This window comes from Sorex fumeus, unplaced genomic scaffold (assembly GCF_029834395.1).
Source record: "Sorex fumeus unplaced genomic scaffold, SorFum_2.1 ptg000072l, whole genome shotgun sequence".
NCBI classification, from domain to species: domain Eukaryota; kingdom Metazoa; phylum Chordata; class Mammalia; order Eulipotyphla; family Soricidae; genus Sorex; species Sorex fumeus.
In genome coordinates, this window is record NW_026606129.1 from 35,668,506 (window position 1) to 35,740,594 (window position 72,089).

The 72,089-nt window shown below is 46.3% G+C and overlaps 1 protein-coding gene across 1 annotated transcript; it reads right to left on the bottom strand.

Annotated features, from left to right (window-relative positions):
- Positions 1-6,761: 6,761 nt before the first annotated feature.
- DYNC1LI1 (dynein cytoplasmic 1 light intermediate chain 1) lies at positions 6,762-44,835 on the bottom strand. Its single transcript, XM_056129163.1, has 13 exons — positions 44,582-44,835; positions 44,218-44,291; positions 25,378-25,494; positions 24,027-24,257; positions 18,799-18,968; positions 16,956-17,049; positions 14,124-14,259; positions 12,733-12,844; positions 10,469-10,528; positions 10,288-10,332; positions 9,561-9,681; positions 8,367-8,522; positions 6,762-6,911 (listed from the first exon to the last, which is right to left on the bottom strand). Exons 1-13 carry the CDS (start codon positions 44,725-44,727, stop codon positions 6,799-6,801), a joined length of 1,575 nt encoding a protein of 524 aa, XP_055985138.1. The 5' UTR covers positions 44,728-44,835; the 3' UTR covers positions 6,762-6,798.
- Between the last annotated feature and the right edge of the window lie 27,254 nt (positions 44,836-72,089).

Below are 72,089 nucleotides of genomic sequence, written 5' to 3' on the forward strand. Positions count from 1 at the left end.
CTAGTGTTCCTACACCTCCTCACAAACACACACACAAATCATAACTGGTCTTACTTGTTCAGTTGTGATTTTCAGGAGGTTGGGGGCCTCCTAGCAATTCTGGCCAACCAGGCTGGCAGTTCAAGTTTTGTGCTAGGGCCTAAGGATGAGGTACCACTCAGGCCCTGCAGCGTTGCCCTGGCTGGATGGTGCCAGGGATTACCCGGGCCATTCTGCCATGTTAGAGAGTCTCCTGGGCCACAACGATGGTGCTCAGGGACCTGTAAGGCTCTTCCAGGCAATGCCCAGGGGACCACGTGGTAGCAGAACTGCAGCACTCACTGCCACCCCTGTGCTAGCTCTCCAGCCTGAGATTTGAATTTTTGATTGTCATTTTTTTAACTACTGCTACTGAAAAGAAAAAAAAAAGTCCTGGCCTCTCTGAGCTCGGTTAGACAATAATGTGGAAACAAAGTTGAGTCCCAGGTGCTATCCTACATAAAAAAGCCCATCAAAGACTTTAAAGGATCTTTAGGGTTACAAAATAGCAATGCTACAAAATAGAAAGCAATGAGCATCACCCAGAGAGAGAGAGAGAGAGAAACTGGATTTGGTCAGGTCAGAGAAGCGATTTCAGCTAAGAGTGTCTGTGTATATTTGGGGGGGGGGCAGGGGAGCGTGTTGGTTGCACATAGTCAACCTGGGTTCAACCCCTGGCACCTCATACAGTCTCCTGGGCACCACCAGGAATAATCCCTTAGTGCAGAGCCAGAAGTAAGCCCAAAGTACCACGATGTGCGGTTCCCCCACCCCACCCTGCACCCCTGACAAAGTGGCTTGAAGCTGAGACTTTCCTTTATAGAATTTCTTGGGGGGGGGGGGTGTCAGGCCTTGCCTGGCATTGCTTAAGGGTTACTCCTGACTCTGTGCTCAAGAATTACTCCTCGCATGCTCAGTGCACCATATGGGGTGCTGGGGATAGAATCTGGGTTGGCTGTGTGCAAGGCAAATGCCTTCCCTGCATTACTGTCGCTCTGGCCCCTTCCTTTATAGTTGAGCAATGAGGATGCAAAGGGTTCTGAGTGGGCTGGGGGTGTTAGGGTTTGGGGGGCCACGGAACGGCAGGAACTCTTCCCACTCTCTAGCCACCTCCTTTGGCAGCACTGGCTCCACAGAGCCCGGGAGGTGCTGTTGTGGGAGCTCAGGAAAAAAACGGGAAAATGAAGCAGCAGTCATGGCAGTAACTTAGATGGAAAGACGCCAAGAGAACTGCTGGGAGGGATGAGACAAGGGGCGGACTCTTGGAAGAGTGAGGAGCAACTGGAATCCCTCCGGTGGCTCTGGTTCGGCTCACACAGGATGGGGAACCGGAAGTTTGGAAACCATGAGTGTCCGTCCAGCAGGCTCAGATGCCGATGAAGGGAGACCGCGCCATCCAAATCCCTCCTCAATCCTTCTGCCGTCCAGACATGGTTGATTCAAGTCCAAGTCCATCTGGAGGAGAGGGAGCTGTGGACTCATTGCCCCCCTCCGTCTTCTCCCCCTCCTCCTTCCTCTCTCCCCTCCTCTCCTTCTTTTTCTTCCCTCTCTCCCCCTCCCCCTGCTCTGGAGTGACTGCAGATGATGCAAATGCCTTACTTCCTGGGGTGTCTCCTCCCTCCCTCTTAGTTTTGGGCTACATCTGGCTGTGCCCAGGTCTTTTTTTTTTTTTAATGTAGAAATACTGCTATTTATTCAGCCATTGATTAAGCTGATTGATTTGGGCAAGAACTCCACATTACTTTTTTTTTTTTTTAGTTGAATCACCATGAGATACAGTTAGAGCTGGAGCGATAGCACAGCGGGTAGGGCGTTTTCCTTGCACGCAGCCAACATGGCCCACCCGAGTTCGATTCCTCCGCCCCTCTCGGAGAGCCCGGCAAGCTACCGAGAGTATTCGATATGGAGACGTTACTGGGCCCGCTCGAGCAAATCGACGATCAACGGGAGGGCCTTTACCTTTACCTTTTTACAGTTACAAAGCTTTCATGCTCGAGATTCAGCTGTATAATAATCAAATACCCATCCCTCCACCAGTGCATACTTCCCACCACCAGTGTTCCCAGTATATCCCTCCCACAATACAAATCCTCACCCTGCCTCCATGAATTTCCCCAATACTCTCTCTCTACTTTTGGGCATTATGTTTTGCTCGAATTTTCCCACCACCATTTAAGCCTGCCTGCCAAGGGAAGATGTCAGATAATTTATTGTCCATTGCTCATTTTGAATATCATGGGTTCCACAACCATGCACTTCTGGAATCCAAGATTGTAAATGGTTGGGTTCCAGAGACATTTCTGTAGGGCACTAATCAATTTTGGGATTCAATTGGGCATCTCTGGACCAGAACTGTTGATGTGCTGAGATGGCGCCCGGAGACACATTGTGGACGTGATGTGTCCAGGTCTTACTCTGGCTCTCATCGGGGATCAGTCCTGGCAATGCTCTGGAGACCAACACGGTGCCAAGAATTGAACTCTACCCAGTCCTGTGTATAGCAAGGGCCTTACTATGGAACTCTGCCCCGCACTCCATTTACTGAGCCCAACAAGTTCGTCCCAGCCCTCCCCAACATTTAAGCTCTGATTTAAAGTGTGCACGAATGTATGTGTGTGTACCTGACCACGAGTGTGTGTGCATGTGTGTATATATGTGTGTGACCACATTAGTGAAAATGTGATTGTGGGGGGGGGGGGGTGAAGGTGTGATTATGAGGGCGAGCCATGAAAATGTATGATCGTGTATCCGAGTACGTGAGGATGTGTGTTTGCGTGTTTGTGGGTGTTATGCTGTGTGTGTTTGAGTGTGTGTGCTGTGTGTGTGAGGTGGTGTGTGAGTGAGATGGCTGTTGTTCCAGTGCTTTGCATGCAGGACTTTGGAACTAATGGACGCCCAGCACTACACGATGCCTGGAGCACTGCCAGGAGTAACCCCTGAGCACCTCCAGGGGTGGTGCCTGAACAATATCAAGAAAAAGCTCTGTCTGGGGTTAGAAGATGACTCAAAGGGAAGGGGTGCAAATTTCGCAGGAAGGGGGCCAGCTTCCTCCCCAGCCCCCAGCCAAATGTCACTGCTGGGGCAAGAACAAAACCAGCTGCTCCTCTATGACACTCAATCGACACACGCAGGATGGTTTGGGAACCTCATTTCCAGGTTCGTGGCCTTCAGCAGATGATGAATATTCAGATGAGACAGGCTTGGTAGCCAGAGGACGTCAAGTGGAGTTCTTGGTGAATCACTCCACGTTATGGGTCTGAAGAGAGGGCAGAGAGTTCAATTCTTGGCACCGTTATGGAAAGACAGGAGACATTTGGAAGATGTTCACAGAGTTGATGGTACCATGAAAAGGCATGGCTTCACCATACAAAGCCACGGACTCTGACACGGGAGGCAGATGCTCTTCCACTGAGCTCCATTTCCAGCCCAGAAGCATCTGCATGTTCAGGAATGAGTTCCTAGGAAGGGGGTTTAGGTTAGCACGAAGGTGGGAGAGACAGTGCAGGGGTCAAGACACACCCTTGCGGTCAGCCCAACCAGTTCAGTCTCCAGCGCCACATGACCCCTGGGAGACCCAGGTGATCCACGACACCACAGGGCCCTAGTAGCACATTTTGGGCGCTAGCATTGAGCTGCAGCTGGACTGCCCAGAAGAGCCTCAGGGGCCCTCCAGGCCTAGAGCAGCCTGTGGGAGGCCTCTCTCAGAAATGAAAGCTTTTAAAGCTCCTTGTAGGCACTTCTCAACAGTCCCAGGGGACAAGGACCTAAGATAAGCAGAGTTCAGGTGAGAAATCTATTCAGGTGAGAAATCTACAGTGGATAGTTCAGTCCCCCGCAAAGCCAGATAAGCCAACAGGCGCCACATCTCCTTTCCACCAGAGGGCGCATGGGTACTAATCCTGGCTCTGCTGTTAAAGGTTTCTGGATTTGGAGAGTGGGAAAATAAATTCTTTAACTTCCCTGCTGTCATTTCATTGGGGGCTCCTGTATGCAGTTCTTTGAGCCAGTTCCCTGACCCCTAAAGCAAACTTTTGAAAGAAGGGTGCCGGGAGGTGGTGGCTACGGGGTGTTAGATCACACCTTGGCTTGCTCAAAGGTCACTCCCAGAAGTGCTTGGGGAACTGTATGGGTTACCAGGATCAAACCCAGCAACCTGGTGCAAGGCCTTACCTGCTGTACTATCTCTCCAGCCGTCAGCAAACTTCCCTCCTGGAACTGGCATTAGCATTAGCACCTGGAAACTGGAAATGCAAATTGTCCTGTTCTACCCAAAATCTGAGTGAGCAGTTCTGGATGAGGCCCCAAATCTGGGCTTTAACATGGGAAACATTGCAGACTGCACTGCTTTGCACTCCTAGATTAAGCAGTTAAAAAAAAATTTTTTTTTAATATGTATTTTTTCTCTCTGGTTTCTCCATCTTCTTTCCAACAAAGGGTAAAGCATATTGGTGGTAAAACTTTTGAAATTCAAATAGAATAAATATTTTTGTGTGGCTTAAATCTGCATTTCTCCTATGAAGAAAGCTGAACATATTTCCATATGTTCAAGGGCCATTTAAAAAATACTATTTTTGAGTTGTCTACTTATGTCTGTTGCCTATTTATGTTCTATGGCAGCTTGGGTCTTTCCACCTCTAAGAGTTCTTTTTAATTAGGAGTATTAGCGCTTTAAAAGCTGATTATGTTGGAAATGTTCTTTCAGTTTTTTGTTTCCCATTTTACTTCGCTTTTGGTGTTATCTACCTTTTTTCCCCCCAATAATCTGCAGTGGACACCCAAGCAGTGCCCAGGGATGATCTAGGGTGTCAAGTATAGAACCAATGTTGGCTGTGTGCAAGGTAAGTGACCTACCTGCTGTTAATCAATCCAGACCCTCCACCTCTAATATTTTAAATTTATGAGCATTATTAACATAATTGACACCTCCAGGTGTAGTTCTGGTGGCTACTAAGCACGCTGAGAATGGCCCCTATGAAATAAATTAATTTTTCCATGTTTATGAGTACCTTAAAATTTTTTCACAATGTAATTACTACTATATATTTTAAAATTTATATTCAACTATTAAAATGCCAGAGAAAATTTGAAAATTTCAGTAATTTATTTTTGGGTTTTGGGGCTACACCTGGCAGTGCTCAGGGCTTAAACCTGGTGGGGCTCAGGGGACCATACAGGGTGCCAGGGATTGAATCTGGATTTAACCACATTCAAGGCCACACACCCTACCTATTGTAGTATCTCCCTAGTGCCACATTTTCAGTAACTAAAGATTCTACTTCTCAATTTTTTCTATGTGTGATGCTGGAGATCAAAGTCACTCAAGCTCACCCATGTCGGTCAAGCGTGTGTCTGATCCATTCCTGGCATGTGGAGATTTTAGAGGAGAGAAATTGCCACAACGACCAACTTAAGGGTAATAACCATTTCCCCCTGATTATCTGACTCAACAGATCTACTGTAGATTTGTTCTTTAGCTAAGCTTCAATTAAAAATACAAAAACCAGGGGCTGAGGCAATAAAACAGCGGCTAGGGCATTTGCCTTGCACGGTGTCGACCCGGGTTCAATTCCCAGTATCCCATATGGTCCCCTGAGAACTGCCAGGAGTGATTCCTGAGTACAGAGCCAGGAGTAACCCCTGTGCATCACACGGTGTGACCCAAAAAGCAAAACAAACAAACAAAAAAAACCCAAAGACATTCTGAGCACGGTTCTAAAACAGGCATTTAGAAAAAAAGTGGAAGCACTGTCACCCGTTAGAGTCTAACCTCCACGTCAAGGCCTGTGCTGAGCCCGAAAACCTCACTTCTTCCTGTATCCTCATGATAAACGGCTGTATTTCTTACTAATAATGCAGACATTAGGCTTACTTGTGTATTGGATAAGAATGCTTAATAATCCCATTAAGCTAAAAACTTCAAAGTACTGATAAACACAAATGTAGATATCAGAATGCAATGTTATTTGTACCTGAATGCAGAGAATAAATACTTTATTGACTGAATACAGTTGAAAGTCACAAACAAAAAGGGGTATATTAAGGCAGAGCCATATATATATATAGGTAGGTATATATATATAGACAAATTCGAAGACCATTACCTTTTTACATTTGAATAACCTCTGCATTTTTCTCTTACATGTTTATAGGCAGTGTGCTTTCTTCCGTTGTTCAGTTAAAGAAACAAATCTTGGTCAATATGTCTAAATCATAGTTTGAGGACAATTTACAGGATCATAGATTGAGACAACTATGTATCAAATGCTATCTTGAGTTTTCCCAGTATATTCCGTGTGTGATGGTTATATTTACGGAAATTTGGAAAACCTGACATTGATCATTTTCTCTTTCCCAGAAAAAACTAATGTATGATTTTAAAAAGGATTTCAATAAGCCTTAACTAAAAATAAGCTTGGATTTCCAAGTCGGTCAAATGCCCACAACATATTTCCTGCCCTTCCCTCAGCCCTCCTGTGTTTGAAACTGCCTTTAGAATACCATCCATAACTGTACGTCAGAGATCTAGAAGTTTTGAGTCTTTCAAAATCCAAAATGACTTCCTTATGCAAAGTGGCCATGCAAAGAGCAAGCCCGCACAAAGCAGAGTGTGCGTTCCCCGCAGAGCTCCCTTCATGGAAACGGGCGACCACACACAAAAGAGACACAAATTTAGTCCGTCCGAAAAAGCACTCCAGGTCCCTAACTCCACTTTTGAAGGAAAAGGCAGAGGCAATGTTACATCATCCCAGAAAACTGAATAAATGGCTTTATTTGGTATCTTCAAGAAGCCTCTCCTTCCGTAGGAGATGTGGGTGTTGTAGGAGAAACTGCCACGGGTTTCCGTGCGATTCTGTCCAGTTCAGCATGAACATCAGCTACGGCAGGCTTCTGGCCTGCATTGGAGGGAAGACAAAAAAAAAAAAACACTGAGACATGAGTCGAAACTTCTTTTACACAAATTTCTCTTCACTTAAACCGCAAATGGTTTCATAAAGTTTATATTGTAGACTGGGGGTATAGCAGCGGGTAATGCACTTGCCTGGCATGTGACTGGCCAGGGTTTGATTCCCAAGCACCCCCACACGGTACCCTGAATATTGCCAGGAGTCACTCTGAGTGTGCTCTGCTCCCCCCACCAAAAAAAATTAAAAAAAAAAAAACCAAAAACCCCAAAACCCCAAATCCTTTAAATAACATACTAAGTTATATAAATAATTTTGCTTTAGAAATGTTTTCAAAAAAAAAAAAAAAAGAGGGGCTGGAGCAATAGCACAGCGGGTAGGGCATTTGCCTTGCACGCGGCCAACCCGGGTTCGATTCCCAGCATCCCATATGGTCCCCTGAGCACCGCCAGGGGTGATTCCTGAGTGAAGAGCCAGGAGTAAACCCTGTGCATCGCCAGGTGTGACCCAAAAAGCAGAAAAAAAAAAGAAAATAAATCAGAAAGAGAAAAAAAAAACTTTTCCCTTATTTTAACTTGCAGGGTCTGGGGAAGACAAAGAGCTGAACACTGGACACATGCTCGCCTGAGAGAGGCGCAGGTCTGACCCCCAGCATCACACCAGGAGCCAACACTTAAGCACAGAGCTGGGAGTCGATCCTGAGCACTGCCAGGTGTGGCCCTAAAAACAAAAAACCAAAATAAACAAAAAATCACGGGACAGCTAAGACATCAAATTAGATCCTACTATTTATTCTCATAAAGCGGTCTATTTTTAAAGGCCTCAATAAAAACAGTGACAGAGAATCTGGGAAGATGAGGAATGAGTGGGAACTAAGTCAGCAGTCTTTAAAAAGCTTCGTCTTCTAAACTGCCAGTAGGAAAAGTCAAGAAGTAATTTAACTTAAACCTAGAAACCCAAAAGGGTAAAGAAAGAAAAAAAAGGCACCTGTGAATATTTACAAAAAGGGTGCCAAGGAAATAGATTAAAAAAAATATATATGGGTCAGGGTCACAGAGTCAAGTGGTTTCGGGAGGTCCTTGCATTTGGCTGACCCTGGTTCAATCCTTGGCACTGCATGGCCTCCCGAGCCCCACAAGGAGTAAGCCCTGAGTCCCACCAGGTATGGCCCCAAAACCCAAACACACACACAAACCAAAAGAGAGGCCTAGGATGGGGACTTCGAAGGAGAGGAAAGGAGAAACCGCTGACACCTTCAAGGGTTCTTCGGGAGGGACGGATCACGTTTTAAAATCGGATAATGATCACGGCTTGTACAACTCTGTCAATATTCTGAAACTATCAAACTGTGTACTTTAAATGAGTGAACTTACTTCGAGGTAAATTCTGTCTCAACGAAACCCTCTCATGCTGTTTATTAAAGCACAAGCCCCCGCCAAAACCTACCTGACTTTTTGGCAGAGGGAGGGAAACCACTGCCTCCACCTCCAGCGCCCCCTCCAGGGCTCCCGCCGCCAACACCAGGGCCTCCTGGAGAGCCGGTCTTTTTACTCAGCAAACTGTTGAAGAAATTGGCCAGCACACCTTCACTCGTGGCTCCAGCTACAAACGAAAAGCAAAACCATTCAATCAAATGCAGCAGACCTCTCTATAAATACTGACGATATTTACACATCGATAATCACACAGAAAACAAAAAAGGTCTGCAAACTTAAGGGCTGTATGTTCCAAACTGGTCGTCTGACCTTTCAAAGAGGCCAGCTTACTTCTTTTATAATTTGCTTGTAGACAAAATAAAATCTGAGTAACTGAAGAATGGAATTATTGAAATAATTACAATCAATCAATAATGATCAGAATATAATTTTTTTAAAGGCTACAACCATTTTCTCTCCCTGCGGGTCTGGAGGTTCCAGCCGGGGGATGCAGCTCCTCGTCTACCCTGGACCCGAGAACGGCCTGTCTCTACTCGGGAAGGAAGGCCATGTCCCCTCCAGCCAGTGCAACATTGGGAGGACGAAGCCAGGCGCCCAGTCCACCAGATCAGACAATTATCGGGGCAACAGATGCTGCAGCCTAACTGCCCCCACACCCTCATCTCCCTTCTGAAAGCGGATCTTAGACTAGAGAGTGTGAAGAGCTGGAGCATTTCCGGGGCCCGCAGGAGGCCTGGGTTTCACCCCAGCACCAGCCAGAGCCACGGAAGAGCACTTGCATTGCCCGGGAGTGACCTTCTGAGGGTGGGAAGAGGGCTGAGAGGGGTACACTGCCCATCTAGCACTCGGGACGCTCTGCGTTGAATCCTTAGCACCACATAATGCCCTGAGCACTGCTCAGTATGGCCCCGGTGGGCCCTCGGCATTGGGCCTGAGTAGCACCATGTCCCCAGCACTGAGCACAGAACCAACGGGGCACTGCCGGGCTACATATGGGGAGCAGTGCCCGAACACTGCCGGGGCTCCCCCTCACCACTGCAACTCCCCCGCCCCCCAAAAAACATAAATAGGTACTGGAAATGGTTCCCCAGCTATTGGCGTAAAATTCTATCCACAAAATTAGAAGCTGTGGCACAGAAAAATGGAATGATGGTGTTTAAGGAGAGTTCTTCCTATTGTCTCCCCGGAGGAGCCAAGCACGTACCTTTCATGTTCGGGTCGATCTTTTTGGACCCAGCAGGGATGGGCGACACACTAGCGACGTTGGACGACACAGATCTGTTGGGGGTGCGAGGGGAGCCTCCGGGGACTCTGGGGGAGGAATCCTAGAAAGAGCAGGAGAGCTCTGGTTACAAACACCCAGGACAGGCACCAAGACAAGCCGCGCGCGCCTGCCCCCTCTCCCAAGGCGAGGGTCCTTCACACCGCAAGGCCCTGACAGGCTGACGGGCGCTCGCAGCCCCTATCAGAAAACAAGGCCCAGCACCTTTGAGAGCACCACATTCCCTGTGATGGGGAGAGATGAGTTCACTGGGTAATTGGGTGTCTGTAGGGGGGACTTTGGGAGTCCCGTCTGGGTTCCCGATCTGACTTGTGTCCCATCAGAGAAAGGACGACATCCTCCACAACCTAATCTGCCCCAGCTGCATCACACACCTGCCTTGCTGGGCTGTGGTGAGGATTTATAAAATAGAATACACAGGGTTCAGCACAGTCATTAAGGGATGACAGACACTGCAAAGTGTTTATGGTTGAAACATTCTAAAAGGGAAGCAAGTTTTATCTTTCAAAACCTCAAATCCCAAAAGAATTCTGATTTCAAGGATGTAATAAAGCACAGCCACAGAAGCCATGTAATGTACTTCAGAAAGAAAGAACTCAAACAATCTGCATTGCATTTTAATAATTTTATGAAAATCTTTAATACTGACCACGGGTCTTCCAGCTGCAGTTGGTGGTTGCTTTGCCAAAAGGGACTGAAAAGCACAGAAGACATTCTAGATTAGACAACCGTGGCATGTACTGCTGCATTTCTGAAGGAAAAATATGCAATTAAATATGCAATTAACTTCCCATTAATCACCCAAGTGTGCTTCTGAGGTGGCATCATACCTGTAGCTTCATAAGAAACACCTGATCATCTTCTGCCACAATCTCCTTCTCATGCACAAACTGAAATGAACAATGCATACATCAGCAACTGCCAGAAATAACTTGTTCCTCAAGATTAAGCACATTCTTGAAAAAATGAACAACAGGGATGTGTCTGGGGAGGCAGGCTCAAAGAGTTAGCACACATGCTCCATGAGAGGGGGCCCCGGGTTTAAGGTCTGGCACCACCAGGAGTGGCTCCCCCCAACCCCCAGAATCACTAACAGTAATGAGCCCATACTCTATTGCACAGGGGAGCAGTTTACCCAGACGCCTGCAGCAGAGCTGTCCAATAACTGTCTGCAGTAAGCGAATGTTCTGTCCCTGGGTTACCCAGGGTGTAGCTTCCACCCACCTAGGACTCCTGAGCACACACCTGAAACAGTCTCCTGCCAGCCTCAGTTCTCTCGGCTACTCTCCCCTTCTCCTAGCTCTGACCACGGCTTTGTGTTTATTTACAACTGCGTTACCCTCCTATCAGCTTCTATCGCCAATAAAGTGCATGAGAGGGTTCTCAGTATCTGTGGCATGAATGACTGACAACATAAAGAACAATTTTGTTGCAAAAAGTGAAAAGGGACAATACATTCTTTTTGGTTAAGGTGTACATTTCTTTCAACAAACAGGCAAACCAGGCACTACCAGGGTTTTTCATCTGGCAATATTTTTATTTCTAATTCACTATAGATGAGGCCAGAGCAATAATACAGGGGGAAGGGCATTTGCCTTGCATGCAGCCAACCTGGGTTTGATTCCCAGCATCCCATATAGTCCCCAAGCACCACCAGGAATGATTCCTGAATGCATAGCCAAGAGTAACCCACGGGCATTGCCGGGTGTGACTCAAAGAGCAAAAAATAAATTTAAATAAAATTTTGAAAAATCCACTAAGATGTCCAGTGTAAACAATTGGATATTATTTTTAGGGGGGCCCGAGAGGTGCCACACTGGTGGTTCTCTGGTGGTTCTAAGGACTTACCCCTGACTCAGTTCAGGGATCTCTCTCAGTTCAGGGCCCATGTAGGGAGTGGAGGATTGGACCCAGATGGGCCGCACACAAGGCAAGTACCTTACCCACTGTACAATCTCTTGGATCTGGATTCCCCTTTTTTTTCGTGTAAGGGGCCACACCAGCGATGCTACAGGCATACTCCTGGCTCCTCACTCAAGAATCACTCCTGGCAATACTTAGGGGACCATATGGGGTGCCAGGGATGACACACAGTTCACCAAGTGCCCTACCTGCTGAACTATCTCTCCAGCACTGCTGGATTCTTTTATCCTGCATGCATGAGTGTGTGTGTGCTGCAAGGGATCAACATCAACTTCTCCATGTCCAAGGCATATGCTCAGACACTGAGTCACATCCCCAGGAAACATTTGGATTCTTAGTATTATTGTTAACGTTATTTTTTTTCCCTAAAACATGCTTACCCCAATTAACAGTCAGGAAGTGAGACGTACTACTTGCAAACACTCATTTTCATAATCTTTGCGGAACCATTTATGCGATCTATCTATAGAATGCCATGCACACTTAACACGAAAACAGTACAGAAAGAAAAAGTACCTTCTGAAACCCAGAGGAACAATCGTTAAGAAGGACAGGTCACAGCCAACATTAAACTTAATACAAGAAACTGGACAGTGTCGGGCTACGGAGAAGACTTAGGACTGGGAGAAACACAAAATGGGACTGAGCAGGGAGAAACTAATAAAATCACTACAGCACTGCTGTCTTGGCTTTTAGCTGACACTGGCCATAATTTCTACCAATTCATACATTTTACATATGCCAACCCATGATTTCCATTAGAATATAAACATTGTGCTAAAATTTGCTAATAAAAAAGTACTGGTTCAGTAACTGAGTATTATATATATATATATATTTGCTCGAGCGGGCCCAGTAACGTCTCCATTGGAGACTTTGTTGTTACTGTGTTTGGCATATCGAATACTCTCGGTAGCTTGCCGGGCTCTCCGAGAGGGGCGGAGGAATCGAACTCGGGTCGGCCATGTTGGCCGCTTGTAAGGCGAACGCCCTACCCGCTGTGCTATCACTCCAGCAACACTATTTTATATTTTAATAAAAATCTTTATTTTCTGCTGCACACTAGAAACTGAAAAGATCTCTTTTACCTTCCTGTCTACTCACTGAATTTTACAGACTTCCTCCTCAGTTTAAAAGCATAAGAATTAAGACCATATACTGAAACTATTACCTTCCGAACTGGTGGTTTAGTTATAATGTCTTCAAAATTATCTTCTGCTTTTAACGTTTGAAAATTTTCATGTAGTATTCCTATTTTCTTATCATTATCCCACCCTGCAGGACTGGAAAGAAAAACATATGAATTATTATGTGTCTATATGGTAATTCTTTCATTCAATCCATCCACAGTCATATTAAAGGGAATATTTTCACCAATGATAGCAAAAATTAGCCAGTCTTTCAATTATACAACTAAATTATGATTAATTGCTTTTTAAATATTTTGACTCTGATTTTTAAAAATGCCATTATTCGGTGTGTATATATAACCTTAATAAAAATTTCTTAAAAGTTAAAAACAAAACAAAGGTTCTGGGAATGCAAGCAAGTAGGTGGTAATTATTTTTGCTACGGAGGGGGTTGGGTACATACCTGGCAGTGCCTGGGGGCTACTCCAAATCAGTGCTGGGGGGGGGTCACTCCCAGAGGTGTTCAGGGGACCAGGTGGTACCAGGAACCAAAGCAGGGCTTCCGGCACGCAAAGCATGCGCTCAGCCCTCTGCACTGCTGTCCCAGCTCAAAGGCGAGGACTACACCTCCCACTTTTATTCAGACAATGTTCTAAAAGTCTATCTAGCTTAAAAACCTACCTCAACTACAGACTGGTTCTTTAAGTATTATTAAAAGGATAGATGGCAGATGCAGCCCCCAGACAGGTTAGCTAAAAAGAGTGAGTATTGTTTTTAGTTTAGGTTTTTTTTTTTCTTTTTTGGGTCACACCCAGTGATGCACAGGAGTTCATGCACTCTGGTTCATGCACTCTGGAATCTCTCCTGGCGGTGCTCGGGAGACCATATGGGATGCTGGGAATCGAACCTGGGTCTGCTGCATGCAAGGCAAATGCCCTACCCACTGTGCTATTGCTCCAGCCCCTAGTTTAGTTTTTTTTAAAGCTCAGGCAAGTAGTAAAAATAAAAGGCAGTGAGTGACATGAGAGAACAAGGCAGGTTTGTAAAAATTAAAAAAACTAGAAGCAAATTCTTGGGCTGGAGCGATAGTACAGCTATAGGGCATTTGCCTTGCATGCGGCCAGCCCAGCAGAGCCGGGTTTGATTCCTCCGCCCCTCTTGGAGAGCCCAGCAAGCTACCAAGAGTATCTCGCCTGCATGGCAAAGCCTGGCAAGCTACCCGTGGCGTATTCAATATGCCAAACACAGTAACAATAAAGTCTCACAATGGAGACATTACTGGGCCCGCTTGAGCAAATTGATGAACAACGGGAGGACAGTGCTACAGAAGCAGATTTTTATTCATTCTGTAGAGATCCACTGGCCCAGCTCAAAAGCAAAAATGCTGACTCAACATCGTATCACAAAATAATACATTCAAGCGCATACTTACATAAATACTGCATCTTTTTCCACCACCACAGCAGGAATCTTATAGGGAAATCCATATAGCTTTTGGACGATGTATTTATATACCAAATCTATATTTTTATTTTCTTTTACCGAAGTGTAAATAAGTGCCGCACCATCTGAAATGTCTCATTAAAGAAATTTTTAGACAAACTCCGTGAAGAGGCAACATAGAACTATATCCTCAGTTTCCCATTTGAGCTGCAGGATTATTCTCTATCACTTGAGCACCATCTCCAGTCCTGAAAATTAACTTCTCTTCCCGCAGGGGCAGAGCCGGGGGCCAGTCCCAAGCAGCACTCTGCCAGCTGCTGCCAGGTTAGGGCTGAGGGTGCAGCGCTGCTATGGCCCTGCAGAGCCGTGGGCCAATGGAGTGGTACCAGAGGTGAAGGGTCCACACCCCACAGTGCCTAGGGGCCGGGGAGTGAGGGGGTAGGGGGTGGGGGTGGAGAAATGACCTAATCAGGGTCCTGAGCTTCCTGACACCTCAAAATTCATTTCTAAGGAGCATTAAATGTCTCTCACCATGGGCTAAAATACAAAAAAACAATCCCTATGTAATTCATTTATTCAGGGAGCAAGTCTCATTATGCCAACAGTCAACTGAGTAATACTGACACCACACCACCTCTGTATTTAGAGGACACGAAGAAGTCATTTTTGCTTTAATTACATGAATTCGTTTGCCTTGTCGATAAAGACCTTTTCATCAGGACGCTTTTAAGAATAACCTGAGGGGCCAGAGAGCAGGTTCCGGAGGCCAGAGGGCATGGACTGGGCACTGGGTGCCCACAGGGGCCCCAAGTGAGGAGTCTCCTCCAAGCACCAGTGTGTGCGGGCCCCACACCCAAAAACATTCATGAAATCTAAACTTGACAGCTATTACTTTACTCCTTGTTTTTTTCTTTTTTCTGATTTTAAGCCACACCTGGCAGTGATACTCAAGGCTTAATTCTGGCTCTATGCTCAGGGATCACTCCTGGCAGTGCTCAAGGGACCACATGTGGGTATTAAACCTGGCCTGACATGTGCAAGGCAAACACCTTACCCACTGTACTACCTCTCCGACATATTACTCGTATTTTTAGAAATTATAATGGGTATAACAAATTGATTTTAAAAAAAACAAAATACTGGGGCTGGAATGATAGCACAGCGGCTAGGGCGTTTGCCTTGCACGCAGCCTACTCAGGTTCGATTCCCAGCATTCCATATGGTCCCCTGAGCACCACCAGGAGTGATTCCTGAGTGCAGAGCCAGGAGTAACCCCTGTGTATCGCCGGGTGTGACCCAAAAAGCAATAAATAAATAAATAAAACCTCACATCGAGCTGACTTAAAAAAAAATACTGTATAAAAAAAATTCCTCATAGGAAACAAAATAAAAACTATAGATCTCCAGCCTCACTTGGAATTTTCCACTTCATTAAATCTTAGCACTATAGCACTGTCCTCCCAATGTTCATCGATTTGCTTGAGCGGGGACCAGTAACATCTCACAACAAATTGTGAGACTTGTTGTTACTATTTTTGGCATATCGAATATGTCATGGGTAGCTTGCCAGGCTTTGCCGTACCTGCTGTGCTATTGCTCCAGCCCCAGTAAATCTTTAGATAAGTACAAAATATTTTTAAATAATCGAATTAAAATGTGAAAGTAGGGGTCGGAGCCATAGTACAGTAGGTAGGACATTTGCCTTGCACATGGCCGACCCGGGTTCAATCCCCGGAACCCCATATGGTCCCCAAAGCGCAACCAGGAGTAATTCCTGAGTGTAGGACCAGGAGTAACCCCTGAGTACTGCTGGTTGTGAAACCCCCCCCCCCCCCAAAAAAAGGGAGCATAACAGACGAACCATATTAAATAAAAACATAGAAACCTAGGTACTGATCTTGCCCCACTGCACAGCCACCGGAAAGAGCACTGCTCGTTTGGGAGGAAGGGGAGCTGGGCCACACTGGCAGTACACAGGCCTGACTCCTGGCGGTATTGCTGATCAAACCGTGACTGACCGCAGGCAAGTCAAGTGTCTTAACTCCTGTACTTCCACTAGGCCAGTATTACTTTCTAAATGTTACTGAATTTTAATTGACTGATTTGGGGTTAGGAGAGCCAGGGAGGGATCATACCCAACAGCGCCCAGGGTTTATTTTCCACATTGTGACAATTGTTACTGTGTTTGGCATATCGAATACATCACGGGTAGCTTGCCAGGCTCTGCTGTGCGGGTGAGATACTCTCGGTAGCTTGCCAGGCTCTCTGAGAGGGGCGGAGGAATCGAACTTGGGTCGGCCATGTTGGTCGCTTGCAAGGCAAATGCCCTACCCACTGTGCTATTGCTCCAGCCCTATTTTCCACATACGATGGATAATTTATTTTCCTTATGCATAGTATTTTTTAAACATGACAAATCAAAGCTACATTATTTCTATACTTGCTTTCAAATCTCAAAAAACAAGATATAGATACTCAGGAACTAGGTGAAATTTCTAACCAGAAACAGAAGGGAAAATGCTCATGGAATTTCAGAAACCCACGAGTTTTTTTTTTTTTTATTGTATTTATGTATTTATTTTTTTCTATTTTTTGGGTCACACCTGGTGATGCACAGGGGTTATTCCTGGCTCTGCACTCAGGAATTACTCCTGGCGGGGCTCAGGGGACCATATGGGATGCTGGGAATCGAACCCGGGTCGGCCGCGTGCAAGGCAAACGCCCTTCCCGCTGTGTTATCGCTCCAGCCCCCACCCACGAGTTTTTAATACCTCCACTTTGAAAACCAGGCTATAGGGTCAGCGATGCAGGGAAAGGATACACTGTAAACAGAACTTCCGGATGTGTGACTGAATAAAATCAAAGTGTTCATCTCGGTAGTCATGTTCTTTCTCCAATACACTAATTGCATCACACTGTGGAGTTAAAAGAATTACAAGACAAAGAAACAAAACATTAACTTTAATGATTCAAACAGTTTAGTTTTGGGTAGAGGATGTTATAAAATCACCACTCTCTGCTAAGAGTGATGATTAGCAGGATCCAGAATTTCAATGAAGTCTTTTCTTAATTTGGTTTGGGGGCCACTCCCAGCAGTGGTCAGGGTTTTCATGCGCTGGTTCTGCGCTCGGGGGTCACTCCTAATGGGCTTGGGAGACCATATGGCATGTAAGGGATCAAACCTGGGCTGGCCATGTGAAAGGCAAGTGCCCTACCCACTTATTATCTCACCGGTCCCTCAATTACTCCGAAACATCTGGAGTTTTAAGATTCTGGCCTTTAATTGGAAAACTAGTGAATAATTTTATTTCTTTTAGAAAAACACTCATTTCTGTGCTGGAGATTAGGGATTAGGATGCTTGCCTTACATTGCGGCCAACCTGGGTTCAATCCCCAGCATCCCAAATGATCCCTCGAGCCCCAACAGGAGTAAATCCTGAAGACAGCCGGTTGTGGCCAGAAAAACAAAACAAAAAAAGCACTGACTTCTGTGCCATGTTGAATGTGGTAAGAAACCAGAGGAAAACATTTCTGTACATGCAGGAGTGTAGACCAGAAGCAGGGATGCGGGTTAGCGACAGGGCTGGATGAGGCCCTGGGTTTAGGCCCCTGTGCCAAAAGTCTAACAACATTGACTAGCAGGTCTAAGGTTTGGAATTTGTGTAAAGTCATGCTCAAGTGCAAGCCATGACTGTATCAACATGTGAAGGAACCTTTTTGCTTTGAGCAATGGGGCAGCTATGTTTTATGTTTTGTTTTTTGGGGGGGCAACACCGAGCAGTGGGCCGGGGTATACTCCAGGACATATTCTGTGTGTGTGTGTGGTGGGGGGAGGAAGAGAGAGAAGGGAGTCACTTCTAAGGTGCTCAGGGGTCATGTGACAGGGATCCAGAGCGTCTGGGTCCGACTGTGATATGACACAGAGAATAACTGCCATTAGCAGCTCTTTGGCAAACTAAAACCAAACAATACACAAAAGAATTCTATGGTGTAGGGGGGCTGGAACGATAGCATGAAGGGTAGGGCATTTGCCTTGCACACAGCTGACCCGGGTTCGGTTCCCAGTATCCCTTATGGTCTCCCGAGCACCGCCAAGAGTAATTCCTGAGTGCATTAGCCAGGAGTAACCCCTGTGCGTCACCAGGTGTGACCCCCCCCCCCAAAAAAAATCCTATGGTGTGGGGCCAGAGAGGCAGAGCAGGGTTTGAGGTACTTGCCTTCCCTGCAGCCAATGCCAGTCTGACTGCTGGACACTGGCTATGGTCTCCCACCACTGCTAGGAGTGACCCCGGAGCACAGAGCCAGGAGTAGCCCAAAGACCTCCCCACTAAAATAAAAATTATACTGTGACAACTTTAAAAGATTTTTTAAAAAAAAAATTAAAAATAATAATTTACTGCACCAAAATCACCATTTGAAAAGCAGGTGCCAGACTGTATCTTAAACATTTCAAAGTGAGTCACCCTATTCCTTGGTTGCTGGTAATTTTTGTAGTGTTTAGTATGTATAAATTTTACAGTTACAAAAAACATGAATAATCTCAGGTTTTAGGGGCCGGGAGAGTGGCTCAGTGGTAGTGCACTTGCCTTGGAAAACGAAGAGCTCAACTCTAGACAGAGCACCTCCCCCCCCCCCCCCCCAGGTTAGTATCAGAAGCAACTAACCTTCGTGCAAACTACTAGCACTGGAATGCCCAAGTTATGGGTAAGAGTGTCCGCACCCAGGGGTAAGACCACACTGTCATTCTTGTCTTCCTGTGACATGGTGTTTCTTCTCTGGGGAGACACTGGGAATTCTTCTCCTGGCTCTACATATTCTTGGAAGTCTCTAATCACTGAAAATAAAAATAAATATTTTAAAATATAGTTTAGATGATGCTTTTTTCAGTCCATAGTTGTTTTCCCAGCCACAATCTGCAAATGCATTTTCACTAGAGTTCTGCTTTGTCTTCTGTGAAAGAGGAAGTGAAATGTTTGACGGATCTCAGGGTCCACATTTCGAATTAGGCGACAGGGAGCTGCAGAGCTCAAGGGACCGTGCAGGCTCTGCACGGTCCCTCAGACCCCCAGGAGCAACCTGTGTTCAGATACAGCCAGGAGCAGCCCCGAGCACTGCCACCTGCCCCTCAAATCAAAGCCAAAAACATTATTTGAAAGTAGAATCTAGAGTTGAGTGACGTGAATCAATCTGTGCAGATAACTTTGGAGAAATCACACTATAGCTTTTTCTCTCTACTTTCTCTTTCTCTAAAGAAGTATTCAAAAACCAAAACCAAAACCAAAACCCCCAAATCTCTCAAAAAGACGCCAAGCCCCTGAACTGACATAAGTAGACCAATCTCCACTGAGAACTCTGGGGTCCTCTTGGAATGGGAATGAACAGACCCCCTTCCCAGCCAGAGGGCCCAGCAGTCCCCACCCACACCTGATCTCAAGAAGACGCTAAGTCACTGAATCATCCCTGGTATGCCCATGTCTTAGCTGAGCACCCGGGGGCCGTCTCATCCCAGCTCCACAGCTCTGGAGCACATGGCCACAAGACATCTCCAGATTTCATAATCCTGGCAGCCCAGTAGGAGCACAGCAAATCTGAAGGGAAAGCTACACAGAAGGCCACCCAGCTCAGTGACTGAAAACAGTAATTCAACCAGCACCAATAAGCTCTGTAAATCCTCAGACGGCTTTTAGTAACACCATTGTGAGATATAGCAATAATTACAAATTGACTTTTATTGATCTGTTTTTGATCTATCTGCCAGTTGTCATAACAAGCAATATGAAGTGGATTCATTTGTGCCTACTAAGGGTCAGGGTTGGGAGTATTAACACTGAATGCCTGAAACAATTGTACTATAAACTATTTTATAAATCAGTGTTGAAATAAATTTTTAAAAATGAATAAAGAAAAAAATGGAAAGAATAAAAGTCATGGAGAAAATGTCATGGAAAGAATTAAAGGACGAAAGTGTGTGTCTGTGTGTGTGATGTGGAGGTGGGGGTGGAGGGGTAGGCTGGTGTGCAGCTGGGTTTCTTCCATTTCAAAGGCAGTCCTAAATGACTTTTTAATGTAACTTATTTTCTCAACCCTTCAGTCAAGTTGTCTTCCTCATATTTTCAATATGAAACGCTGCACGAATTTCTATGCCATTCTTGCATGGGGTCCAGCTCTAATCTCTGTACTTTTCCCAAGTCAGTATATTTGCTGCTGAAGCAAGCACACGTCAGTTCTTCTCTCTGACACTGATGCAGTCTTACTAGACCCATTCTGTAACCTTGGTAAGACATGAGATATTACAACACTGATGAAGCTGGAGCGATAGCACAGCGGTAGGGCGTTCGCCTTACAAGCGGCCAACATGGCCAACCCGAGTTCGATTCCTCCGCCCCTCTCGGAGAGCCCGGCAAGCTACCGAGAGTATTCGATATGCCAAACACAGTAACAACAAAGTCTCCAATGGAGACATTACTGGGCCCGCTCGAGCAATGAATTTTCAGAACTAATTTGCAAGACTGTGAAAACCTTGACTACAGAAGCTAACATATAGGGCTAGAGAGAGCCATGGCTTCATGGAGCATATAACAGCATGCGAGGCCCAGTTTCACTCTCCAGGGCTGCATGGACCCCTGAGCAAGCCCAGGGGTGACGCCAAGCATTTACCCCCAGGATTAGCCCCTGAGCACTCTGGGTATGCCAGTGAAACAAAAACAAAAATGCAAATGTGAGGGGTGAGGATGTGGCTCAGAGATAGAAGGCCTAAGGTTCACGCCCTTACCTGGAGAGTCAGCAAGAGAATACAAACACGAGAATACACTGAGAGCTATAACACAGTAAAACAATGTACTCTGATTTGTATATTCTGAAAAATTTTCAAGAAAACAACCAGTAAATCATACTCTTGAGATTTTTCTATGAGAAATAACAAAACTGGGACCAAAGTTCCATTTCATAATATTACAGTATTATAAAAGACTATTACATAGTCTTAAATTGTCAGACTTTCTAAGAAAAACAGCAAGAAAAGAGTATCACAAGATAAAATGAAGGCTGGAGTGCGTGTTAGCACAGAGACAGAGCCTGGGTTCTGTCCCTGGTATCGCATGGTCCCCTGAGCACTGAGATAGGAATAGCCCCCAAACATTGCCAGGGTCATTGTGGCCCAAAACCTAAATAAAGCAAAACGAAAAAATGAATAAAAGGAAGACGAGGCTGGAGAGATAGCACAGTGGGTAGGGCGTTTGCCTTGCAAGCACCCGACCCGGGTTTCGATTCCCAGCATCCCATATGGTCCCCTAAGCACCGCCAGGAGTAACTCCTGAGTGCAGAGCCAGGAGTAACCCCTGTGCATCGCCGGGTCTGGCCCAAAAAGCCCAAAAAAAAAAAAAAAAAAAAAAAAAAAAGAAAGACAAAGAAGAATATCAAAGAATGATGGCAGCTTAGAAATAAAGGTAAAGGCCCTCCCGTTGATCATCGATTTGCTCGAGCGGGCCCAGTAACGTCTCCATTGGAGACTTTGTTGTTACTGTGTCTGGCAGGGAAAATAAAATGTGCATTACAAAGAAAATTAGAAAAAAGTTAAATTTGGGGCGCATGGGGGGTTGTGTGGGCTAGACCTGGCAGTGCTCGAGGGACCAAGTGGTGCTGAGAGTTGAATGTGGGGCTCATGTGTATGCAAAGCATATGCTCCAACTCTCTGAGCTATCTTCCCTGGCGTCGATTTTTTTCCCTCTGGTTTTTGGATCACACCTGGCTGTGCCTAAGCTTACTCCTGGCTCTGTACTCGGATCACTCCGGGCAGGCTTGAGGTACCCTATGGGATCAAACCCGGGATGGGATCAGCTGCATGCAAGACAAGTACTCTATCCACTGTACTGTCACTCAGTCCCAAGCCCCAATTTTTGTTTTGGGGCCACACCCAGTGATGCTCAGGGGTTACCTCTGGCTCTGCACTCAAGAATTACTCCTGGCAGTGCTTGGGGGAACCATATGGGATGCTGGGGATGGAACCTGGGTCAGCCACATACAAGGCAAGCATCCTACCACTATACTATCTCTTCGGCCCCAAGCACTGATTTGTTTTTGTTTTGGGACTACAATCAGCGATACACAGGGGTTACTCCTGGCTCTGCACTCAGGAATTACTACTGGAAGGGCTTGGGGAATCATATGGGATATGAGGGATCAAACCTGGGTCAGCCACACTCAAGGCAAGCACCCTACCCACTGTACTGTCATTCGGGCCCCCCAATTATTTTTAAGTGAAGTAATTATGAGCCTGGTATTCTGGAATATGATCTACATGGGGCTTTGGGTGAAGGCCTCCTCTCAATGCAAGTGCCCTGAGCAGCTCCAGTAGCTGGTACTCTTCAGCTCAGAGACCGAAAGCTAACAGGGAGCCCTGGATCTCGATGCAGTAGGACTTCTGGCCTGGAGTGTAGGAGAGACTGATAGTGTACACTTCTGTCAAGAAAGGAGGAGGAAGATGAGGATGAGAAGAGGAAGAGGACGTGGTGAAAAAGGAGGGGGAGGTAATGAAGGAGGAGGAGGAAGAGGAAGAGGCAGAAGAAGAGAGGAGAGGAGAAAGAAGAGAGAAAATGAATAAAGAAAAAATGGAAAGAATAAAAGTCATGGAGAAGATGTCAAGCTTCCAACTGTCCTGATCCAATGCTGCCGGTCTACCACAGACACTACTATGCAAGAATGACTTTAACAAGGTGAATCCACTACACAGGCAACGGTCAGCAGGGAAGTGTGCAGATTACAAGCAGTTAAGACATCTTTTTCAATGATTCAGGAAATGTATTCCCTTAAATTTTTACTATCTCCTTGCATATCAAACTCAGTGAGCTATCAATTTTCCCCTAAAAATGATCAGCAGCTCATAAGAATAAAGGAAAGCAGTATTACCGTCTTCATTTTTGGTTCTGTTTTAGGGTCACACTGGTGATGCTCAGGGCTTACTCCTGGCTCTGCACCCAGGAATTACTGTAGCCAGTGCTCTGGGGACCACCTGAGAAGCTGGGGATCAAACCAGGTCAGGCACAGGCAAGGAAAGAGCCCTACCCACTGTACTGCAGCCCCACAATCTCTGTATTTCTTAAGCAAAGGCAAATGAAGAGCTTTCAAAAAAGATTCAGAATTGTGACATGAGATTTACAACCTATTAGAAATAGCCTATATTGGGGCTGGAGTGATGGTGCAGCGGCCACTCGGGTTCAATCCCTAGCATCCTACATCCTGAACACTGCCAGGAGTAATTCCTGAGCCAAGAGCCAGAAGTAAGTCCTGAGCACTACCAGGTGAGACCCAAAAACCTGAAAAAAGAAATAACCCATATCACTTTCATAATCTGTATAAAAAAAGTTTCAATTTACATAAATAAATAAGGCCCTCCCGTTGATCGTCGATTTGCTCGAGCGGGCCCAGTAACGTCTCCATTGGAGACTTTGTTGTTACTGTGTCTGGCATATCGAATACTCTAAAAATATTCATATATTACATAAACCAGAAAGCCAGCTTGACACCTTTATATTTACTTTGTTAATATCATTTGGGGCATGTTTGATTTTGGTGAGCTTGGCAGGATTGCAAGAAATGCAAGTGCTGAAAAAAGGTAGCTATTGAATAATTCAAAAAAATTTTTTATCATTGTAAACTATTTCCAAAATGGACACACACAGCCTTTGGGCAAAAAAGTAAAGGCTCTCTAGAGAGTCTACATGCCGCGCACGTTTCCAATTTGAGACTATATTAAGACCCAGATATTGTTCAAACTGAGTATTAAAAACTGACTCCCGTTTTGTTTCTTCCTTAAACCTTCATAGTAAAAAATTACTAATGATGATATCTATGACATGTGCATCTGAAATGAAGGTTAGGATTTCAAGACACTCACGCTTTTGTTCCATTTCTTTCATTTCTTCGGGAGGAATTTTCAGCTTGTCAATATGTTCTCGAACGACACTTGCCCATTTCTGTAAAGAATCTAAAGCAGTCCAAGGCTTTGACATGTCAACAACCAGCGTGACCAGAGTGTCCTTCAGTGAAACGGCCTCCAGAGAAAACTTAAGGAGCCCTTTGTGGTACAGGTCTCCGTCCAGGATCCACACATTACATCTGGTCTGATCTACAACAGACAAAAGGTTAGTCACCAAGGCAACAGGCTCGTTATTTCATCATCTTACTAACAATAGTATTTGGTATTTTAGGGCATCTTCTTCACAGGAGATGCTTCCTAGCTAACATTTGCCTACTTACATCACATCTACCAAATCAGTAAAGATCTAATGAATTTTCCTGAATGTGATTTAACCATCAACAGGGAATACAGGCATTCTCTGCTTCTTATTTTCCCATCCCCCACATCACACACTGAAAAAACATGTTTCTATTCTTATTATAAACAGACTGAGTCGTGCAATGTGAAAATTGAGAAGTGATCTGCAGAAGGAAGATCAGTGGAGTTTTCTACAGCTGAGTGAGGAGAACTAGGCATTACATGCCATTTTTATCCTAAAACAAGAGAAGAAAGTAAAAATGGAATCAGTAAAATATTATATTTTTACTGCCTGAGGGGAAAATAAACAGAAAAATTTAAGTTCCTCAAAAACAGCAAGAAAGCAGGGCTGCAACAATAGTATAGCCGGTGAACAATGGCCTCATTCACGGCTCACCCGGGTTTGGTCCTCAGCACACCGTATGGTTCTCTGAGCCCTGCCAGGAGGGATCCCAAGAGAATGCGATGAGCACCATCAGGTGAGGATACCATACCCCCCCTTTAAAAAAAAAATAGCAAGAAAGTTATAGCCTGCTATCTAGAATACCCTAAGATGTCTTACAATATTATAAGAATTCTAATCTCATGCTAATAAAAGTATCCCCAAAGAAAATTCCTTACTGACCACTGGTTGAAAAAAAGAAAGGTGAAATTCAATCAGCTTATTCAGTGGTTGAATAAATGGTAGTACTCCTATATTAAAAAAAAAGACAGGAAAAAAAAAAAAAAAGAAAGGTGAGCTGAAATGACAGTACAGAGGGTAGGGAGTTATTCCCATGGTCCCCTGAGCGCTACCAGGAGTAACTCTTGAGTGCAGAGACAGGAATAGCCCCTGAGCATTGCCAGGTGTGACCCCTGCACCCCTCACAAAAAGGGGGGAAAAAAAGGCATGACAAGAAAAGCTGAAGACAAATGTGAGTAGCAGTGAACTTCATGCAACATGTGTCCCACATAAATAAATGACACTCACCCTCTCTGTCCTCGTCATGAACGTTTAAATATAAATACTCCAATCCTCGTCCTTTCTTGTACTCCTCGATTCCCTGAATTTTTCTTATTAAGCTTGTTTTCCCTGCTCCATCTTCACCTGTGTAAAAGGACAAATACTTTTAATTATGTTACTTACTATTTAAGGATGCTTCCTTGTGCTAAGTGAAAATCCTAGCAATCTGATAGAAGGTAACTAAACAGATACAGATGCAGGTTTAACTTTCAATACCCAACCCCCCACTGTCAGTTCCTGTTTCTCTGTTACAAAAGGCTTCTTCTGCCAGCATTTTTCAGGGGGGCAAGGGGGCACACATTTAAAGCATGCTTCCCAGGGTTGCTCAGGGGTTACTCCTGGCTCTGCACTCAGGAATTACTCCCAGCAGGCTAGGTGGTCCGTATGTGGGGGGATTGAACCCACGTTGGCCACAATGCAAGGGGAAAGCCCTACCTATCCCGCTTTACTTTCTCTCTGCCAAGTACAGTTTTTTAGCATTTAATTTTATAATCTGTTTTTATTCTACTGCTGTTCAGAGACTTTACGCAAACATCATTTAAATTTATAGCTAGTCACACCTCAGCAGGCCACAGTAAGAACAATTTAAGTCATGTGAGAAGATCTACAAAAACTTCCTTTCACAGAGACTGTGAAGTAGCAGAACAGAGGATTTTTTAGGGCAGTGGGTTGGTTCTGTAGGATTCCTTCATGCTGTACTGGTGTCATTATACAGTTATCAAAACCCATCCAAGGCACATCACCAAACACAAACCCTGAAGCCAACTCTGGACTTTGAGTGATGATGTGTCAATGTAGGCTTAAGAACGGTACCAAGTGCCCCGCCCACTTGCAAGAGGCCACCCCACACAGGGACAGGGGAGATTGGAGATTAGAAATAGACCAATCACCACATGGTCCCCTGTGCATCAAGCATCGTCGGGTAGGGTGCCGCCCCAGTGGGCCCTGGGCACCTCGGAGCACTGCCAGGGTGGCCCAGGCAACCCCCGGCACTGCATACCGAAGCCCTGGAGTGACACTCGTGCTGATGGTTGCTGGGGGGCGGGGGGTAGGGAAGCACTGCAGGGAAGGCACCACCACAAAAAATTTAAAATAAGGAAAAGGGAGAATTTCAGACAAACCTACGACTTATTTCATCAATAATTCAAATCACTTTAAATATGAAGATTCCTGGATTAAAAAAAATTTTTTTCAGACAAAAATATAGAATAAAAACCTGACAATATCAGTTAGAAATAATCACTATTTGGTTATCTTGGTAATATTATGAGTGATTTTTAAGTGTTTTTAAATGTTCACAGTACATTAATACTTTTGCCGCTCATCTAGAATTTTCTGGTTTTTTTTTTTTCTGTGGGGAGGCATTACAAGGGGACTGGATCACACCCAGGGGTGCTTAGAGGTAACACCAGCAGTGTTCAAGAGATCATGTCTGGGGTTAACCATGCACTATTTCTCTGATCCCTATACTCTAATTCTAAAGTTTTAAATCAATAAGATCAGAACAAATCTTACGTCAAAAACTGTAACAGAGGGAACCAGCCCTTCTCCCCCGCCCTAACAAGACCTCGAGATGCCACCCGCGAACAGCTCTTCCGGCTACTTATTGAGCACCTTAACAGCCATGATCCCAGAGGCACACAAACCAATCTGGAACCCAGCAGCTTTTGGCAGAAATCCTTCCAGACTTAAATTACTAAAATATCAGAATTCCGAAATCTCAGCGGCTGTTCAACATGATATGCTCTTCATAATCAGCGATAGAAAAAAAAAATTATCTAAGGATACCTTTTTGGCAGGTCTGATTGTTGGGGGGAAATTCCAAATAATAATGGTGGGTCTTTTGTCGAAATATTGAATGTAATCAAAGTAGAGACAGAGTAAAGTGGAAATCATCTGCCACACAGGCATGGGGAGGGGTGGATGGGGGGTATACTAGGGTTCTTGGTGGTGGAAAATGTGCACTGGTGAAGGGATGGGTATTTGATTATTGTATGACCAAGACTTAAAACCCGAAAGCTTTGTAACTGTTCTCATGGTGATTCAATTAAAAAAACTGTAACATAAAAAATACTGTTAACTACATATGCTTCTCTTTTTTTCCCTTTTGGGGACCTACTCTTTGAACCAATAGCTGCCACATTCAAAGCAGTTCCTGTCCCATTTAAGTTCTAGCCATCATTAGAGCATTCTTTTTTCTAAGAACTAAATACAAGTGCAAAGGCTCTCCCCACTTTGGGGAGGATAGGGGCATGGGAGGCCCTGGCAGTCCTCAGGGGACCATATGTGGTGCCAGGAATCAAACCCTAGTCAGCTGCATACAAGGCAAGTGCCCTAGATGCTGGACTGCACTCTGACCCTCTCGCTTCACTTACACGAGAACAGATTGTGCGGCTCTGAATGAATGCTGTTCGAACAGTTCATGTCACAGATTTAATTACATTTCTAATGATGCATAAAACTATCCTTCCATGTGTTAATACATACCACACACACACAAACACACACACACACACACACACACCCGTCCCTAGATCTCCTGAGTTTCGAATTTAATAAGGGATAAAGCCATGAGTCTGCATTTCTGCCAACTTAGTATTGTTGATCCTCAGGACACTGCCTTAGAGAACAAGCACCTAAAGCAAGCAACAGAAATTACAGAAATCCCTATGTCAAAACTGGGGTCTCCTGAGAGCTCACAAACAGGAAGCATTTTGGAATGCTGTCGTTAGAATGCCTGCCCGCAAGATCCCAGCTTTCCTTGGAAGTCAGGAATGGGCTCTGCAGAGAAGACTGACAGTTTAGCCAAATCTTGAATGCTAATCAACAGCAGGAGTTCGTGAGTTCCAGGAAGTAAAGAAGGCAGGTAGACACAGAGGTCTGGAGACAAAGTTTCCTTCTCTGAAGGGCAAATAATCTGAACGCGTTAAGTTAGGGTTTGAGGGGGGAAAGGAGCCAGATCATATCTGGATGGGGGGGGCAAAGAAACAATCCAGTGGGTAGGTGTTTGCCTTGCACATGGCCAATCTGGGTTCAATCCCTGGCACCCCATATGGACCCTGAGCACAGCCAGTGGTGATACCAGGGCACTGACCCAGAAGTAAGCCCTGAGCACAGCTGGGTATGCTTAGGGCTTATGAAACAAAACAAACAAAAATCGAAACAAAACAAAAACAAAAATCTTATTGGAGTCTTGTGCCTGGCTGAGAGGGATATCAGATTTTATCCTGAAGGAAACAGGGAACCAGCAGAAGAGTTCAGGCATTTAGAAAGACTGCTAAGACAAAAGCTTAGAAGACAAAGCGCCAGGGGCGTGGTGAGGAGGCTGGAGACCAGACCAAAGACTCTTCAGGGAAGAACTAGCAAGAAAAGAAGTAGATCTAAACTAAGCGGGTACAGGGGATAGGACAGTGTAACTCAAAAGGCTGATGTGGGGTCCAAGGGCTCAGACACTTGTCCAGCACAAGAATTCCCAACACCCCAAAGGCCGATCTGGGTTGCAGCTGGCAGAGGCTAAGGGAAACACCCAAGTCAGAGTCAGCCTCTGACCTTCAGTCTCACTCCCTTCTCTGCGAATACCAATTACCGATTACCAATTACCGCTGGGCTGGCTCGGCAGCTCCTTTCTCCCCACCCAGTCTGAGCTCCGCCCGAGCGCTTCTTCCTCAGTGCTCTGCCCTCCTCACTGTCTCGCTCAGAGCGATACAGTGGTTCAATGCCCACGGTAACTGGTGATCCACCACTTCCATCTTCACAGCCTTAGCTCGCCTGCACTGGATGTCCCACAAAGACCTCACACTGAAATTTTAGTCTCATTACCTTGCCACCTTTCCCCAAGCATTTAGATAGCTTATACTTGCACGGATATGTCCGAGTATACTCAGGCACTATATTTAGGATATACAGCATAAGTATATTCCTACCTGCGGCCTCTGCAGTGACAGATCCAGCAGTCTCAGTCTCCAACCCTCCTCCCACCTCCCCTCAAATACCACCCTCTGTTCTCCACTGACTTACTGCCCAAACACTGCATTTTCTTAGTCCTTTAGACCTCCCAAAACATTGATAAATGGTTTTTCTGGGTTTTTTTTTGGGGGGGGGGCGAGGAGTGGAATCTTGTTCACTGGTGCTTCCCTACTTCCTGAAAGTCCCTAGGTGTAATGCCAATGTTCTCATGGTAAAGTATACCTGAGGCTTCCCACAAAGCAGCCACTGATGAGCTCTGTCCAAAACAAAATGTCAAAAGTATGAATCTAACAAATTACTATGAATGGAACAAACCCCCCAATGAAGGATGCAAATTTCCCCTCCTCCCTTCCTGAATACTGATACATTAACAAACTTGAAATGCACCAAGTCTAAGGAGTTAGTGCTGGAAAGAAAGTGCATGTAAAGTGTTCCCATATAATCAAACTCAAGGTCCAGAGCCACCTCCCTTGGCTCCCATCCTAGTCCAATCATCAGCGATTTCCATGCCCATCTCTCCAGAAGCAACAGCAGCAAATGCTGATAAAGCACCTCCAAGGCATCTTCAACCAACAGCCATTCAAACAAAACCGTCAGGCAGAAGATGGTTTTCTCTCATTGGCAGATGAGAATACTGGCGCTTAGACTATCAGTTTTTAAATCAAATTGTTTTCATAAAGAAAAAATATTTGAGGGGGGTTTGTGTCACATCTGGCAGTGGTTCAGGGGTTACTTCTGGCTCTGTGCTCAGGGATTACTCCTGGCTCTGTGCTCAGAGGACTATTATTTGGTGCCCAGGATGGAACTGAGATCAGCTGCATGCAAGGCAAGTGCTTTAACCCCTATCTCCCTGGCTCAAAAAAAAGTTCTAATTTTTTTTGTTTGCTGGGCCACACCTGGAGGTACACAGGGCTTTATTAACTCCTGGCTCTGAGCTCAGGAATTACTCCTGGTGGTGCTAGGGGGACTGTATGGAGTGCCAGGGATCAAACCCTGCATGCAAGGCAAGTGCCCAACCTGCTGTACTATCTATCTCTCAGGCCCCCAAATTTAAAATATTTTAATTAATATTTTTCAGTGGCCATACCCAGAAGTGCTGCTCTTCAGGGCAGCCAAGTCTGACGGTGCTTGCTGGGACAGTGCTTGGGGAGAGGCACCAGGGCTACACCTGGCAGTGCCAGGGGGGAGGGCACCTGTTGCTGGGGTTGAACCCGGGGTCTTGGGTTCAATGTTGTGCATGTGGTCTAGCCCTACAACTATCTCCCCAGTCCCTAGAGTTCTGAATTTGCTACAACTGAAAAGGTCAAAGTTACTTATTCAAAGTTGAGCCGGAAAGACAGGGCAGAGTCAGGATCTGCGTTCAGAGGACAAGCCGTTGGTTTTGTACTGTGGCTCACAAAAGAAAAAGGTTCTGCTTCCAGCGGTCACAGCTATTTTTAGAAAAGAAAGAATGTACTGCATTCCTCTCCATGAGTTTCCTCTGGGTACAGACGGTGAGACTCCTGTTCTCCAACCCTCCCCCAGAGGATGAGGAAGGAAGTTAGGTTTACTGTGCTGGTCCTTTCTCCTCTCCCTGACTTAGGTGATGACAGTGGCTCCTGTGGCTCCGTCATTATCGTAAGATAACCCTGGAGGCTCAGGGGTGGCTCAGAGATCCAGTCCCACTAGCACCCCACATGTGGATGCGGGGTGTGCATCACATATGGGCAATCTCTAGTGCACTGCCACAAGTGTGAAAGCCCTGGAACTACACCATGTGTGAGCCCCCGTCAGCACAACAAGGGGAAGAGGGGGAGGGTGTACTAAGACCAACTTCACATAAAATCTAGAAAGCAGCATACTGCCAGAGTAACGGCACAATGCTAAACATGGTCGTTTAAGGTAATCTTCCCACTCTTTCTTTCAAAAATTCTCATTTCTGGTAACAAATGCGGTAAGAATAGAGAACGTTTTACACTAAGAAACGAATGAAGTCCTCTGTACTTGAGATGATGAAACAACCCGGTGGGTCACAAAGTTTGGGGCGGGCAGGGCCATCCCACGAGGCCCAAGTCCCAGGGTCACCCTCCGACAGTGAAGCCTCTCCGCTCAGGAGAAAACGGAATGAGGAAACGGAGGCGCTTCCTCCCAAGGATACTCTAACACCTCACAGGGCTTGGCACGGAGAAGGCACTCGGGCTGTTGAAGGGAGCCCTCTGCTTATTAAAACAGTCTTTCTGGGAACAAAATTCCTATCAACTTCTCTCTTCAACTTGAGTAACGTTTGGAGTTACAATAGGTTGAAAATTGAACATTCACATCAAATACGTTTCTTCTATTCCTAGATGTCAGGCCTCAATGCTGAAGCTCTTAAAAGCATTAACCAAAAATGGATAGGCACCCATGAGGGGTGGGGGTAGGGGGCCAGCAGGGGCAGTTTGGGGGAGAGGCTGTTGGGCCAAACCCAGATGTGCTCCAGAGTGGCTGCTGGTGGTACTCAGGGGAGGCTGGGTCACTAACCTGTAAGCAAGGCCAACCAACATTGCTGTATCTCCGGTTCTATCTGGCCTGACTCAACCTCTTAATAACACTGGTTTGGGTTCAGGATTTCAATATACAAATCTGTGGAGTACATGTTCCCTGTGCAATACCAAAAAAAAAATTGTTTGCCAATGTTTGTATTATTTTCTTTTTGTTTTGTGTTCTTTGGGGGTCACTCCTGGCAGTGCTCAGGGTTTACCCCTGATTCTGCACTCAGGAAACACTCCTAGCAGGGCTCAAAAGACCATATAGGGTTTGGGAATCAAACACAGGTCAACTAAATGGATAGCAAGAGACACCTACCTGCTGTACTATCTCTCTGGGTACCAACGTGTAGGAAAACATTGGTTTGTCCTTTCCACCTTGCCACAGAGAGTTCAGGTTTATTGGGTTACTCCCTTCACAGTGCTCCCACTCCTCTGTGTTTACCTGTAACCTCTTTTGTTGGGCTCTGCTGACTTGTTAATATTTTTTTTCTCTTCTCCTTAAGTCCTTCGCATAGTTAATTCAGAGCAATGTCCTTTTTTACCACAAGACGACAGTTAATGCTATGCTTTTGTAACATGGGAGTTAACTGACTCCAGATAATATTACTTCCAGAGCATCTGTTCTCTCGACCTAAGCCTCAACTGCCCTTACTTCCTAGCACCCCCAAAGCAGGGTCCCAATGAAGGACTGGATGGACCCAGGGCAAGCCGTGAGCCATGCGCTACCCTGGCATTGAAATAAGCCTGGCCAAAGTTCCATAATGCTTAACTGTTAGTTAAGAGCATGGTCATGGACAAATGCTATCATGATCCAAAAAGCAGTAACTAGATTCAGACCCTGCTAGGGTTAGGAATGATTAATCCATCCTGAGCACTGTAGTCTGAGTCTATGGCGAGATGTGCCCAGGAAAGCCACCCTACAAGCTCAATGGATCTCTTACTGTGTCCATACAAAATAAGTAATATTAAGAAGTAGAATTGAGGGGCTGGAGAGATAGCACAGCGGGTAGGGCGTCTACCTTGCATGCGGCCGACCCGGGTTCGATTCCCGGCATCCCATATGGTCCCCTGAGCACCGCCAGGAGTAACTTCTGAGTGCAGAGCCAAGTGTAACCCCTGTGCATCGCCGGGTGTGACCCAAAAAGCCAAAAAAAAAAAGAAGTAGAATTAAGATGTTAATTAAGTCACTGGACTAAGGAGAGCATAATTACCTCTAAGTGGTTTTGCCATTGAGCAGAAGAAGGGCTGTCTTATGTTGATTTTGCTGCAGGAATAGGGTTTGATGACTACCCACAATATGGGGAGTTGGAGAGAGACGAGAGATGAGAGAGAGACATAGAGAGACAGACAGACAGACAGAGCAGGGCAGCAAATTGGAGTGTGGAGAGACTAGCAAGGGGGACAAAGGGAGAAGAATGTTCGGGAAGAATGCAGGAGCAGGTGCACAGAGAGAGAGAGAGACAAGGCTGCGAGAGGGAGCGCGGAGAGATGAGCGGGAGACAGGAGGAGATGGGAATGAGAGGAGGTGTGAGACTGGAACAGGCGCGTAGGGAGAATGGAATAAACGGCAACTGATCATTAACCGCCTTGGCCCTCGTCTCCTCCTTCGTCCGCCCATGTCCTGGGCCGCCCCAGGTGGGCGAGCAGCCCGAGTCCACCAAACACAGACAGCGAGAAGGAGTCGCCGGGGTTCTCCCTAGCCACCGTCAAAGATTATACACCAAAGTTCATATTTTTTATTTTTTTTTTAATTTTTGGGTCCCACCCGGCAGTGCACAGGGGTTACTCCTGGCTTGTGCACTCAGGAATTACTCCTGGCAGTGCTTGGGGGACCATATGGGATGCTGGGAATCGAACCCGGGTTGACCGCGTGCAAGACAAACTCCCTACCCTCTGTGCTACCGCTCCAGTCCCAGTTCGTATTTTTTAAATCACAACCACAGCCTGTCTTTCTGACTACCACACTGGAATGGCTTGTTCTGGGCCTTCACCACAACTGACTGGTATTAACCGATTACTAGTAACTATAACACTTGAAGTTACTTCTCTTCAAAACCATATTAACTAACAGTATATGTTCATAATAAACAATGTCTTCACTAAACTTATGAAAATGTTCCAGTCAATGGGCTAATCTGTCAGTCCTTATTTACCTTGCTACAACCATGCTAGATAGCTTGAAAATATTACAAAGCCCTTCATGTGATTCTGGGAGATAGTTCAAAGGGCTGAAGCACATTTTCTGCATGTGAGAGGCTGGGGTTCAAGGTCCCCTAAGCACTGCAGGAAGCAACCCCTGCCCCGGCCCAAAAGCTACCATGACCCAGCAGGGACTCCATGGCAGACACTTGCTTTGAATGTGTGAAGACCTGGTTCAGTCCCCAGCACACACATACATACACAGCTGCCATCAACACTTGGTTTTTACTCTCCTACACAACTAGAAATATTTTAAAAAATTAAAATTCAGGATGCCTGGTTTTGGCATAAAAATGATATTTTAATGACCAAAGCAGTAAAGAAAAAAAGTTATTTCTTTACAAAAAAAATAAGAAATACAGGACCTAACATGTAATATAAAGCAAAATGAAAACAGTTTCTTGGGGCTGGAGAGAGGGTTCAAAGGTAAGGCACTTGTTTATTGTTTAGCATGTGGCTGTGACCCAGGTTTAATGGAGAGCACCACATAAGGTCCCCTGAGCACCACCAGGTGTCACACCTGAGCACAGAGTCAGGAGGAACCAATGAGCGCGGCAAGGTGTGTCCCAACAACCCTTTACCCCTCATAAATAAAAACAACTTCTTTCTCTGCAATTAATATACCTTTAAAGTAGCAATGGTGGGATGTCTTCAAATAGTACTAAAAGAATTTACCTGCCTATGGTCAATATAAACTCTAAAAAAGCGTTTTTCTTCCACTCCTTAACCTTCAGTTGACAATGAAACAGACACACCAGCTTTTAATTGTGCCAGCCAGATAGTAAATGATTTGTAAACATACTCTTATACAAGTAGAAAGTTCCTGTTTAAACAAATGAACATGAGAGCCCTTCTGAAAAGTAAAGACACTTTTAAGAACTGATAAAATTATTCACTATGTATTTTTAAATATTTATTTTATTTATTAAATTACATTCAGGTCTAGATTTATCCGCTACATGCTTTTACTTAAAATTTCAAATTTAGGGGCTGGAGTGATAGCACAGCGGGTAGGGCATTTGCCTTGCACGCGGCCGACCCAGGTTCGATTCCCAGCATCCCATATGGTCCCCCGAGCACCGCCAGGAGTAATTTCTGAGTGAAGAGCCAGGAGTAACCCCTTTGCATCGCCGGGTGTGACCCAAAAAGCAATAAATAAATAAAATTTCAAATTTATAATGGATTTTCTTAATGAAAACTTTTTGGTTATGGGGCCACACCCACCTGCCCGGCTCTATGCTCAGAGATCACTCTTGGCAGGTTCCTGGGGATATATCGGGTGCCACAGACTGATCCCAGGTCGGCCAGGTGCAAGATAAATGCCCTATCCAGGTACTATGGCTTCAGTTCTAAGGACATTTTTTTTAAATGTTTTTGTTTTGGGGCTGGAGCAATAGCACAGCGGGTAGGGCGTTTGCCTTGCACGCAGCTGACCCGGGTTCAATTCCCAGCATCCCATATGGTCCCCTGAGCACTGCCAGAGGTAATTCCTGAGCCCAGAGCCAGGAGTAACCCCTGTGCATCACCGGGAGTGACCCAAAAAGCCAAAAAAAAAAAAAAGTTTTTGTTTTGTTCTGGATTCACACCCACTGATGCTCAGGGATTAGTCCTAGTTTGGCACTCAAGATTTACCCTGGAGGGCTCATGAAACCATACAGGGTGCCGGAGATTGAAGTTGGGTCAGCCACATGCAAGGCAAATGCCTTACTCGCTGTACTATCACTCCCGCCCCTAATATTTTTGTTTTTATAAGTCGTGGGGCCCATATCCTGCAGTGCTGGGGGAAAGTCATACGATGGCCTCAGAAACTGCAGTTTGTTTGGTACCGAAGGTCTCAAATGGCAGTGAACCAACATGGCACTTGGCATGAGGCATGGAGCCAGGGATCAAACTCAGAGCATTGTACTTCAAATCATGAGCTCTACCCACTGAGCCACATCCTTGGCCCCTCAGCTGTTCTTAAAATAAGCCAAGCCTATGACTGGCTCTGTGTAAGAGCACCTGCCTTGCTAGTAGGAGGCCGTGAGTCTGATCCTGCACCACCCCAAAAGCTATGTGCAATCCTGGCAGCACTGCCATCTGCATCTCTGGGGCCACAGCAAAGTGAGATTCTAGCGCACTGAAAGCAAGTGCAAGTTCACACTAACAGGGTGCAGCCCCAGGGAACACAGCAACTAGGTTCGCAAACTAACTCATGCAACCACAGACAAGGGCCACAACCAAATGTTCAAACAAGAGCACTGCAACCAAGAGTGCTCAACCCCTGCTGATCACAAGAACAAAACAAAGGGGAAAAGGCAGGGGACTATCAGACTGAATCATTTCAGGAGCTCAAGTATTACTGCAGGAAAGCAACTTCTAGTCCTCTGAGCTCTCACCATTTTTTTTCTCTTTGGGTCACACCCAGCGATGCTCAGGGGTTGCTCCTGGCTCTGCACTCAGGAATTACTCCTGGTGGTGCTTGGAGGACCATATGGGATGCCGAGGATCGAACCCGGGTTACCACGTGCAAGGCAAATGCCCTACCTGCTGTGCTATCACTCTGGCCCCCGAGCTCTCTCCTTATCCCAGAATTTTTTTTTTTCCCTTTTTGGGTCACACCCAGCAATGCACAGGGGTTACTCCTGGCTCTGCGCTGAGCAATTACCCCTGGAGGTGCTCAGGGAACCATATGGGATGCTGGGAATCGAACCCGGGTTGGCCGCGTTCAAGGCAAACGCCCTACCCGCTGTGCTATTGCTCCAGCCCCCCGAAAAATTTTTTAAACTCAGATTACAAAGAAATTCTCCAGAGCAGGTAAGTTTTTATTGCAAATTACTTGTCTGAACCCTGTTCTTATTTGTCTATCTCTGTAAATCAAGAGTCAAGCATTTGAAAGAACTTCAGTTTTACAACAAAGCAATTATGGTCATCAACTCTCCTCTCTCCTCAGTTCAAATATGAAAATCAAATTAACTCTAAAAGAACAAACTTTTTTTTTTATTTGGTTTTGGTTTGGGGGCTACATCTGGCAATGCTCAGGGTTTTCTCCTGGTTCTGCACTCCTGGCAGGGGTTGAGGGACCATATGGGGCACCACGGATAGAACCAAGGGTGGCCGTGTGCAAGGCAAGTGCCCTGTCAGCTGAACTAGCTCTCAAGCGCTCCTAAAATCTCCTTAAACTCCACGGAGTTACAGGAATAAAGGTATGCTCATGATATCTTAACCCCTGAGAGTTCTCTAATTCAACAGGATACAATGTCCATAAACTTTACAACAATTTAACATTAAAAGTTCTAAAATATGTGATCTCTAATATATATTCACTGAGTGTATCTTGGAATATATAATCACTGAGTGTATCTTCAGTATTTGTTTCCTCCCAATGTTCTGAATAGAAGAGGGGATAACAGAACTCCATGCTAATAAATTTAAAATTCAATGACTATTATCATTCGTTACTACTTGGGCACAAATAAAATCCCTTGGGGGCCAGAGCAATAGTAAAGTGGGGAGGGCATTTGCCGTGCATGCTGCAGACCCAGTTCGGCATCCCATATGGTCCTCCTCAAGCCAGAAATAATTCCAAGTTATTGGAATTACTGTGCATCACTAGGTATGACCTCAAAATAAAAAGAAAGAAAGAAAAAAAAAGGAAGGAAGAAAGGAAGGGAAGAAAATCCCTTTATGACAATTAGACATTTTCAGCAGTGATCTATTTTTCTCTCTCCTTTTTTGTTTGCATGCAAAGGCCTCATACCCACGGCCTCATACAAAGTATGCCCTCTACCTCTGAGCTGAGTCCCTGGCAGAGCATCAGAAATTTCAAATGATTATATAAAAATATGAATACACTGGTGGAGAGAAGTGGACACTGGTGAAGGGTTTGGCACTGAAACAGTGTGTTCCTGAAATGTGATCACAAATAACTTTGTGATCCACAGTGACTTAATAAAAATTCTTTTAAACATAAAAAATGTGAAAACGAGCGGTCAAAACAAAACAGTGAACACATAAAAGACATCGACAGTAACTACCACTAACACTTCCAATGTGTGCCACTGTTTGAAATGTTTTACAACATTATCTCATATAATCCTCATAATAATCCTATAAGGTAAACAGTATAAAAAGATTACAGATTAAGCAATTTGTTCAAGAGTCAGAATTTGGGAGTACAATAAACAGAGTCATAGCTCGAAAAGCAGCTTCTCCACCCAACTCAAGACCTGAAAATGACAACAAAATTAAGCAGTAACCTGCCTCCCGTCCTCCCTCTTCTGCTGTGGTGGAAGACTGCACTGCAGTCTTCTTACTCAGCACGTGTTTGTGCAAAACTCTGATTCCCACTTTCATTCATTTCATTTCATTTCATCATCCTGTTAATCGTCGATTGCCTCGAGCAGGCCCCAGTAACGTCTCTTTCATCCTAGCCCTGAGATTATATTCAGGGCTCTTTAGGAGAATGAGACCCATCATTGTTACTGGTATTTGGCATATTTGGTAGGCCACGGGGAGTTTGCCAGACTCTGCCCTGTGGGCAGGCTACATTCGACAGCCTGCAAGTTTGTCCAAAGTAGGAATGAGATAATAAGATGTCATAATAGGATGTCGCTAGGCCGCAAATGCGGCTGCGCGGTTCCGGGATCTGGATTTTATAGTCTCTGAGTCTTGGCCGCTGATGGGATTACACGGCGCCAGGGGGCCAGGTGGTGGGTGTGACCCCCGCCTACTGGAATTTGGAGGATCTGGGTGGAAGATGCTCGACTCCAATTCGAGTAGGCTTGGAGGTCTCGGCCCCGGAACCCGCGTGGCTTTGTCCCTCTGCCAGTACCTTCAGGTGTGCGGAGAGTGGTCTCAGCATGGTGGTGGCTGGTCCTGGAGGTCTCCGGCTGCCGTAGCCCTGGCCGGGGCGGGGAGGAAAGCTCAACCCGCTCCCCTCCAAGGGACTCCGGGAAGGAACACCGAGGCGCGGGGGCAGAGACTGCACTGCTCTCGTCCGGGATCTGGATTTTATAGTCTCTGAGTCTTGGCCGCTGATGGGATTACACGGCGCCAGTCTCTGCCCCCGCGCCTCGGTGTTCCTTCCCGGAGTCCCTTGGAGGGGAGCGGGTTGAGCTTTCCTCCCCGCCCCGGCCAGGGCTACGGCAGCCGGAGACCTCCAGGACCAGCCACCACCATGCTGAGACCACTCTCCGCACACCTGAAGGTACTGGCAGAGGGACAAAGCCACGCGGGTTCCGGGGCCGAGACCTCCAAGCCTACTCGAATTGGAGTCGAGCATCTTCCACCCAGATCCTCCAAATTCCAGTAGGCGGGGGTCACACCCACCACCTGGCCCCCTGGCGCCGTGTAATCCCACTTTCATACCTTTGCTATATTCAGAGCATCAGAGTAACACAGAGCATCACAATAATCCAAGCAGAGAGTATACCAGTCTGCCATGTTCCTGTTTTATCTAAGTGAGACAACAACACTATAAAGTCGACATTTTAAATTTGTATAATGGGAAATAAATCATCCTTAACTTTAACTTTATTTTAACGGAGTTCTAGTAACAAAAGTCATGTGAGGCCTCCAACCTGGAGGCCTTGACCATGATGCCAGGCCTATGCCCTACCACTGAGATCTCTCCCTGGTTCGAAGATGCCAAGCCTTTAATGCACCTACTAAATGAGGACAGGACAGGTTACAATGAATATCCCTTACTGTTGGCAACGTGCTGGACAAACTCTCCCACATGGATGGTGGTAATGTAAACGGTCCAGTTTTCCTAGAAGACTGGCAACATTCAGAAAAACTTTAAAGATTGGGGGGCTGAGGAGATCTTTCAAAGTGGTGGACACAGGAATAGCACACATAAAGCTTGCTCTCTGGCACGGCACAGCCTCTGAACACTGCTGAGTGAGGGGCACTGACGCCATCAGGCCCACACTGCCCAGCTAGGCACTGCTGAGAGTCATCCCCTGGGTGTTCCCAGCACTGCTGGGGAAGAAGAATGCATATCGATATGATGTATGACAATGATACCTCACACACACACACACACACACACACACACACACACACCTGTGACCCAGCAATTCCATCTACAGAATTAATCCCAGAAGCAGTACTAGCAAGTGAAAAATCACTGTCACTGTCACTGTCCTCCCGTTGTTCATCGATTTGCTCGAGCAGGCCCAGTAACGTCTCCACTGTGAGACTTGTGATAAATAAGGTCTAAAAATAATAATCTGCCTATCTAACGATGGTCAACGACCAAGTTGGGTCCTTCCTTTCCCCTGATCCAAGCCTCCTCTAAGTGGACTGCATTTCAGCTGCATTACTACTCTACCGGCTCCAACCCTTTGAGCTGGCTTCCTCACCCAGGGAAATTTCTGTTAAATCCTAATTATTTATGTTACATACAAGCATAAGAAGTTTCTTCCCTAAACTTTTTTTGGGGGCGGGGGAGAGAGGTAGGGAGGCACACAACTGGTGGTGCTCAGGGCTTATTCCTGGCTTTGAACTCAGGATACCAGGGATCGAACCCAGGCGGGCCACATGCAAGGCTGGTGTGCTGCCTGCTGTACCATTCTCCAGCATCTCTACCCTTCCCATTTTTAAAAAACAAAACTTTACTTGAAGCTCATGTTCCAAATCTTTCAACAGAGGTTAAAATAGTTCTGAATTTTTCAAGGGTCAAGGCCCAGGCAGGTTAAATGACTGCTTTCACTAAGGTGCCACTGTCACAGTGGTGTTCTTCACTAGGCTACACCCCAAAATTCAACAACTGTTGGGACCTTCATTTAAAATAACTGCTGGGGTCGGAGAGATGGTACAGTGGGTAGGGCACATGCCTGACATGCAGCTAAGCCAGGTTCGATCCCTGGCATCCCTGAGCACCACCAGAAGAGATTCCTGAGTGCAAACCCTGGAGTAACCCCTGAGAATTTTGGGGTGTGGCCAGAAAAACTCAGAAACAAATAAAATAATTATTAGTACTTTCACTTTCCTGTGCCCTTTCAGAAGCTATGCAATGGATTACCTGGCCCTTTCAGGGAAGGGTGAAAAACCATGCCAGAGTCCTCGAACAAGGTGTTTACAACTGTGTCACCTTGGGAAACTCACTGAACAGGTCTCAAGACCTCACTGTCTCAGTGGTGAATTGGTACTGATTCAGGAGCGGGGAGTCAAAGGAAGCAGACCAAGAGTTATGGGAAAATGTGTATCTGCGTACACTGCTAGCCCTGGCCCCTCTCTCCTGTAGACGCTGGAAAGGAGGTCAGGTTACAAGCTAAACTGCAAATTATGTTGGGGTCTGTAAGCCTTGACTATAGTTCCTATTGTAGGTTGCTTCTGGGAAGGTAAGACAAACTCAAGTGTGTTTTCTTCTTTTTTTGAAGGTGAGGGGTATGAGGGGGAGGGGGAGGGATTTGGATCATTCCTGGCTGGCTACTTGCTTAGGTAATCTTTATGTGGTACTGGGGATTCAAACTGGGTCATCAGCATGGAAGGCAACCACCTTAAGCCCTACACTACCTCTCCAGACCTCAGATTTATTTTCTTTAAAATCGCAATTCAGGGGCCAGAATGATAGGACAGTGGGTAGGGTGCTTGTCTTGCACACGGTCCACCCAGGTTTGATTCCCAGCATCCCATATGGTCCCAAAGCACCACCAGGAGTATTCCTGAGTGCAAAGGCAGGAGTAAACCCTGAGCATCACTGGGTGTGGCACAAAAAACGAACACCTGCTTCCACTCCTCTCACCTGCACAACAAGGCAATTCTGGGGCTAGAGAAATGATACAGTAGATAGGACACTTGCCTTACGAGGAGGTGGGAGGGCTGACTCGAGCTCAATCCCCATCCATCCCATGTGGTCCCCCAACCACCACTGGGAGTAATTCCTGAGTGCAGAGCCAGGAGTAACCCTGAGCATCATCAGGTATGGCCAAAAACAACAACAAAAAAGGGGGCAATTCAGGAATCACCATAATTCATGAAAAGACAACTTTAGCATCAATCATCCTTGTGACCAGCACTTTCAAACATGTAACAATGAAAACCATAATCCCTATTAATTCCCTCCACTAGCATAAAATAGCAGAAACTAGGCATTATCATAAATTGTGATTTTTAAAAAGCTTTTAAAAAACAAGTTATTTTTAGAAAATTACTATGCAACTAGTATCTTTATTATTAGCTGCAGCCAAAAAGGTCTTTCATGAAAATCCCATAGTACTAAAAAAATTAAATATCTCATGTAAACTTTGTACTAAATGGCTAAATAGCTCATTCTAGAACAAGAAATTCAGAGCCAAAAAAGAGCACAGTGGGTAGGGTGCTTCCCTTGCACAAAGCCAACTGGGTTTGACAGGAAAGGTAGAAGCACTCCAGCCATAAACTGATTCAGTGTCAAAGTAATATTAAGGAAAAAAGATTTTAAAAAAACAAGGTCTGACTTCAGTGCCAGTCAGCAGCACCAAGAAACAAACTCACTTTTGTTTCACTATAATTTCAAGAATTTATTATCAAAAACTCAGTATCTAAAACACAAAGATTACTGGAATTTATGAAGTGAAGATAAAATTCAGGAAGACTATCCTTATGATGAAAATATCTGACAAATCTCATTTAACTTAGAATAAAATACAACACACTTCAATAAGATTACGGCCTCAAATCCATTTCAGTTTAATAATAGTAACTTGTTTAAATTAACTAAAAATATTTACTTTTCAATTCTAATCACTTACATAATTTGATTATCTAATTAAATTTTTCAGAGTTCTGATTTTGAAACGTTTTCTGACCCAAACACGAGTCACTGTGTTATTACAAACTACTTACAAATACCTATATATAACCTTACCAATACAACCTGAGGATATATGTGTTATCATTTCTACAATACCCATTTTAAATTAAAAAAAAAAACCCACAACCAAACCCGAGGTTTAAAGATGTCAAGTAATTTGCATACGATCACAGGACCAGCATATGACAGCCCATGCTGATATGCAGTGAGCGCTTTCAGTCACATTGAAAACAAAGGCAAAACCTAATCTTTCAATCAGCTGCACAGTCACTAAAGAACGTCAAGAAACACCTATTCTAGACTGAGCAGCAGTTCGTGGAAGTGGATCATCTGCTTTTATCTCAACATTCCCAAGAACACTGGACCCTGTCGAGGGGCATCCTGACTTCTTTTGTTTCCTTCCCCGGTCTCGGATGCACCTGACCCTAAAGGGTCTTTGGGGCACCGGACATCAACGTTTTAAGAACTGTCATCGCACGAACCGACCACCAGTCCTTGCCATTTAAAGGATATGGAAGAATATGGAAGAAATCCCCCGTGTGCATGACTCAAGGAGTTAAAACAGAAAAGCAAAAAAAAGGAGAGAGAGAAAGAAAGAGAACTGGGCGGGGAGGAGTGTTTGCTCTGTCCACGATGCTCTACGGACAGCCCCATCATCCGCAAAGACACAAAACATCCAAGTCCGGGAGAGCGGAAAGGCTGCAACCCGCAGGGCTGGGCACGCCGGGCCGCGTCACCTTCCTCTAGAGCCACGCAGGGCTGGGGGGGACTTTGTGCGGCCCGCCCTGCATTTCAGAATGTGCAGGTCTCCAAGTGACAGCTGGAACGGCAGCGCGAGGCCTTTGTAGGCGGCGAGAGGGAGCGAGCGCACGGCGCGACCTCCATCCATCCATCCATCCATGCACGCATCCATCCACGCATCCACGCATGCATGCATCCATGCATCCATCCATCCATCCATCCATCCATCTATCCAGGTCCACACTCCGGATCCCAGAGGCGGCGATCAACGTTGTGACGCGCCTGTTCGCACCCGGCTCGGGCAATGGAGAGGACAGGGGGGAAAAAAAACCTTTCCTAGGCGCGCCCCGAGTCCCGCGGAGAAGGAGAGACCTCCTCGCACACGGTCCTCCCTTCCCCCGGGAGGTGGGAGGTGGGGAAGGGTGGGTGGGTGGGTGGGTGGTTGGGTGAAGACGCAGGCGCGCCCCTGCGGCCCCTGGGGGGTGGTGGTCCCCGATCTCCCCGGCCTCCCCAGCTGTCAGCCGCAGGCCGGGAGCCAGTGCGGGCACAAAGCGAGCGAGCGGGCGGGCGGGCGCACCCCGAGCCGGGCGGGGCGGCGCGCGGGTCACTTACCCAGCAGCAGCACGTTCTTCCCCGCGGGGAGCTTGGAGCGCGAGCGGGTGGACACCTCGCTGAGGATGCAGGACCTAAGCGGGAGCAAGACGCACACTGAGCTGGGGGCTGGGGGCGCTGAGCCGGGCGGCTGGGGGTGGGGGGGGGAAGCCTGGCCGCCAGCTCGGGGGTGCGGGGCCCGCCGCACCCGGCCTCGGCGCGCCCGGCGGGAGCCGCCCGCCAGCACAGAGGGGCCCTGGGCGTCGCGCCGAGCTCGGGCGGGCACGGGAGCCGCCCCGGCAGGGGGTCCGGGGTACCGGGGGAGGGTGGAGGGGTCCTAGCCGCGCGCGGGGAGCCCGGCCGGGGAGGGGGTGGGGTCGTTTACCAAAGGTTCTGCCCGTCCTCGTCGTCGGCCGTGGCGGCGCCGCCGTTGCCCGCCGCCAGCTCGTGGGCTAAGGGGCCGCCCGAGTAAGTGGACGCTAATCCCGGCGGGGAGGAACCGAAGGAGCCGACTCGCCCTACGGCCGCCATCTTGGTCGGGAATCTCGCCACTCCCGACCCAGCTGAATGAGCAAGGCGGCGGCGGCGGCGGCGGCGACGGCGGCAGCGGCGGCGGCGGGAACCCGGATATGGAGCCCTGGGCGCACGGGAGCAGGGCGGGGCCTGGGGGCGGGGCCGGGGCAGGGCTCGGGGGCGGGGCCCAGGCTCCTGCAGGGGGCGGGGCTAGCGGAGCCCGGGCTGGGAGACTGCGCGTGCGCCGCCCGTGGGCCGAGCCGATGCGCATGCGCGGCCGCTAGAGGCCCGGGGCGGCCGCCTTAGACAGGCATCCCGGTGCTACTCCAGCTGCGACCCGGCTACCCGCGGAGCGCGTTAGGGTGTGTCGAGTGAACCGTGCTCCCACCCGGCCCTTCACTCGGGTCTCCCAAGCCCTCTGCAGCAGACGGTGGAATTTCCGCCCAGCGTCCAGGCTGTGGAGCGGCGGCGTGGACGCTCCGCGGGTGCTGCCCCAGGGAAGTGAGCCGTGGCCCTGCGCCTCGGGAGGAGGCGGCCGCCGCCGAGTCTGGAGCGTCCCCGGAGCCCCACGCCTGGAGGTCTCGCTTGGCAGCGTGGTGGTGTCCAGCCCCGATTCCCGCGTCGTTAGCCGCGTCCCCCTTCCACCCGAGACCCTCCAAGCGGCCGGGGCCGGACAAAGTGGGGGCGGAGCCTGCTTCGGGCTCGGGTTGTTTTTCATTTGTGTGCGCGGAACGCTCAGTGTGGGGTTCGCTAAGACCCAGCACCTAAACTATCTGTCCCTCCAGGCAACAGAATTTATCCAGCACTTAACCCTGACAGCTGCATTTGCCTGGGGATGCGCAGGTGAAAAAAAGAATAAGCTAAAATAAAGTCTCTCTCCGTCTATTGTACTAGGTCGGTGTCTCCCAGTGGTCTGAGCCCCAGTTCGGAAAGACGCACAGGTTTTAAAGCCTCTTCTAGTACCGACCTTGCTTGAAATTAGGGCCTCTTTTTTTAAAAGCACGTTCGCTTTCGTCTCTTGTCTGAGCATCCTAGGTTGATCTCTGGCTTTCTCGATACTGTCACACTCGTGAGAAAATCCACAGCAAGAGGCTGTGTTTGCTGTGCATTCAGGTTGCAGCTGGAAGCCTGGAGGGTTTGAGAGGCAGGTAAAACTGAATTTAGTTCCAGCTCTATTAGTTTACTGGTACTGCTGCTTTAGGTAGTTTACTTGACCCCTCTGGAGGGATCAAAGGACCTAGAGTCATTAAGTTTAAGTGGGATGATTCATGCAAAAAGCTTAAAATTATGACAGACAAGTGTTCCACACTTCCAATACTAATCACGGAGTTTTTCCTTTCCCTCTAAATCATTAACATCTGAATAACCCTTGAGATTGATGAGCCAAATAAAGTCCTGCAGCCCAAACTTGTTTGTGTGGTTAAGAAAGAACCCAAGAGGGGATCGAGCATAGATGGTGCAGCCGGGAGGGGCATTTGATCCTCAGGGATCCCATATGTTTCCCCCAAGCACTGCCAGGAATAATTCCTGAGTGCATAGCCAGGAGTAACTCCTGAGCACTGCCAGGTGTGGCCTAAAAAGCCAAAAAAGAAAAGGAACCCAGGAGTTGGAGAGATAGTATAGGGGTAGAGCTCTCGCTTTGGCATGGGGCTGACTTGAATTCAGACCCCAGCACCTCATATGAAGCCACACCGTGGCCAGCCAGGAGTGATAGGGAGTGATCCCTGAGTATGGAGCCAGGAGTAAGCCCTGAACCACCAGCACCCCTCCACCCCCAAAGAAAGGAGCGAGGAAGGAAGAAAGGAATCAGCCAGAGGGGTCAGATAGTAGAGCCACTTGAGTGGATTCCCAGCATCATGTGATTCTCTGAGCAGCCCCTGGAGACCCCCAGCACCAACCACCCAAGTGGTCTGGGTATAGTACCCCCCAGCCCTACCACTGAACCGCTGGTCTGATAGGCCGAGAATTCCCTGTGGCCACCCCCCCCCACACACACACACCCCAGAAGGAACTACACCTCTATCTTGGGGATTCCAGGTTAGGGTTGGGTACATACCTGACTGTGCTCAAAGCTTACCCCTGGCTCTCTGCTCAGGGATCACTCCTGGCAGGGTTCAGGGGGACCCACTGGGATGCCAGGAATCATATGAGGTGCCTACTTAACCTAGGTCAGTCACGTGCAAGGCAAACTGTAATAACAATTCAGCCCAAGGGTTCCAGGTTTTTATGATGCCACACAGGCGAGGAAGTGCCAGGGAAACCAAGTCCTTCAGTCACTGCTATCCATCCATAACCCCTATTTGACCCCTCAAGAGAGGCGAGCCCCTCCCTGAATTTGATTCCCTCATTTTTTTCTCAGAGCGGTTTTTCCTCAATTTCATTTTCTCAGAGAATTGTCAATTCTGTATCACAATTAATGAGTCTGGGAAGTCAGGCATCTAATGCCCCATTTCTAGATGTCCAAGTACCTACTTATATTAAGGTCAAAGTTAGATTCCCTGGGGTTTTTAATATTCCTATCCAGCATAGTTCCATTAACAAGAGTGGTTTATTATGAATGCATATCATGTGCCAAGAACTCTACATGTTTGGATTTATAATCCTCCTATTTTCTAAGGGAACAGGAAAATTAAGTCGTTTATCCAGATCACACAGGCTCGATAGATAAATTGAAATTTTAACTTTCCATTTGCTGAGGTCACGTCATATTAGAATAAGTGTTCTGGCAACTTTTGTTGCTGTTATGGTAAATAGTGTGGAAATCTCTATGTAGAAAAAAAAACACTGCATAGAAAGGAGGAATTCAATCCTAACTTTTTTATTCTACCCTTTTGTTACATCAAAAAAATTTTTTTAATTTGCATTTAGTTAGATTTCCATGTTCTTCTTATGGAAGGAAAGTGGCACACCCACGGGTGCTTAGGGGCTATACCTACCTCTGTGCTAATAGGTGTCCCCTGGCATTGCTCAGAGGACCATATGTGGGGCTGGGGATTTGAAATGGAATCAGCAGGATACAAAGCAAGAACCTTAATTTTAAGGGGTTTTGTTGTTGCTATTGTTGTTGTTATTATTGTTATTGTTTGGGGGATATAATCAGCTGTGCTCAATGCTTCTTCCTGGCTCTATGTTCAGGGATCACTCCTGGCTGTGATCAGGGAACCATATGTGATGTTGGAGACCTAACCAGGGTCGGCCGCATGCAAGGCAAATGTCCTATCACTGTACTATCACTCTGGCCCAAGAGCTTTAATTTTTGTACTATCTCTCTGGCCCCCAAATACCATGTCCTTAACATCAATTCAATCTCAAATTCTTGTCCCCATGGTGTAAAATTCTTAGTATTCTAACAAGTTCATCTTTGTGTCATTTTTCATAAGTTTCTAGTCTGCTCTGCTTTGGATCAACTTTTTCGTACATCTAACCTACATCTCTCTCCTCGGATCTCCTCTCACCATTATTCTGGGCTTCCTTTTGCCTCGGACCGCTGTCATCTTCATTATTGCATCAAGAACTTCCTCCAGGAGCTGGAGCGATAGTACAGTGGGTAGGGCGTTTGCCTTGCACGTGGGTTCGATTCCCAGCATCCCATATGGTCCCCTGAGCATCATCAAGACTAATTATTGAGTGCAAAGCCAGGAGTAACCCCTGAGCGTCGTCGGGTGTGACCCCCCCCAAAAAAAAAGAAGAATAAAAAACTTCCTCCAGTAGTTTATGAGAAAAGAATGTGGAGATACATTTTTTGAGACATGTGTATACAGTCAAAACTTAATCACGAAAAAATTAGCAATCTGGAGGTGGTCTGGATGAAAACTTAAGGAAGGGACAGTTAACAAAAATATGAATGAAATGAAAGAAGGGCTTAGGACAGTCACATGCTTTCGGCCTGAAAGGAAAGAAGGCAGAGCCTCCTTCTGTGGTTTGACCAAATGGAGTGGCTTCATTCATGACTCAAACCATTGGCATATAATCAGTATGATATTCTTGGCAGAAATCTACATTTCAATAATTCAGCTGGTGGTTTAAAAATTAAGAAATGGGCCAGGAAGAAGGTTCAAGGGCTGGAGTTATAAACTTTGCAAGTGAAAACCCAGGAGGTTTGAGCCCCAATGCCACATGGTCCCCCAAGCATTGCTGGGAGTGACTCCTGACCTCTGAGCATCAAGCCAGGAGTAGCCCAGGGTATTACCCAAATGTGTCCCAAAACCCAAAAGGTTTGAGGGACCAGCCTATGGAGGGACCAGGAAGCTTCCCTGACTAATCAGCCTGTCGGTGGATAGAGGCTGCTTCTCAGCTGTCTCTAACCGTCACTGCCAGTATTTGGAGAGACCCTTGGGCATGGAGTTCAAAGAGCCCCAGCTTGACTTCATTCAGTTCCTCTATAATATTGTTTTAAGACCCAGGCTCAGGTGGGCAGGGGGTGAGGGGGAGGGTCTTACATCACACTCAGCAGTGCTCAGGAGCTATTTCTTTCTCTGTGCTCCTCAGGAGTGACCCCTGGCAGTGCTCGGGAAACTATATGTGGTGCCATGGACTCAACCAGGACCACAGTCATCGTGGTCACATGCTAAGTGCCTCAGGTTCTCCTGTACTATCTCTCCAACTCCCCACCATTTCAGTTTTATTTGATTTGGCTTCATGGCACAGCCAGGTTGTCTGGTTTGTTTTTGTTTAGTTTTCTGCAGTGCCAGGGTAACCCAGTACCACCTACATGAAGCGTACATGCTCTACTACTGAGCCATATGCTGGCTGGTCCCTCAAACCCTTTAGGATTTTGGGTTACATCTGGCAGTTCCCTATGCTACTCCTGGCTTGATGCTCAGGGGTCATTAGTCACCCCTAGCAATGCCTGGGGCACCATGTGGCATTGGGGCTCAAATCTGGGGCTCCCTAGCCACTGGCACAGTCAGACTTTTATATATTCTTGCCTCCCTCTTTATCAGTGTCATCATAAACATGCAGTTGCCTTTTCACTGCTAATTTACGTCTCCCTACTGCTGCTGCCCCCATCTCTCAGGATCATAGTAGCAACATAGGAATGTTTACCAAAATGTAGAGGGTGAAGAAGCTATTGGAAAGGCTTACCCCCAGAGTTATATTTTTGCCCTTTGATATCCTCCTACCATCTCACATTGTCCTCACCCAACTAGAAGTCAAAAGGCGAGAAAACTAAAGTTTGTGCAGATTGATTTTCCCAGCCCAAAGAACAGGGAAGCTAGGGATGGATTTGGAAGTACCAACAAAATTATCCAGCATGCCTTGTATGCTGCATGTGAGACGTGATTTAGAAGAAATTCAGATGACCAAAGCATCAGTCAGTCAGATGCTCAGATCGACTCAGACAATTGATTGTCATCCATGGTTCAATCTTTTTTTTGGGGGGGAGGGGTCACACTTGGAAATGATCAGAGGCTACTCCTGGCAGTGCCTGGGGGACTATATGGGATACCGGAGATCAAACCCAGGTCAGCCATGTGCAAGGTAAACACCCTACCCACTGTACTATCACTTCGGCTCCCATGGCTCAATCCTAACCACTCCTGAGTGTCAGAATTTCCTCAGCGATTGCAAAAACAGGAGCATCTTTGGTCTCATGGTTCTTGCCAAATGCTTGGAATTTTCTCAGTGATGAGGGCAATGGGAGCATCTGTTTTTATATTTGATCTTTTGTCCTCAGTTCCTGAGAAACCTTCAAAACCGGAGAAATTTAAATGGTGTGATGGTATTTTTCATGACTCTGTTAATAATGGTAACTTTGGGGAAACATCCTCCAATGGGGGCTGGTTTCCAGGAAACCAACAGGAATAGAAGGTGGGACACGATCATTTCTTGACCCCCTAAGAATTACTTTCATTAGTTTTGAGACAAATACTTGTTCTTTCATCTTAAAAATTAAAATATGTCGGCAGGGGCTGAAGTGATAACACAGCGGGTAGGGCGTTTGCCTTGCACGCAGCCGACCCGGGTTCGATTCCCAGCATCCCATATGGTTCCCTGAGCACCGCCAGGAGTAACTCCTGAGTGCAGAGCCAGGAGTAACCCCTGTGCATTCGCTGGGTGTGACCCAAAAAAAGAAAAATAAATAAATAAATAAAATGTGTGGGCAGAGACATGGATCAAAGGGCTGAGCACTTGCTTGCATGCTAGAGGCCCAGGTTAAATCCCTGGTACCACATGGTCCCCTGGGGCAGCACCACTGAGAATGACTGAGATGAAAGTACTCTCAAGACACTGCCGGGTATGGCCCCAAACAGAGCAGTAACAACAATCAGAACCATAAAGAAGGATAGGGAGACACTACAAGTGATAACCCCCAAAGAGTACTGGGTCCCTGTATTCCTGCCCCAACCCTGCCCCAAGTGTGCAGCCTTTGGACACTGCAACACACCAGCACAGCAAAGGACCGGAAGGTGTGGGTGGAGTCAAAGTTTTTCTGGTGCTGTGCGGATTTGGTCTCCACAGCCCCTCTGAGCATTCCCCTCTCTACTGTTACCCCCAGTCTCTCACATCCTGCCCCACTGACTCCACGGCTGTCCTAGGAACATATCCGGTGGTCCTTTGTTTTTGCTGTTTCCTCTTCCACAAAGGGGGAAGGGACTGTCCACACCAATCTTCCCCCAGATAGCCACTTAGTTACGTCTCTGCAGTGTTTATGCTCAATAAACTTGTTTGTTTCATTGGTTTGGAGCCACATTAGGCAATTCCCAAGGACTATGCCTGGGTCTGTGCTCACATATGACCCACAGTGGTGCTCTTGGACGATATTTAGTGAAGGGGGTTCACAGTGGGTTCTCAGGGTGCAAGGCAAGTGCCTTAATCCCTTTACTATCTCTTTAGTCCCAGTTTTCCTGTTTCTTTGGTTTTATTAGTGCCATTTCACCACACGATAGTCTCTTCACTCCAGAGTTCTAGGGTTTTTTAAATAACTATTGTTGTTATTATCTATAGCGAAATCAGGTGCGTTCAGAGTGGTATGGCCATAGGCTGGAGTGATAGCACAGTGGGTAGGGCATTATGCCTTGCACGCGGCTGACCCAGGTTTGATTCCTCCATCCCTCTCAGAGAGCCCGGCAAGCTACCAAGAGTATCCCGCGCACATGGCAGTGCCTGGCAAGCTCCCCGTGGCATATTTGATATGCCAAAAACAGTAGCAAGTCTCACAAAGGAGATGTTACTGGTGCCCGTTTGAGCAAATTGATGAACAGTGGGAAGGCAGTGCTACCATGTTATTATCTATAGCACCTATTACCTTCTCATAATTTGGAGTGGAATTTGCTTCTTTATTAGACTCTAAGTTCTGCAAGGGTTTTACAAATAGAGCTCCAGTACCTACAACTACACCCAGATTGTGTGTTACATATGTTTTAAGATGAGAAGCAGGTGGGGGCTGAAGAGGCAGCACAGCGGGTAGGGCGTTTGCCTTGTTTGCCTTGCACGTGGCCAACCCGGGTTCGATTTCCAGCATACCATATGGTCCCCTGAGCACCGCCAGCAGTGATTCCTGAGCGCAGAGCCAGGAGTAACCCTTGTGCATCGCCGGGTGTGACCCAAAAAGAAAAAAAAAAGATGAGAAGCAGATAGAAATTATTCTCTGAAACATTTGCAAGGGGAAACTTCCTTTCACAATATTTAAAAAAAATTTTTTTTTACAAAGTTGTTCATGATGATTTGTTACAGATATTCAATATACTAACACCAATCTTACCAGATTGCAGCTTCCCACAACCAGTATCTCCAATTTTCCCAACCACCCCTTAAGCCTGCCCCCATAGCAGGCCCTCAATAATTTATATTACATTTCTTGTTATAATTTGCTAAAGGAATGATTAAAATAAGTTTCCTCGAAAGAAAGTTAGTAAAGGTTGTTGTATCTCATCACGGAGACATTAAATCCTTGTATAAGAAATTGCTAAGATGTTGTTTCAGGTTAAGCCTTCTGTGTTTATAATTTATTAATCAAGATTGGTTACCTTCAACATTACGCCCCATCCAATCTGGTGTGCCACTCCTGGTTTATCAATGTTGTAGAGTTTGAAATGTTACATTTGCAGCCACATACTCCAGGATACCCAAAATTTTAATGGGGATGATACAGCTGGAGTTAAATTCTTTTTTTTAATAATGTGGGAGCACTGCTATTTATTCAGCCATTGATTAAGCTGATTGAATTGGGCATAAACCCCACATTACATTTTAAAAATTTTTTTTAATTTTATAAGTTCACAATGTTTGATTAGATTCAATATTTAAACACCAATCCCATCACCACTACACCTTCCCACCACCAAATTTGGTATGTTTCCATCCCAAACCCCAATGCCTGTCCCAAAACACAACCAAAATTATTTATTTATTTATTTATTTGCTTTTTGGGTCACACCCGGCAATGCACAGGGGTTATTCCTGGCTCTGCACTCAGGAATTACTCCTGGCGGCACTCAGGGGACCATATGGGATGCTGGGAATCGAACTCAGGTCAGCCGCGTGCAAGGCAAACACCCTACCCACTGTGCTATTGCTCCAGCCCCGAAATAAATATGTTTTGTATTGTCTGTTATGAAGAACTGTTGAACATACTTACAAGAAAGTGTTCATATCGGAAACAGTATGAAGATTGTTCTATTTTGGCAGGAGCCATTAAGACATTCTACAGGCTATCACTTCTGCAGGCTATCACTAACATGTTGTTAAAGTTTGGGTGATGTGAGCTTTGGTATATATCTCTGAAAATATGTATATATGCATATATATTTTTTCCTCTATGATTTGCTGCCTACTATTTGAACCCCATCAAATGTGGTGTGGTGATTATGGAGAATGGGTAGATAGTGTTTTATGATGTGTCAGTCCAGGAATATGTTTACTCATATGTGACACTTGGCCCAAGCTTGTGAGGAGCGGCCTTGAGTGTGGTGGTGGTTGGGTTGTGGAGGTTTTTGGCTGCTGGAGCTGGGTCCCTTGGGGTAGGGAGGGCTCTTACCTGCCCCCTCTGGGGTACCTCTGTAAAGACAGCCTGGGACAGAGTCAGGACATTCTGCAGCACTCTCGGGAGTTTTAGTTTATAGTCCCTGGGTCTGGGCCATTGATGAGATTACATGTCACCGGGGCCGGTTTGTGTGTGTGTGACTGCCAAGCTACTGGAAAACTAGGGATCTGGGGGGAGGAGGCCCTGTCTCTATCCAAGCAGGCCAGGAGCTCTCAGTCACAGATTCCCACCTACCTCTGTGCTACAGGCCCTAACTGAGTCTTTTGTTATCTTTTGAGATTTAATGGGTCTCTGAAATAAGGCTGGGCTGGAGTGATAGCACAGCGGTGGGGCGTTTGCCTTGCATGCAGCCAGCCTGGCCGAGCTGGGTTTGATTCCTCTGCCCCTCTCAGAGAGCACGACAAGCTACTGAGAGTATCTCGCCTGCACGGCAAAGCCTGGCAAGCTATCTGTGATGTATTCAATATGCCAAACACAGTAACAACAAAGTCTCACAATTGGAGATATTACTGGGCCCACTCTAGAAAATCAATGAACAACAGGAGGACAGTAACAGTGAATAAGGTCAATAAATGAGCTTATATAGCTGAGCCAGAGGTGGTTTATGTGTGTGTCTTCCACATAACTAACTTTTGCCATTTAATTTCTTGGTAAACTTGACCCCAAGTTGTTGGGGTCTGGCCAAAGGCACAGCAGCAATTTTGGAGTATCTGGAAGTTTGGAGGCACCGTCAGGCTGCTGATGCACTGGCCCCACAGGTACAGGTTGACCTGCTGGAACACCCTACTCCCTGGAGTTAAATTCTTAACTGAGTGGCAGCTTTCAGGCATATGCATGACTGCCAGGGCTTCCAGAAATACAGGGAGATGGAGGAAGGTTGCCCATTCTTGATTCCATGAAAGCCTGAAGATTTCAGTCACAAGCTCACAATCTAAGTTTTTCAACAGATTAATTTCTGGATGAGGTACACCTCAAGCAGTGGAATCTGGCCAGGAGCATGGCAGCAATTGTGGAGAGAGTGTGGATGCTTTTGGCTGCCAAGGCTCTGCTTGGGCAAGCACTGGGATCACCCCACCACCTGGTCTTTTGCACTATTTTAACAAGTTTTCAACATAAATGGTTCTAAGTTAGAATGATTGAACATGTCACACCCTCTACTTTAACACATTCTATGAATACAGATTTACCTCCTCTTGAAGTCACTGATTTACTAAGGGTTATCCGTGACAGTACTTTGTTGTTGAATACCCAGCATGTCCCCAGAATATCTTTGTTTGGGGACCACAAGTGATGGTGGTGGTATTCAGGGGCTACTCCTGATGTTGTGCTCAGGGGTCACTCTTCTGTAGAGCTTGGGGAACCATATGGTGCTGGGGACCAAATTTGGATCTCCTGCTTGAAAAGCATAAGTTACAGGGTTACAGCCCTTTGAACCATCTCCCTGACTCCAGAATCTGCAGTTTGTTGTTGTAATTGCTGTGTGAGTGATTCCTAGCACTACAAGGGCAGGGAAGAGGAACAGGAGGAGGACATGTGATGCCAGGGACTGTACCAGGATTTCACATGTACAAGGCATGTACTCTACCACTTCAGCAACATCCCTGGGCCCCCAGATATCTTTTTTATTTATTTTATTTTATTTTTATAATGTAGGAGTACTGCTATTTGTACGGCCATTGATTAAGCTGATTGAATTGAGCAATGAACTCCACATTACTATTTTTTTTAATTGTATCACTGTGAGATAGAGTTATAAAGCTTTCATGTTTGAGATTCAGCCATATAATAATGGAACAACCATCCTTCCACCAGTGCATATTTTCCACCACCCACATCCCAGTCCTCGCCCTGCCTCGCCCTGCCTCTATGACAATTTCTCCAATACTCTATCTCTAATTTTGGACATTAGATATCTTTTTTTCTAAGTTTTAGTTCTAATTCAGTTGACCTTTGAGGCCTGGAAATGGGAAAAGGAGGGCTAAACAAAAAATTCCTATCCTTGTCTCTGGAACTTTATTCTTTATGTGTATTACCTCTCTCTCTCTCTCTTCTCTGCCCACCATCACCACTGTCACATACTGAAGACCACAGCTGGAGTTTCTTCCTCTCAAAAAAGTGATCATTTGCTGGCATGATACAGGGCCTGGAGAGGGTCAGTAGACTGGAGCCCATGCTCTGCATACAGAAGGCCCAGATTGGTTTGGTTGTGGGGTGGAGTTGGGGTCATACCTGACTGTGCTCAGGACTTATGCCTGGCTCTGTGCCCAAGGGTTCAGAGGACCATAGGTGGTGCCAGGAATTGAGTCTGGGTCAGCCAGGGGTAAGGCAAATTCCCTACCCACCGTACTATCTCTCTGATGGCCCCAGAGAGCCCCAAGTTTTATCCCCAACGTTGCATAGTACCCTGAGCATGCCCAGCCATCAAGCTGGGCATAGAACCTGAGCACCACCAAGTGGCCCAGAAACTCCCCCTTCCCCCTTCCCCTGGCCCCCCCAAAAGGGAACTTCTCACAGAAAAGTAGTTTGCGAAGGGAAGCTTCAGCAGGGCTGAGGTGGGCTTACAGGCCACTTCCCCTCTCTTTGGACTTGCCTCCCACCGTGTTTGAGAACCAGGACATGGCCACAGTCACCCCCACATCCCCACCGCCCCTCCAGCTGCTTCCTCTTGTACTAAATCCAGGGGGTGCCTTGGGTTGATTATAAAATATGTCTTTCTCTCCATGCTATACCAAATGCTGGAAATCATAATTGCTGTACATGCCAGCAGCAAAGCAAGTGAGCAAAGAGATGAAGAGACCCCTCCGTCTGACTCTGAGCACCTTGGAATAGTAGTGTTGAAAAGGACTTCAGAGGCTGAATTGTCCCCATCCCCACACAGTGTATGATCTTTTTTTGGGTAACATCCCGACACAAAATGGCAGTGTTACAATTGGCAGTCCTTGCTGGCAACCTCGCCCAGCAGAGATCTAGGGATCCGATCAGAGAGAAAGCAGACATACAGTACTGCTTTTTTTAGCTTCCTTTTAAGCCAGGTTTATCTCACTCTAAGTACCTCACATGTATTGTTGCATTTTTGACACCAAGAGTTGATGAAAGAGGGGAGAGGGGAGGGAGGGGGAGGGATGAGGAAGGGAGAAATTGAAAGAGAGAAGAAAGAGGAAAGAAGGAGAAAAGGAGGAAGGGAGAAGGAAGTAGTTAGAAATATATTTTCTTCATATTTTCCTCTTTATAGAAAACACTAGAAAGAGAGACGGGGGAGATAGCTAGAAGGGCTGGAGCTCATGTAGTGGAAGGTCCAGGTTTTATCGCCAGCACTGCATGATTCTCCAACATATCAAGCTGGGAATAGTCCCTATGTACCACTGGGTCTAGCCCAAATAACAAACAAACAATTTTTTTTGTTGTCTTTGGCTTTTAGGGTCACACCTGGCATTGCTCAGGGGTTACTCTAGCTCTGCAGTCAGGAATTACTCCTGGCGGTGCCTGGATAACTGTATGGGATGTCAGGGATCAAACCCGAGTTGGTACCATGGTAAGGCAAGCATTTGTCCTACCTAACAGTACTATCGCTCTGGTACCAAATCAAAAAAAAAATTTTTTTTTTTTGCTTTTTGGGTCACACCCAGCGATGCTCAGGGGTTACTCCTGGCTCACGCACTCAGGAATTGCTCCTGGCGGTACTCGGGGGACCATATGGGATGCTGGGAATCGAACCTGTGTCGGCCATGTTGACTGCGTGCAAGGCAAACGCCCTACTTTCTGTGCTATCGCTCCAGCCCCCCAAATCAAAAATTTTTAATAAAAATAAACATTAGCAGGCTGGAACAATAGCACAGCGGGTAGGACGTTTGCCTTACACGCAGCCGACCAGATTCAATTCCCAGCATCCCATATGGTCCCCTGAGCATCGCCAGGAGTAATTCCTGAGCACATGAGCCAGGAGCAACCTCTGTGCATCTCTGGGTGTGACCCAAAAAGCAAAAATAAATAAATAAATAAACATTAGAGGCATAGCCCAGTGTCTCAGAACACTTGCCTTGCAAGTGTACTATTGAGGGTTCAATCCCCAGTGCTGTGACATGCACTGAGCACTATCCTGACAGCCCTGCAGGGGTGATCCCCACCAGCACCTCAGTCAGGTGTGTGGACACCATAGTAAAAGGGTGTGACCCCTGACAAGCACCACAACAAGAATGAAGGAAAGTGCAGTGGGAAAAAAAAATCAAAACTAAAAAGTGCTTGGGACATTTTGGAGTTTTTTGTTCGTTTTCTTTTTCTGCATATGCCAGGGATTGAACCCAGAGTCACACACATGTTAAAGCAAGTGCTTTCCCATTGAACCCCATTCCCTACCCCCAAAATAAATCCTTCTGCATGCACGTGTGGTTTTTTAATTTTATAAAGAAAATGTCTTCATTTGTTTAGCATCTTTGAAAAAACATCACCTTGAATATTCTTTAAATTCCAGGCTGGAGCCGTCTCTTCGTTTTAGGCTGACCTCACTACCACACCCAGACCCACCCCTGAGAAGTGAGTGAGAAATGGAAGGGTGACAATGTATGAGTCAGCTCCTGTTCAACCCGAGCTGACAGAAAAGTACCTGGGAAACAAAAAGGCTTGTATTTAACCCTAGAAGCAGGGTTTTGACTTGTTGGGGTTCCCCCCTTCTTTCTAAGTGTTTTTATGATCTCCTTACACATTAAAAAAAATAAAGGATAGGAATTTTAGAATGTCTAGTTGTCATTGTTGTTTTAATCTACTCTTAGCCCCTGAAAAGAAAAAAATGTTCACTGATTACTGTTAGCTGAATATTTATTGCACAAATTGTTGGAGGATTTCATTTCCCTGTAATCAAATACTCCAAAAGTCCATTCCTTTGGAGGGGAATGGTTTTTAATGCCTCTTCTTAGATTTCCAATGTTATACTCTGCCGCTTCCCTTGTTTCCTAAAGGAAAATGTATCTAATAACTGATTCATAGATTGAAACTTGCCAACAGTAGGTCACAAAAGACATCACTTTTTTTTTCTTTTTTGTTTGGGAACTCTACATAGGGAAAATAGAAATAATATTAAATTCCCTAGTGTTTTTTTAGAAAATGCTGCCTTTTGTAGTTGCAGAAGAATTTATGTTCATAACAATTTAGTTTCCAGCTAATTACAGGTTCTTATTGCTTCTTCCAGAAGGAAGCCTAGAATTATAACCTGTTACATTTTGCATCAATAAAAACCTTATGTTTCTCTTTTCCCCACATGGGAAAAGGATCAAAGAGTTGCCCAGTTAGAAATTTCCTTAAGCAAAAGGAATTCATTATTTTACACCCAGAAGTTAAAGTTTGTTTATTTGAAGATGTTTAAAGAATTTTATTTTATCCTCAATTTTTTACCATTAGATAACATAAAGCTAGAATTCCTCATAATGTAAAAGTGAAATTTATAGCAGAATGTCCTTTTATTTTGGGGGGGGGTATGGCAGGGAGGAGGGTTTTGGTTTTATTTCTTCAGAGATTCTCAGTGCCACCCAGCTCTGTGTTCAGGGAACTGTGTGAGCCAGGACTGAAACTTGGCTCTCCTGCATATGAAGAACACCCTTAGCACACTGAGTTCTCTCTCTCTCTCTCTCTCTCTCTCTCTCTCTCTCTCTCTCTCTCTCTCTCCAGAATGTCATATATATGTATATATATTAGGGTAAGGGCAACACCTGGCGGTGCTTGAGTTTACTCCTGGCTCTGCACTCAGGAATCACTCCTGGCTCACTCCTGGCAGTGCTCGGGGACCACCAAATGAGATGCCAGGAATCAAACTTGGGTCAATCCCATACAAGTGTCCTACCCGCTCTACTATCGTTCTGGCCCTCCTTTCTAACTTTTTTCCCTTCAGCTTTTGTTTTCTGAGCTTTGGTTTTGGTTTGTTAGGGGAGAGGGGGGTTGTTTGTTTTGGTTCTAGGACAACACCCAGAATTTCTCAGGGCTTACTCCTGGCTCTGTGCTCAGGGATAACTCCTGGTGAGCTCCAGGGACCATTTGGGATGCCAGGGACCAAACCTGGATCAGCTGTGTGCAAGGCAAGCACCCTACCTGATGTCCTATCACTCTGCACCCTAGAATGTCTTTTCTAATCTTTCCTCTTCAGTCTCAGGACTACACTTGAAGAGTTAGCCTTATGTTTCAGCTCAGAAATCAATCAGTTCACACAGAGCTTGTGAAAGACACTAGGAAAATGCCACAGGCAAGAGGTGCCCCTAAAATTGAAGAAGGGAGCCTATCACACATCACAGAAGACAGAAGGTACAACAAAACCCCTGTATCCATCACTCAGCTTCAGGAGCTACCAGCTCATATGGGTTTGACTCTGTCTTCACTGTTTTTGTTATTAGCGGGCACAGTTTGGGACCACACTCAAGAACTTGGTACACGAACCACTTCCTGCATCGATAGAATGTTCTTAGCCATTGAGCTAGCTCTCTGGCCCTGACTTCTTCCATGTCTGAATCAGACCCAGAACCTCACATGTGCAAGGATGCAAGGCACATACTCTATCACTGAGCTTTTTCCTTCGCCCTCTCGGAATGACTTTACTTGCATTTGGGGGGGGGGTCACACCCGGCGATGCTCAGGGGTTACTCCTGGCTTTGCACTTAGGAATCACTTCTGGCGGTGCTCAGGGGACCATATGGGATGCTGGGAATCAAACCCGGGTTGGCCGCATACAAGGCAAACCCCCTACCCTCTGTGCTATTGCTCCAGCCCCTCGGAATGACTTTAAAGCAAAACCAAAAGAGGCATTGAGTGGCAATCATGTTTGGTCTATAGTCTACTTTCAGCATGCTTCTCCCATCCTGGGAGGATCCTCCCAACACCCTTTACTTGGTGCTCCCTTCTCTATCTGAGCTGCCTTTTCCCCTAGCATGTGTGGCTGGCCTCCAAGCCATGGAGCAAAATTCCTGGTACTAATCTTGGCCATTCTAATGCATTGATTTTATTTTAATGTCAAAAGTATCTCATTGAAACTTCAAAACTGAGAATTTAAAATAGAATTATGGTTTGATCTATAGAACTAAGTACACCATAGCAGGGGGTGAGTGAAGGAAGGGGTGTGGGTTGAGATACATTGGTGGACACACATGGATCATGTGGTGTTGGAATATTGTATATATGAGACTCTTCATTGAAGATATTGTAAATCATGTTGTCTAAAATAAATAAATAAATAAAGCAAAACCAAAGCATGATATTTCCTCTACAAATATTCCCAGTGCTTATTTTTTTAAACAAGGTAATGAAATACACATGCTGAAGTAAAATTTAAAGTAGCCAACTTTTAAAATCCTTTGGCATAAGATCTCTGATGATTATGTGGTGGAATACAGTGGGAATGAAGTAACTACCCTTGCTCCCTCAGCATTGCTCTGTCAGAGCGATTCCTGTCTTATCTGCAGGACGGATATTCTCAGTTTCCTCTTCTGTCATAGCGCTGGCTCCCCTAGGTGTTTCCCTCTCCATTGTCCTCTATCCGGAGCCTTTCCTGTGTGCTTCTCTCCAGCAGACTGGAAGAGACAGCTTTTAACACAAGCCAACAACGGCCCACTGTGAGCGGGCACATCTGAATTCCAAGCCTGACTCAGCTCAGGTCCTAGACCTCTAGGATCTCATAGAACACTGGAACTGGGAAGGGCCTCCATTGATCAGCCGAAGTTCAGGCGTGCTCTGTGACTTGCCCTGTCTTGTGATTATTGCCTAAAAAACTCTCAAAAATAAGGACAGAGGCCAGAGATATAGGACAGGGGTTAAGACACCTTCCTAACATGTGGCAGATCCTGATTGGCTCCCTAGCACCACCTGTGGCTCCCCAGGATCACCAGGAGTGATCCCTGAGCACAGCAGGTGTGTCCCCCAAAAATAATAAAATAAAGGCAAATTATTGCACATCTAATCTGATATACTTCTATGATAGTATAAGGTCAATCAAGTAGTCTCTTCTCACATTTTTCCAGTTACTTTCTCTGAGTGACAATCCTTTTGTATGTCTTGAACACTCAAAAGTAGTTAATGACGGGGCTGGAGAAATAGCACAGCGGGTAGGGCATTTGCCTTGCACGCGGCCGACCCGGGTTCGATTCCCAGCATCCCATATGGCCCCTGAGCACCAGCAGGAGTAATTCCTGAGTGCAGAGCCAGGAGTAACCCCTGTGCATCACTGGGTGCGACCCAAAAAAAAATAGTTAATGAAGAGAAAGAAAGGGAGAGTATGTGTGTGTCTGCCATAGAGGTAGACTGTAGGGGTGGGGGCAGGGAGGGAGGAAACTGGGGACATTGGTGGTGGGAAATGTACACTGGTGAAGGGACTGATGTGACTGAAACCCAACCATGAAACACTTTTTAACTGTGTATCTCACCATAGTTCAGTTATTTAAAAGAAAAAGAAAAAAGGAGTAGTTAATGAGAGGCTGGAAATATAGTTCATGGTTTAAGGCACTTGCCTTGCATATGGCTGGCCCTGGTTCAATCCCTAACACCACAGGGCTTCCCAGAACTGCCAGGAATGACCTTCCAGCACAGAACTGGGAGTAAGCCCTGAGCACTTACAGGTGTGACTCAGAAATCCTGTAAGAATGAATGAACAAATGAATGAATATGCCTACAAAAGTTAGTAAAAATAAAACTTGGCCTTGCATGTGGCAAGACAAGCTTAATTCCAGCACCACATACAATCCTCAAAATCCCACCAATAGTGATTCTTAAGCACAGAGCCAGGAGTACTCCCTGAGCACCTCCAAGTGTGGCTCAAAACTGTAACAACAACAACCTTTTAAATTAGGGCAGAGAAATAGTACAGCCGATAAGGCACTTGCCTTGCATATGGCTGACACAGGTTTGACCCCCAACACCCCATATGGTCTCCTGAAAGTGATCCCTGCAAGAAGAGCCAGAAGTAAGCCCTAAGTAACACCAGATGTGACCCAAAAATGAAAACAAAAACAAAAATTTCAAATCTAGAAATGCCAAAAGGTAATATATGTCTACTGATAGGAGAATATTCGTGATTAATGCCAATGACAGAACATGATGTCAAATCACTCTAGCTTTCTCTCTTGCTTCCCTCTGTTGATGTTCCTGTGATGCTGGGATCACACTCGTGCTTCATGAATACTCTCGTGTCTAGCTGTGCTCACAGGACCCTCCTTCAGCTGTGGTGCTCGCACATGTCCTGGAAGTGGGGTGTCACACAGCAGCCATGGTGCCCACACATTGTTTACTGGTTGCAGCGCTTGCTGGCTGATGTACCCTCTAATGTTAGTACTTGCAGGTAGCTGGCTGTTGTGCAGTTGGAAACACTGGGCATCATAAACAGCAGAACTGCCAGCATCCTGCTTGGTGCCTGCCACAGATGGCCCTGGATCACCAGGGACGAAAGTTCTGGATTTAGGCTTGCAAGGCATGCTTTACCCACTAAGCCAGCCCTAGGTGCCCATAGAACATTTTAAAGAAAATCATTCTACTTTCTTCCTTCCATTTTTTAAATTCACTATTCCTTAGAATTAGTGTGTGTGTGTGTGTGTGTGTGTGTGTGTGTGTGTGTGTGTGTTTATGTTGCCAGGGAATCATGAATCATGCAAAATAAGTGCTCTACTGCTCACCCAAACCTGGGCTTCTTGGATCATTCTTTCTGTTTTTGTTGTGGGGCCACACCCGACAATGCTCAGGGCTTACTCCTAGCTCTACTTTCAGGCATCACTTCTGGAAGTCCTTGGGGGACCATATGCAGTGCTGTGTCGGCCCCGAACAAAGATAAGCACCTTCCTGACTGTAAGATCTCCCCAGGCCCTCATTTTTAATGCTACGCAGATTCTAATGTTTGAATAAACCAGCATTTTATAGTCACTCTCCCTCAAAGGAACAGTTAGAGAAATCTTTTGATAGATTTACCACTTGGCACTCCATAGTTTAATAATTTTTGCTCTAGTAAAATAAAGAAAACTTGGACTTAGCATTGGAGGAAGACCTGTTTGAAAGAGAAACTTGTGGCTTAGTGAGACTTCTGAGCTGAAGGACTGACAATGAAACTTTTGTGTGGGGAGGGTGTAAGGAAAAGGACTGTGTTCCAAGGGTCTAGCTAGGGCCTTGGGAGATGACCAATGACTCAGTAACAGGGCTGCAGCGCCTCTTTTGTATCTTCATATGGTCCTACTAAGCCAAGAAAACAATGCCATGCATGGGTCTCAGTAATATTTTTCTAGAAATGAAATGAGGAAGGAGGTAGAGTTTTGTATTCATGCATGATACAGAATCATGTGTGCACAGGCTATGTGAAGAATGGAAACCTACACTGGAACACCAGAGCCAGGGCTGGAAGAAGCACACAGAAGTAGACTATAAAGTTCCAGGGAAGGTGCTACAGCTGTGGAACCTCAGGGAGGATTTAAACTTCACTTCCTAGTCCAACTAAAGGTAGGAAACTCTTTAAGTGATGTTTGAGTTTTCATTGATAGATTTTCTCCACCCCTCACTAGTGGTGCTCAGGAGACAGGAGGACCCTCTTGGTTATTCTCAGCCCCTGGATCCATTTCCATGCAAAGGTCTGAAGCTGTGATGCTACTGCAGTGTGGAGGATTATCTGGGCCACTGGCAGTTCTCAGTCATCTCCAGGGGTCCTCCAGGGCTGAGCCCTGCAATGTTTCAGGATCATGTGGTACCAGGGGTGAAAGGGGTCTACCATATGCAAGGTCCTCACCTGTTTCATCTCTCCGGCCCTCTTACATCTTTGTAGATGCTGTGCTTGCCAGGGGCTGCACACTCCAGTTGTGGTGCTCACATGCCCCTTGCTGCCAGTGTACCTGAGATTTGCTCTCTGCAGCAGTGCCCAGGTCCCTCAACAGCAGAGTTGCTGGAATCACTCTCCACACAGGTGGGTAGCATCGAGGATCAAACTTTTGCATCACACTTGCAAGGCAGAGCTATGCCCAGACCCCAGGCATCATAACCTTGAGGCTTCCAGTAGCTGGGGTCACTTGGTGCAAGGCTGAGTTTCTGTGCCTACTAGAGAGAATGAGTTTGAAGATCTCTTCCCATTCTACCCAGGCCCCAATTTTCTTGTAGATCCTCTGCTACCCCGGGGCCTCCCTACCCCCCCCATTCTTTCATTCCATTGACCAATGTCTTTACTTGCCCGTCACTTGTCCCCCATCTTATCACGGGCTCAAGACCCAGAGATTTCTGGTTGTATTCTCTGAAAAGCGCTGAGCCCACCAGCTGCCTGCTGAACCTCATTCTTCATCCAGAACTTTTGCAATTCAAATGAACATTTATTTTCATTCTACTAAGAAATTAGAAGTCCCCCTCCACAGTTTATGTACATCAAGTTTATTCTTTTATTTTATGCTAATCAGGGATGGAACTAGGGTTCCCCCATCTACCCTCCCCATCTACCCTCCCCCAGTGGATATATTCTACATCTCAGCAGTTTTTCACACTTACATGAGCTCCTAAACTGCCATGCTAGGCTTGCTTGGCTCAGCATCTTTGAAACTGATGAATAGCAGAGAGGTATGATTACAACTAATGGAGAATTGGCTTCATTTTACACAAGCACTAAGATTTGTCACCACCATGGAGGGGCTGGGCTGCTGTTTCCTGTCATGAAGCTGCAGTGACCTCCACATAACCTTCACCCAAAAAAATAAGTCTCTGTAGGAATTCAACTTCAATCGACCATTGGTCGCAGTGGCTTCTTCCACAAAGAAGGTCAAACTCCATATAAATAGACCATTTGAAAATCACAGTGTTAGAACGTCCTAGAGCAGACGGCCGATTCAAGGCTGTGCAACCTTTTATACTCCAGCCCACTGATGTACCAAAAGTAGCAAACATTTGTTTGGATTTCACATATATGCTTGTAATCCCTTATACAAGGATTTAAATGGCTCCAGGATGAAATACCATAACCTTCACACAATTTCCTCTCATAGAGGTAGAAAGGTGCATGGTGGTGGGATTGGTGTTTGAATATTATCTCTAATGAACTATTGTGAACAACTTTATAAAAATAAAATTAAAAACAAAAAAATCACAGTGTTCAATGGAATACTATGCGGCTGTTAGGGGAAAAAATGAAGTCATGGGATTTACTGATATATGAATGGACATGAAGAGTATCATACTGAGTAAAATAAATTAGAGGGAGAGGGACAGACATAGAATGATCGCATTCATTTGTGGGATATTGAAAACAAAAACAAAATTGTAGCAGGCCAGAGAGATAGGACAGCAGGTCAGGCATTTGCCTTGCATGCAACCAACCCAGGTGAAATCCCCAGCACCACATATGGGTCTCCCAAGTATGGTCAGGAGTGTTGCCTGAGTCCAGAGCCAGGAGTAACCCCTGAGCATCGTTGGGTGTGGCCCAAAAACTAAAACAAAACAAAACATAGTAGAATTCTACCGAAATACAATAGAAATGAGGGCCAGGAGGACTGGTCCATGGTTGGAAGCGTACCACAGTTGGGGCGAGAAGTTAGGACAGAGAAGGAACCACTATGACGATGAGAGTTGGAAATGACCGCTCTGGACAAGAACTGGGTGCTGAAAGGAAGTGATATGCATGATTCAATAACAGTATTGCAAAGCACAGTGCCTAAAAGGAAGAAAAATAGAGAAGAAAAGCTTCTTCCATAGAAGCAGGCTGCAGGGGCTGGGGTAGGGTATCAGGAGGGAAACTGGAAATATTGGTGGTGGGAAATGTACACTGGTAAAGGGATGGAATGGGTGTTGGAACACTGTATGGCTGAAAATCAATCACGAACAACTTCATAACATATATCTCACAGTGATCCGCTTGAAAACAAGAAGCTTTTTTTTCTGTTTTATAAAGAAAAGAAGTATTTTTCAAGATGCAGTGGTTGACTGTGGCAGGTCAGGGGTCAATTCAACAATTAGCTCCAAGTCAGCAATCAGATCTAGATCAGAGGTTATATCTCAGGCAGTGAGGGGAGAGTCACAGCTGGGCAGACAAGGCCCAGAGAAGCTATCTGAGAATGGTGGCCACCTGCTGAGAGCGACAGGCAGTGAGCAGCCCCACGTGTGTTTCGCTCCTTCTTCTTTCATAATTCTTTTTTTTTTTTTTTTTTTTTTTTGCTTTTTGGGTCACACCCAGCAATGCTCAGGGATAACTCCTGGCTCTACACTCAGGGAAATTACTCCTGGCGGTGCTCAGGGGACCATATGGGATGCTGGGAATCAAACCCGGGTCAGCTGCATGCAAGACAAACACCCTACCTGCTATGTTATCGTTCAAGCCCCCTCCATTGTAATCCTTGCCTTCATATCCCCACTAATCCCCCTCTCCTTTTCTTCTTGCACAGACCCTCAGATGCCCTTTTATTTTGCCCTGAAAGCACATCTCAGACTTGCTCTGCCAAGGCAAAGACGGCACAAGTCATTACATAATCGCCTCCAATGCTCAGAATTCCTGAGCAGCTGTGCTGGAGGTGGCTGGAAAGAACTCACCATTACAGTTTTTATAACTGGCTCAGGAGTGAGAACGTTATTTTTAAAGCAAAATCATTTCAAAGTTTTTATTGGCCTGTGGAGAAATGCCTCCAAGGCTTTGGGGACAGAAGGCGCACTCTCTTTTCTTTTGCAATTGGTGTCCAAGATGCGCTCTGACTTTGTAGTTACAGGAAGCAGTTTACTGCACATAGGCCCCACAGGCTTGAACTGGTGCCAAATGTATCCCAACACAAAGAGTTGCAAAACCACTGGAATTTAGGGTATATTTTGCTTTAAATGCCCTAATTCCACCTTGGTCTCGGAGACTCAGATAATGTCTTATGCACTAAATAACCCAGAACACTGTCAGGTTCACCAGGAAGAAGATTCTCTTAGTTTTAATTCCTCCCAAAGAAGGCCCTGGGGCCTGGATTTTGGTGTAAGTGATTTCCTCAAAATACAACGGGTGAAAGTGGAGGAAAGGATGGACAGCCCACAGAGCAGGTTTCTGCTGTAGGACTTAATCCTGGTAAACATTCTCAAGACTCTGCTAGAACACAATCTCAAAACTATCCCAGAGGGCCAGAGCAATGGCATGGCAGGTGGGGTGCTTTCCTTGGGCTCAGTCAACCCAGATTTAATCCCCAGCAACCCATATAGTCCCCTGAGTGCGGCCAGGAGTAATCCGTGAATGCAGAGCCAGAAGTAAGCCCTGAGCATTGCTGGGTGTGGTCCCCAAACAAATACAAAACAACCATGTAGAAGGTGGGAGAGATCTGTGTCACGTCTGCACCAGACCGTCCTCCCTCCTTCTGCGATGGAGGGTTGCTTCTGGGGCACTGATGGACCGTTCTGCTTGCCAGAGAGCAGACAGATCATATCAGAGACCGTGCAGACACACACAGACCAAGAAAACCCACTCAGCAGCATAGGATCCGTGAGCAGAACACCGAGAGCATCTGCTACAAGGTCAAAGTCAGAGTCAGAGTCCTAGATGACTCAGGTGCTCCTCATCTAAATGTACAGTGTGATGTTATTTCAAGGCCCATTTCTGCCTCGTAAGTTCTGTTTTCCTTTAAGTGAAAAAGCAAAAAATCAAGCTATTGGGAAAAACAAATCAAGCTATTGACAGAGGAGCTGGAGCACGCTGGCAGTGAAGCCTTTGCTGTCGCAGTTCTCCTCCCCTTCTGCAATTGTAGCCAAAGCTGATGAGGTCAGCCTCATCCTGCAGAGTCAGCGCAGGTCTGAGCAGGAGCTGACGCCATGGACACTCAGTTGAGAACCGAGACTGCAGCAGGCACACAACAAGGAGGGACAGACAGGGCTCCAAGTCCACCAGCTATGTCTAGGCAATGCAGACAGTGATGTCAAATGCTGATGATGATTGGGCCAGAAAGACAGTATGGGGGTAACCTTCGTTGCATGCAGATGACCCCAGGTCTATCCTCAACACCCCATGTGGTTTCCTGAACACTGCCAGAACTGATCCCTGAGTAAGTCCTGAGCACCTCCAGGTAGAGCCCAAATAACACACCCCGAAAATCTATGGTGGTCATGACAATTAAATCACTTAATCACTTAACTTCCCGTTAGTCGTCGATTTGCTTGAGCGGGTGCCAGTAACGTCTCCATTTGTCCCTGTCGCGTGCTAGTGTAGCCCAATGGCATCTGTTTGCTCTGGGATCATGAAGAGCCTCAAACCGATCGTTCATGATCTTGACGAAGAAGTCTGACCATCTGGTAGGTGGGCGGCCACGTGGTCTTTTGACAACCTGTGGAATCCAGTCAGTAACATCTCTAGTCCAGCGGTTGTCTTTAAATCTCATTACATGACCAGCCCATCTGATTTTAGACACCTTGGCAAATGAGACAGCGTCCCTGATTCTTGATCATCGACAGATGTCAGATTTTTTTCTCTCATTTGAGTGAACCGTGATATTCCAAGCATAGCTCTTTCTATTCTTCTTTGGGAGACCTGAATAGCATTCTCATCCTGTTTGCGTAGGGCCCAGGTCTCTGAGGCATATGTTAATGCAGGAAGAACAGTGGAATCAAGGAGATGTGCCCAGAGCCAGAGGTTCTCCGTCCTCTTAGCTATTTCTTCGACGTTCTTGAAGGCGTTCCAAGCCGCTCTCTTCCTCCTGCACAGCTCGGGTGCCAGGTCATTTGTCATGTTGACTTCTCGACCTAGGTACACATAGCTGTTGCATTTGGAGATGGTCGTTCCGTTGAGAGCGAATGGGGCATCAGGAACGAGGCTGTTTCTCATAAACATTGTCTTCGTAAGATTCAGCCGTAGTCCTACCTTTCCACACTCACGGTCAAAGTCGGCCAGCATTTGTGCCGCTTGGCTGATGTTTGGTGTTATTAAAACAATGTCATCAGCAAAGCGGAGGTGGTGTAATTGCCGACCATCTATCTTCACTCCCATTTCTTCCCATTCCAGTCATCGCATGATGTTCTCGAGGGTGGCACTGAAGAGTTTCGGTGAAATGGTATCACCCTGCTGAACCCCTCTCCTGACATCAACGATCACTTCTTTGTAGAATGGTGAGATCCTGGTAGTGAATCCGCAATACAGTTCACGGAGGATCTTGATGTATTAGGCTTGAATGCCCTGATTGGCTAGGGCTTCAATGACCGCTTCCGTCTCAACAGAATCAAAGGCCTTCTTTAAATCAATGAACGTTAAACAGAGCGGCATCTTGAACTCCCGAGAAACCTCAATGAGTTTGGTTATTGTGTGGATATGGTCGATAGTGCTGAATCCTTTGCGGAACCCGGCTTGCTCGCGTGGTTGTCCTTCATCTAGTGTTCTGCCAATCCTATTTAGGATGACTCGAGTGAACAACTTGTAGATGACAGACAATAGGCAGATCGGGCGATAGTTGCCAATGTCATGGATGTCTCCCTTCTTGAACAGTAGTACGGTCCTGCTGGTTTTCCACTGGGACGGAACCTTGCATTCAGACAGGTAGCGAGTGAAGAGCCGAGCCAGTGTATTGATGAGTACTGACGGTAGGTTCTTCAGGTGTTCAGGTCTGACCTTGTCTGGGCCGGGTGCTGTTTGTTTCTTTACCGACGAAATGGCGTGTCGGATTTCGGAAGGGAGAATGTTGGGAACGACATATTCATCCTGTGGAATTTGGTATGTCGGCAAGTGGACATGGCTATCGAAGAGATTTGAGTAGAAATCATGGATAATCTTCTCCATTGCCGTTCTGGAGGATGTGATGGATCCATCTGGACGTCGGAGGGCAGTCATCTTGGTCTTGTAGTTGGCGAAGGACAGGCGGGCGTTATAAATACTTTTCCCGGCTTCTGCCGCATCTACCAATACTTCTGCTCTTCTCTCTTTGAGGTCTTCCTTGATCGCATCTCTGCACTGCTTTGTGAGCTCGGACGTTAGCTTGCGGTTGCCTGAGGCATGCGCCAAACCACGCTAGCGAAGTAGCTCAAGAGTTTTCGAAGACAGGCGTTTTTTTGTGTCTATCTCTCTCTTGGCGTTCCTCGCACATTCATGGAGGTGCTGAACCAGTCAATCGTATTCCTCGTCAATGTTGTCAACAATGGCATCTTCCCATGTTGCCACAATAGTGCCAAAGAGTTCCCAGTTGGTGGTCGTTCTGGGAGTTCTCTTTTTGAACTTTGCAGCCCTTTCTCCCCGCTCTGTGAAGTAGAATTTTGCACGAAGGAGACGGTGGTCCGATCCCGTTCGAAATTTTGGGACAACAGTGACATCGGTCAGGCAAAACCGTCGATTGAATATGATGTGGTCTATTTCGTTGTGGAATCGTCCACCGGGAGACTCCCATGTCCAACGTTTAGATTCTGCCTTCTGGAACTGTGAGTTACCATGGATGGTCTTGGTCGAAATGATGAATTCAGACAGTCTCTCACCCTGTTCATTCCATTCTAGGCCATGGGTCCCGATGTGAAGTTCTTCAGCTGATCTTCTCGGTCCTATCTTGGCATTAAAATCACCCACGATGATCTTGTAGAAGGTGTGGTCTTCTTTATAGAACTTCTCCAGCTCCATGTAGAACTTCTCCATTTCTCTTTCATCATAATGAGATGTTGGTGTGTAGACAACGAAGATAGAAACTGCTGGCAGTGAGCCACATCTATTCAAATGTAAACGTCCGATTTGGGTTGTTAGGCATTCGAATGAATCAATGCTCTTGGCCAAGTTTGTGTTGACAAGGACACCAACGCCTCCGACACCTCTTTTATCGCATGTTCTGAGGAAAAATTCTTCTCCAGTGTCGAAAACGGCATGGTGAGATTCGTGCCTTCTTGTCTCGGTCAGACCAATGATGTCGTACTTGATCATTCGCGCTTGTACCATCAGGTCCTCGATGGATGCATCTGATGCTAGCGTACGTGCATTGAAAGTACAGACGATCATTTTTGTCTTCCTTCGTTGTGGCAGCCTAGGTCGGCCTTGAGATTTTGTCGGCCTCTCCTTTCTCATCCTTCTCAGTGCTGCCATGTCGGTGAAGCCTTCAGGGTTGGACACTACCTCCACTACCCAGCCGTCGCCACACTTCAGGACACTTTCCGGACCCACGTGGCAGCTCCGGCCGAGACTCACCCACAGAACAAGATAAGCAGAACTCTCTGAGACCTTGGAATCCAGCTGGGCGGACCCAGGGACAGAGTTTCTCTGCTTGCTCCCACCAACCACAGGTGACAAAGGGATTCTAATCAGGAGCCCCACCCTACCCTACCCTGTCTGCTTCCATCAACCACCCAGGGATCGGATTTCGCACAGAAGACCCACCCTACCCAGATAAATACCCCACTGGCAGACTTCCACTATCAACACCACCTCCACTACCCAGCCGTCGCCACACTTCAGGATGCTTTCTGGACCCGTGCGGCCACTTTGTGGCCGCACGACACATCATAA

What these genes read in the sequence shown, in the direction of transcription:
- DYNC1LI1 (XM_056129163.1), bottom strand. Translation starts at nt 44,727, where the DNA reads ATGGCGGCCGTAGGGCGAGTCGGCTCCTTCGGTTCCTCCCCGCCGGGA. An exon ending in GAGGACGGGCAGAACCTTTG is followed by an intron (nt 44,292 to 44,581) that starts GTAAACGACCCC and finishes GCTCCCGCTTAG; the next exon opens with GTCCTGCATCCTCAGCGAGG. An exon ending in GAAAGAAATGGAACAAAAGC is followed by an intron (nt 18,969 to 24,026) that starts GTGAGTGTCTTG and finishes TTTTATTTTCAG; the next exon opens with TGATTAGAGACTTCCAAGAA.